Source organism: Castanea sativa, chromosome 1, assembly GCF_040712315.1.
Source record: "Castanea sativa cultivar Marrone di Chiusa Pesio chromosome 1, ASM4071231v1".
Classification (NCBI taxonomy): Eukaryota; Viridiplantae; Streptophyta; class Magnoliopsida; order Fagales; family Fagaceae; genus Castanea; species Castanea sativa.
In genome coordinates, this window is record NC_134013.1 from 78,328,405 (window position 1) to 78,389,352 (window position 60,948).

Genomic DNA, 60,948 nt, shown 5'->3' on the forward strand with positions numbered 1-60,948 from the left:
TCTTTGATGATGAGCCTCTTATAGCCTACATGGATTCTTTTGTCTTGTTCGAAGCATTTGGATGTGGTGGAGGAGAGGAGTTGTAGGCACATGTCACAGATGCAGTACTACTATGTCGTAGGAATGAACCCCACACACACTCTGTACATGACCCCTCATCTGACAAAACAGCACTTCCAAGATTTATGAGTGACTGAGTGAGTCCCAGGAGTCTAGCACTAGTACGACTGTTTGCAATGCCACGTGCTTCCCTGTATCGCTGAGAGTGCATGTTGCACTATGATATATAATATTTTATGCATGTAATTGGCCATATATATATATATATATGTACTTTTTCAAACAGTTCTCTCTCCCTCTCTCTCTCTCTCTCTCAAAAGAGAATAGCATTATAAACTCGCTTTCAAAGTTAGGATAAAACAGTTGCCAAGTTCAATCATAATATTCCTAACAACTACGCGGTAAAAGTAAAAGAATATGGTACTTTTCACAACAAAAAGTTTTAATGAACTCATACGATGACAATTTTGGTGACATTGCGTAAGAATGCAGTACAAACTTACACTGTAGAACTGTAGATCCTTCATGGGGAATGGAACAGTTGACAAATCGATCCGATAACTGAAACTCAAGTATCAGAAGACAAATCTACGGCATTTCAATGCAGGAAAGAAAAATTGGAAAGAGATTATAGAATCATCGATGATAAGATAATGAAGAGCAGCTCGATTACAGGAAGGTTAGCAGCACCAAAAAAAAATTCACAATATGTTTTCATTAGAATAATATCATTTTCGGCTTTAACTACTGATTACCACTTTTTTTTTAATTTATTGCTGACTTGATATATCACATACATATCATTTATGGGTCCTTTTAAGGACTACCCTTATAGCAATTATTAACTAATCATTTTAGAAAAATTTTGATATTAATTTTATAAAAAATAAAAAAAATATTAATAAATTATTATTTTTTCATAAAAAAAATTGTTACAATAGTTTATTAACAAATACTCTTAGTGTATCCATTAATATTTCTCTATATCTATTAATAACAATTATCCACGAGCTCTGACATAAAATTTTTGGATCTTAGTTTTTTTTGCTAAACTTGAATCTTATTTATCAAGAAGAAAATGAACAACAATCAACTTTATGAGGAAGTGTGAAGTCTCCGTCGTATAAGGAAGAAGACTCGTGTATTTAAAATATGATGTGTTTTTCCTAATTTTAGGCACAAAAACTAAAATACAAGTTATATTAGTGCCACGTAAACCCACCATCATCCTCTTACGTGGCACCAGCATAGCTCCTAAAACACTGATAGATTGAGAATATTGATATTGAGAGACCGACAAGACCTAGGGGAGAGCTATGGCCTTTACCTTCAAAGGAGGTGACGTAAAGGCCAATGGGTGTCAGGAACGGGATTGGGGCTTGCTTAAGTCCAAACTCCGAACAGATCCCGAAATCAGTAAATTGCATCAAACTCGGAACAGATCCCGAAATCATTCAAATCAGTAAATAGCATATTGCATGACGACAAGCACCAACAGAAAATATATACAATTTTTTTTATTTTTTAGAAGAAAAAAGGTAAATAATTGTTCAGTTTTTTGGGAAAAAGAGTTTATCCAGCAACGAATAAAGGGATAAATTTTGTAATTTACCGACCTTTTGTAACGACAAGGCACAAAGTAAGAACAAGAGACTCGAAGTGAAAAACAATTCCTCCCTACCCAAACAAACAACTCTCTCTGCCTCCCTCTCTCTCTCTCTCCCTCTCTCAAACCAAAATAATAATAAAAAGAAAATAACATAAAGGAGATCTATATTGCAGCAGAAAATAATTCCCATCGCCCGAGAGATTTTGGTTGCATTTGATAGCAAGATATGGCAAACTGATTTGATTGATCCAATAACTTGGCTTTGAAAAAGCAGCAATTACAAAGCACAACAGCTGTAAAACTCTTCCTATAAATTTGAGAATAAATACATCATCTCTGGAATCGGGACCACATTTACAAGACATCATCTTGTTGAGTGTACAATAATAAACCATCAACAGGCAATGAAGGGGGAGTTCCAGGAGGGATGCAAGCAGCACCATTCTCACCAGCACATATGCACAAAGCCTCTGCATCCCTGAGGATTGAATCAAGGTCAATGTGACCACTCAGCTCATTGATGAACTTCAAGAGCGGGTCAAAGTCCATCTGCTCACCTATAATCTTATTACGATATCGCTTCAAGATTGCAACACATACGTACAGGTGGAGGTGCTCAGACAAATAATGTGTCCACAGTACCTCCCACAAACGCATTGTTTTCTCGTATTCAAATTCCCTAATAAAAGTGAAGATATTATATCAGGCAAGCAAATGTCAAATACAGTGACAGATACCATGCTTTAAGTATATTTTTTAAGAGATGTATCAACAAAAATTGAAAAATTAAATGTTATTGAAATGAAAAAATTGGAAATTCCAGATGATTGTGGTTGACTAAATGTAAATGGCTAAAATGTTGGATGTGAAAATACAGTTTACAACTCAAAGGTATTTTGCCTCAATGATACTCAGGAATGATGAGAATCTAAAAAATTCAAAACATTTCAATCCTTAGAAAGGAACCCCCAGGAAATTTAATCTAGGACACAATACCACTCTGCTTGATTGTATAGATGACAGGTAGAAAAGAGAACTCAAATGTCATAAAAACACAACACCACCAAATCATTCCATAATATTGAGTTCCCTTTCCTGCTCCTGTCTCTTTCCACCATCATAAATAAAAAACCCCCAAAATTTAGTTAAACTTCGTCCATTCAACAAAAGTGAAATATCAAATAGGCTGTGCATGTGTGTATGCACACTGTATGTCTGTCTCATTTCTCGACATATGCCTCAGCATATTTTCACCATCATTTTGCACAACAGTATAAATAAATCTTGTAGAAAATATTGGCAACATCCTTAAATGATCATGTATCCAAATTAACAGAAATATGGAACAAAGAAAAATAAATCAATGAGTAAATTAAAGAGCTTACCTCTTGAATTGTATTAGAATCCAGCGAAAGCAAAAGAAATAATTCAAGCAATCGTTTTGCTTAAAATAGTTATGCAATGGGCTGTCTAACAATTCCACCAACTGTCACAAGGATAGTGAAAATTCATTAGGACAGAAAATCAGAACCAACTGTTCTGCTAGCAAAACAATTTTCTAGCTTACAACTGAGGCACCAAATGTTCATTCATACGTCCAGAAACTGAATTAACTTTTTGAAATAGAGCATTGAAGTTTGACTCCAAATTAGTGCACATGTAACTCTCAAAAGCTTGTTATGCTGTTTCATATTCAATGACATGAATACTGATTTAGCCAAAAAGTTCACCAACCAGAACAATGCCTTGCATATAAAATATAAGCATGCAATTACTGACAAAGAGAATTGACTTTCTCTGACCATCTTATGCCTGTTTTGTATAATATGAGACAAAGATTCCATTTCTTTAAGTTCATAATGGGGACGCTGATGACACTCATCTGAATAAATGCTTCATAATGTGCCATCCAGCAGTCAAAAAACCATCTAGGAACCTCATCAGACCACACAAATATATTAATAAAGAAGAAATTGAAATGCAAGCAAGAGGTAATGGACCAAAAGATCAAAATTGATTAAACACCAAATTCAATTAAATCTATCAAAGTAATAGCCTTTTACTGTAAAGTTCATCGGCAATTAAAAGATCATATTATCAATTATAATTTGTGAATGATGCCAGATAGCTTAGTCGAATGGAGTCTGCTAAGGCTGTACCACAATCCTTTATTCTCAAAAACAACAAAACTGCAACATGTAATGGATTTCTTTCTTCATTTTTTTTTCAGTTTTTATCAAGATTTTATAGATGAAATGACTAAAATAGTTACTCATGAAACAATACCATTGAGTAAAAATCCTTAATCACTTGGCACGATGCATGAGAAAAAAGCCTAATACAACTCATGCAAAATTTCATGCTACTAAGTTTAATGCAAGTATCATCTGTTCCACTCTAAATGTTGAAACATCAAGCTCCAAATAGAAACAGCTCCAAACTATTAAACAGATACAATCAACAACCCCCCTACCCACTGAATATATATATATATATATATATATATATATAAAAATTAAAAAAGGATGTGTTTAAATCTGGAGAGAGAGAGAGACCTTGCACAATGCAAAAAGTTGAGAGTGCATGCCATTTTGATCACGATTGAAATTGGGCCCAAGGCGTTCCATCAGTGCAACAAAACACCAAAATGATTCTGACTCATCCTCCATTACAAACAATATTGGGGACAGGAGATCACTCATACCCTGAAAGACAGCACAAAAATGTGTATAATATGCAAATTAAGGACCAAAGGATTCCCCAACCATACACAAACAAGGAGAAGAAAACTTCTGTCTATGAACTGGAATATAAAAAGCAATGCAGGACCTAAAAGAAAGGTTCATAGACCAAGAATCCAATAACATCAGTTCAGCAATTAGATAACTAACCTTAAACATTCATAAACTTCAAGTACCAGAAAGAATCAATAAACTATAATCTTGAGAATAATAATTGTTATCTAGAAGAAGATTTATTAATTCAAAGTAAAAAAGAACAATATCAAGCTCGGATACCATATTGAATAATCAATACCATATTGAAGATTTATTAAACATTCATAAGTTACTCGGATACCATATTGAATAATCAATAGCCCAAAAGCTTAAGCTGAGAGGAAACAGACCCAACAAATATCAAGCTCACATGCAAACTCATCAAGTGAATAGCAAAATGCACCTTCATAGCATAACTGCAACAAAATTTCTATTTGCATCGAGAATTTAAAATCCAACATTTCTTGAATGCAAGCTATAATAAGAATTAAATCAACAAGTTTCTATGTGCACTCAACACACAGAAAAAAGCCAAGTACAGCTTCATAGTTTCATTGCAACAAAATTTTCTATTTGCGTTGAGAATTTAAAAATACATCTTTTCTTAAATGAACCTGTTAACAACAGTTAAAGCAAAAAGTTTCTATTTGCATCAACACACATGCATACATATACTGAGCCTCTTAGCTCAAGGGTACCCTCAGCCCTTCCCCTTAGGCAAGGGTCCGGATTTGAATCCCAAAGGCATATACCCTACTTATCATAGCCACCACATGCATACATGTAGTAAATAACCAAATGCAGCACCATAGTGCATTGAACTGTTATATGTAAAGAAGTATTTCAAATCTTTGCATTTTAATGAACTGTTTTACTCTAACATGCAAGCCATTACAAGCAAAAAGCATATAAATAGAATGCGTGCTTTCCAAGATATGCCAACTAAAACAATCACTGAAGGATATTGCAAACCTAATATCAGACAACATACTGAAACTACAGCAGAATCTACGTTTCATGAAAAATAATTACCTGACAGTAACCGAGATCAAAGTTGTAGAATGAATAAGTTAACAGAATATCACGTAATAGATTCACATTTGTATTATCATCCCCATCATAGAAAGAAAACGATCTGTCCGTCCTTACCTTAAAAACAGATAAAAAATACATTTGGTAACTAAACTTGCATTCTTATATTTATTTAATGAATTCAATTTGATAGTTCAGAACAATTAGAATACTGATAGTTTTATGCATACCACATCCTTCTCAATAAGGCCTTTTCTCTCCCTAAATTTTGTAAATCTTTTTGCCTGTTCTGGGGAGATGCTCTGCAGAGGAAAATATGTATACAAATATCAATCCTTGGACATAATCATAATCAGGAGAGATAAAAATGTTTCAGTGAAATCACAGTAGCTTAATTTGAAGAGAGGCAAGGGCATTCTTCATCTGTACACAGAATGCAGTGGAAACCACAAGCTAAGAGCAAAAGGTAAATATATGATATTATACTTTTGGTCGTGCTGTCGCAATCTTTGTGTAAACAGTGACATGCAAGTTCATATCAGTATGCTCCTAGGCTACATACCAGGTGTTGTGAACCAATTTACACAAATTTTGATGAAACTGACACTGTTTAGCCTAACAAACAAGGAATAAAATAATGACTTCAAAGCATCTATACCTCACTTTGTGATAATAGAAAAAATGCTCAAATTGACAGTATGAACAAACCAAAAAATTCCATGTTAGAATCCATTTCCTTCAACACAATTCTTTAAGAGAATTTTCCCATTGTTGCCCAATAACCCCAGGCTCCTTGAGCTCAATCCATGAAACAAGGTCAGACTTGTCTCCATTGCATGTCTCACTAGGTCCCCAGGCAATAAAACACACACTTGCCATACATGTTAAGTGTTCCTACTGGAACACATCATTTTTTTTAACTCAAATAATTGAAGTGCTCTTCAAACAAAGACTAGTTAATACACATCTCCAAGGGTAATAAAATCAACTTAACCCCTACAGCTACATTCCATTCTCGCATATCTCATTCAATTGGTCATTGATATATTACCAATTATCTCAAAAGCTTAAGTTATTAGGAAATAATGAATTTAATCATTTAACCATTATTTCAACACTCCCTTTCACATTGGGCCCAAACTCCCACTTAATAAGTGAGGCCCAAAACTTGAGATTTTTAATTCTTTTAAATGGGAGGTAAAACAAACACTGAATTTGAACTGAGGGCCACTTGCACTGATACCATGATAACTTACCAGTTATCCCAATAGCTTAAGCTATAAGGAATGGTGAATTTCATTTAATCATTATTCTATCAGTTATCATCTCAACCAAGTCTTTTCTCTCATATAGGACTTCATTATTATAGAGCTTCAATATCCCCATTAAGTAATTAGCTTGGCTTGCTAACCTGAACCACCATCTACGAAGAAAAAATAAATGGCCAATTATATGCAAGTTATCTAGAAATACAACGTTCATTCCTTCCGCAGAAAGTTATCTAGAGATACAATAGTTAAACAAAAGGCTACCGTTAATGAAGGGCTCAAGGTTATTCCATTGCATCATGAGAGGCTTAGTTTAGTAGTTTTATTAGAATCTACTTGAGAACTATCATGGCAGAGAAAAAATAAGGTACTACTTTATTTTAATTTTTTCCTTTTGTAATCACAATAAAATTAGCACTAGCAGATTGTCAAAGATTGAGGCAAAATTTACTAAAAAATTGGCAATCATAAACATGGCCAGTTTCTACCTCCAATTATATGTGGCAAAAGAACAGGTACAATTTTAGAGACACCAAACCAGCACATGCCATAAAAGCAATTAAAATGAAGGATTTGGTGTTTGGTGTTGTGGGGGGGGGGGGGAAGCAAAATGAAAAATATCCAAACTTAACATTGATGCAAGGGATAATACATGTGTGCTATGTGCATGCGCACACGTGCAAATATATGCAAATTAAACTCCAAGGCAAGAAGGATGGCAAAAGTAAGAGATAACACACTAGACTTCAATACAAACCTGCCACTGGATCTTTATGGTCTCGTACTCTGACTTTTTAATTGACCTAAGATATTCTCTCTCTGCATACGTTGAATCATACGAATGGTATCCCAGCAACAATGCCCACACCTATGTTCATTGTTGAGATTTGTGAGAACATGCATATTCTACTAAGAATAAAATTACACACCTTACATGCTATAACATACATACCTCTTTCCGTAATCCATGCTTGACTCCCCCATAAAAAACTCTCTTTCTTAAAGCTTTAGAATCCACAATTCTTCCTTCAGAATCCAAGAAGGTAACCCACTGCAAAAAAAATTAAAACTTAATTGAGCAACAAGATTACACTCCATGTCTAGAAGTACTTTTATTCAAAAGAACAGAAACTATATACAGAGACACTCAAAAAAATTTCTTAGATTGGAAGGTTCAGTTCAGCTATGATACAAATGTGTTAAGTGCTTTGGTAAAGATGTGCAATTAATTTTTTGGGTAGAAATTCACAAATTACAACACAACAGGGATGTGCTTGATAGACGTGTAATTGCAATTTTCAAGGAGAACGCCTAGCTCTTACCTCTTCAGACCCCAAAGGTGGCTGTCGCGGTTTTCCCCATACCAGTGTCAATTTATCAACCTGACAAAAAAAATTATTTGAGAAGCCAAAATGGAAAATTTGGGCCATCAAGGAAAAAATTGCATCGTAAAGTTTGTTTTGTCTGCTAAATCTTAACAAGAAGAATGTATCTGGATTAAATATCTCACAATCACATGTTCTCTTGTATTTCAACCATAATGCTAATTAGCACTAGGTGTAGCACAAAGGTGAACATGTAGGATTCATGTACAGGCACTCATGGTAGGGAGTTTTCTTCTATAGGTAAAATCGTAGGAAACTCATAACCTTGTGAATATTTAAATTACAATATTCTGTATCATTTCAATTACTTTATGAATTATGAACATGGAAATATTGAATTGCAAGAATGCAAAATATGCTCAAACAAGTCACCTAGGGTTTGCATCAGAAAAGGCAATAACTAGGCACACCACACCTCATGGTTTGCCTCTTCCTTTAGAATTTAATATTTGAATCCATCTATGGTTCCTTACTAATGGGTGATTCCTTATTAATGGGTGAAGGAAATCCAGAAATTCATGAGGCATATTAGGTTTTTGTACAAGGGAAAAAAAATGGATAGAACAGAAGTCGGAAGTGTCAATGATTGATAACACAAACTGTATTCAACTTCAAAATGAAATTTAATGGAAACTGAAGATTGAATTAACTCAGGAGACATCTACATGTGACAGAATTCTGCAATTAAAACAATCAACAAATTTCAGCTCCTAATCACCAGCGTTTATATAGTTAGCAGAGGTCATTACCAAACTATACATGATCTATTTACCACACACTAACAAAACCAAATTTTTATTGGCTTGTGTGATTGATTTAAAATTTGGACACATGTTGCCTTCAACTCAAGGCTGTATACGAGTTGAGCTGAACCAAGTATTAAAAGTTCTAGATTATTCATTTTATTTTATGTCAAACACAAACCAAGCTAAAACTTATCGCCATACTAGACTACATGGTCAACCATGGTTCATTTTCTTGTCGAACAAGCTCTAGCTAGGCCACAAGCTACGTGATTAACTTCTTCCTTTCCGGTAAATAGTAAACATGACTAAAAAATTTTACCACTTCACAAAGCTATGCTAATAATAAATAACTAAATTATAGTTGAAATTATGTTATTTGAGCTAGTGTGATAGAATGATTTCCTCTTATGAACTTTTAATTAGATTTATCAACCTTGTATTATAAAACTAATATATAATTTTTACTACAAAATAAACTATTTCTATTATCAATAATCTACAAGTAATAATCTGATATCTTATGAACTTATTTACAAATTTACAAAATCTAATCTCAAATCAATACAAGTATACGTGCATACATATAATATTATATATGTATGCAAACTATAATAAACTATTTTTTACTGAGCCAAACCAAGCTATTCATAAATAACTGGGTTCATTACAGCCTTGGCTCCAATATTCAGCAAAGGCTTTGGAATTTGTTAGCATTCCAAAATTCTAAGAATAAGTAAACATGTCAATACAAAGTAGCCTAGTAGAAATACATCCCAGGACCATCACGAATAACCAGTTCAGAGTAACAATTTAATGCTTTACACACCAACTTGAGAAATCTTTCCAGCATATGTGGATGTTCCAACTTGACAGTTAAAGAATCAGGAGTCATAGTCGGTCCGATGAGTTGTCATATATGATATGGCACTGTGTGTCAAACCAAAAACAAAACAAAAAAAACAAAATTCACACCAAAAACAACCGCAGGATAACCAAAGGCTTACAAAAGCATCTCTTTGAAACAAACTAGAAACCCTAGTGAACAAAAGACCATACTTGAAAAGGGGAGAGAAAACATAAAGGAAAAGAAAACCCAGAAACTAAATTAAACAGAAGGCTCCTTTCAATACCTCCTTAAAACTGATTAGCTCAAAAGTTCCCAAATTGGTGGCGGCTTCTTCAACATGATTGTGTTTCAAACAAGAAATTTTCTGTTTAACAAGGATAGATGATTGAATGAGATGGTCCTGGAATAGAAGTTCACTTCTTCCAACTAAATAACACAAAGGCTTTAAGCAGAACCATGAGAATAAAGCTCTGATTTGAACCATATATTTATGGAAACAGAATTTCCTAATGCTTAATAACAATTGTTTCAAAAGTTCTCTTCTTTTTTTTATCAGTAAATGTGCCAAAGGTTATTTGGTAGCTTAACGCGTACATCTCAAGTGCAATTCCCCTTTTCCTGCTTCCCTTGTCTGACAGTTGGTTCCATGCATGTTATACCTCATAGAAAGCAGAGAAATGCCAAGCATTCTAATATGTCCAAAACAACTGATAAATATCACATACAGTAATTTATGAAACATAGACTAAGCAGACCCAGATTGACTATCTTGTCTAAAAATTTGCCAAACAATTTATAGCTAATATAAGAGGGCTGCTTAACCAAAGACTAACTTGATCCCAAAAGCTAAAGGGACTACTGACATATTTTAGTTTTCCCAACATGAGGGGAAAAAGGACAAAGAAAACAGTCAAGTAACGGATAAGTAGAAAAAAGATGCCACAAGCCATTATTAAAATTATAATAAAAGCGGAAAATAAACAGAAATGAGAGGATAAAGCAATATGATGCACCTAAATTCCGCTTCAAAGAAGAATTCTGATCTGATGTTAGTAATGTTATACATATTACAAGAATTGGAGAATGAAAATATCACATCTTCACATTTTACAATAGAATTTATCAACATCTAAATTTAGGATATACTAAGATATGATATTTCATTGAATTCATAAAAAATAAAAATAAAAAATCATTGAGCTCATCCAAAAACTCACAACATTCATGGCATCAATTTTTTTTCTGAAACTGCTTTTTATCTCTATCTTAGTAGAGGCAAAGGTAACGAAAAAGATACCTCCAAAGGATCTGAGGGTACAGGGATTTCATCAGGAATGTTTTCTTTAACACTGGATACCCTCTCAGGGTAATCAAAGGAAGACTGGTCGTGGTTCCTCCTCTCAATCGCACCATATCCATCACCATGACTTTCACGGAACAGTTGTGAAGTTGTCTCCCGGGCAAATTTGGTCACGAGAGAGAATTTTTCCAAGACTTGAATTGAAAGATCTCGAGGATCGTGAACCTTTTGTCTTTGCTTCGCATTGTATTGAGATATACTAGAAACTTCATTGTGAAACCCCCCGTCAGTTTTCTGCTGGTTTTCATTTGAAGGGGACTCACCAGCTGAAAAGGAAGTAGATGGCTCAATAGCAACGGAAACAGCCCTCGGCAGCTCCAAAGAAGACAAAGTTCTCTGTGTAAAAGAAAAATATGATAAATTGCAGCAGTTTGCTGTTTGACAGTCCATCATTAAAGAATCAGTATATCAAGACAAAGCCACACACAAAACAATAGAAACCTTATATACAAGGTCAGACTTCAAAAAACATACGTCAACTTGGGAATTAAACCCTAAGAGACAAACTTTCAAACTTCAACCATGTTATGTTGACCAAAATACATGTTCATGTAAAATGAGTAAACAAAGCGAACATTTATGTATTTCTCCATTCAAGTCTAAAGCAAGTGTTAGAAGTATATGGTTAAATATTTAAATATACCATATCCCAATAGCTTAAACTTTTGGAACAATAGGTAATTTAACATGGTATCAAAGCATGAGATCCTAATTTCGATCATTGTCTTCTCCACTTTACCTCCCATTTAAATTCCCACATGTTGGGCCACACCTATTAAAAGGTGGTTTTCGCCCACACGTGAGAGGGAGTGTTAAAAGTATATGGATAAATGATTAAATAAACCATATCTCAATAATTTAAACTTTTGGGACAATAAGTAATTTAACAAGAAGATATGTTGTAACAAACAAAAACCCTTTTTTTCCTATGTAAAATTTTTACATACTCATGTGCCAGCATACTTGACAGAAAGGAATGCTATGCATCAATTAAAGAAGAAAAATAGTTGTAATTATACCAACCAAAAAAACAAGTCAATAGTATATGCGAACCTGGAGAGGATTTTGAAAATCATTCACAAGGAATGCATTTGCATCTTCAGAAGACCTGGGTAGTGATGAAAGAAACTTAGAAATCACAAATGTATTGACATTTGTAACACACCAGAAGCACAAAATGATGATGATAAAAACAATATGAAAATAGTACGATTCCATAATTTATATTGACAAAAGCCCCCTCTTCAAGTTGTACATCTTATTCCTCCTCATTGTTTGTTTTTAGAGGCTTCAAAGAAAAACCTGGAAGATTCTTCGAACTTTGCATGTATTTTTGGACCACATTTGTTCCAAGATTTTATTCTCAAAAATGAATTTCCATGCATAGCATGAAACGAAATAATCACATATTATAAAAACTAAAAATAATAGAAGCAACACATATAAACCAACCTCACAATAAAAACATGTTGCTTTATTGTAGCAAGGAACTCTTTGACTCCTCCATTGTAGAAGTAAAAAGGAGGAAAAGCAAGTCCTGCAAAAGAATTATATTTACACATTATAGAAATACATGACAGTCACAGCATAGAAGTGCATGGTAATGCTGAATTACAAAAGGACAGACCAGCCAAGAACCTAAGAGTAAATCATTACTTTACTTAGTGGCAAAATTCAACCAAAAAAAAAAAAAGACATGAAAATTGAAGCGAACATAATTGTCACAAGAACTCGTGACATTAAAACGTAGAACTATAAAAAAGTAAAAAATAAAAACAGACCCAACAATGAAAAAAGAAAAAAAAAAAAAATCCATTTGAAACATCTGTCTATATGCTAAATAGAGTAATGAAATGTGAAGTAATTGAATGCTTCTTCATCTACATCAAAAAAACCAATATGCATATTTTGTTTGAGATTTCTTGACATCAAAGATCTTAATATTTCTTTTGTCCAAACATTTGAAATTTATTAGCATATTTTGTTGCTTTCTCGATAATATAAATCGTGCTGCTTTTTGCAATGAGGTTATGTTCGTATAGCACACTTTGTAAGTATGTGACAACCGAAACAAGAAAATAAGCCATCATCCATCATTAAACTAAAACCATTTCAAACTTGCAAGTTTCTACTTGAGGAATATTTTCAATGCATTGATTGTCGGAAGAGTCTTTCCCTAGTACACGACACATTGATTGTGTATAACAAATATCTGCTCATAATTACATATCCACTCTCCCCTACTATCAAACTAGACCATTTATTATCGAGCCATATCCATAGTACGAATAGATAAATTGTCTAATACAAGCATAAAACCAACAATACTTATATGGCAGCAAAACTTCAAAAACATTGTTAATCTGCATTAATAAATGCTTAACCGAATAAAATCTGGCCGGTTGTTTTACCTGACGACAAAACAACGATAATGTACTGCCAGCCAAGCGCCGGGGTGTGGCGACGAATGGACCGCACTTCCGTAAAAGGAACTGCCCTTATGGTATAAAGATTCCTATCTACATAACACAACAAACCACACAGCAATGAATTCAATTCAGCAAATCATATCTCACACAAAAAAAACAAAAAAAAAGTCATTAAATTACAAATCTAAAGCTAAAAACCTTTCTCAGAGAGCCTCGCATTGGAGCTTTGGCCTTTGTACGGAATCCAAGTCTACAAATTACACGCAATGGGAAAAGAAAAAAAAAATCCAAAATCAATGAAACCTGAGGGGGATTGAACTAAGAACACAGAAATTGAAACTGAAATTACCATAAAGAGAGAAGAGCCTTGCTTAATCAACTTTAATCGGCCACCGATCCTCTCGGACGCGAACTGAGTCGGGTGAATTGTAACGTTATCCTTCGAATAAACGATTTCAGCGCCGTCGGAATCGCTCGACGAGCTCTGTTTGCTAATACTATCGCTTCGCATCATGCTCGCCGATCCCTGAAAAAAACCAAAAATTCAACAACAAAAAATAAAAAACTCACGGAATTGAAAAATGAAAATCCCTGATTCTGAGATTGAGAAATGGTTTTTTTTTTTTTTTTGGTTACTTGTAGCTGTGAGGCGGCGTAATCGGCGTCGTCCGATAAATCGTGTAGCTCAGTTTCTTGCATGGCTTAGGGATTTTGCACACAGAAATAGACAGAGAGAGAGAGGGATTTTTCTTTTTTTCTTCGTTGCCAAGGCAAAAAACAAAAGGCGGGTTGAAAGAGAGGGGTGGTGGGACCCAGAAGGAAAATGTGAGAGTGGAGGAGTAGTTTCGGGTTGTTCTAGTTTCCTCTAGAAAAATTCACAATATTTTTACAATATTTTCACAACAAATCACAAGTGGTTAGTTAATATTGGTTTAAATTTGAACCTAACACAAAGATTACTTTTTTGCCCCAATAATAACAACCAGTAACAACTTGCTACTTAGAATTTATTGTAAAAATATTGTGAAAATATTATGGACATATCATTTCTCTTAACGATATCCCGGTAAGAGATAAATATTAGGATGGTTTTTTTTTTTTTTTTGGTTTTTCAAGGGATCTGAACCGTTAAATATTTTGGAATCGACATATGTTGACGGCTGAGATTTATGCGGTACTTTTTTTTTTTTTTTGATAACATATGCAGTACTTTTTGATATAATAGAAGTGTTACAAATTTTCCGAATTTGGGCAAGTTTGGAGAATGGTTTAAGTAATGTTGTTTGGGTGTTTTTGATATTTTGTGGATGAAAAAGTGTATAAAAATATGTGTAATATTATTTAAAATATAAAAATGTGTGTGATAACATACCTTCCAAACAGGCTTTGATAGTTGGGATCTATCCAATTATCGTCCTTGGGTAATCTACATGGCTATATTCTACAATTCTACATTAATGCAAGACCGTTTTCTTAGCAGCAACAACAACACCCCCGTACACCCTTGGTGCGTTGGTCACTTCACAAATATAAGTGCTTGTGGGATGTGGGGGGTAAGGGCCAGGGTTCAAATCTTCAGGAGGGAGCTTCACATATATATACACTTAGATTAGGTTAGAGTAGAAATTCTATCTTGTATAAAAAAAAAAAAACAACAACAACAACAACAAAAAACAACTACAATACTGACGTTATCTTTTCTTGCCTTTTCTCTTTTATTTGGAAAAGTGTAAAAATTTTACCCTTTTCCCTTATTTAAATCACTCTATTTTTTATATTGAATTAATAAAGTTTATTATCATTTATGGTTTTTTTTTCCCACAAAAAAAAAATCACTCTATTTTTCTGGGTATTAAGTCAACTCTATTTATTTTTTGAGAATATATAGTATAATTGTTTGAAATATTTTAATAAATCATATAATTCAATACATGTAAATGGTTTTATAAATTGTCATTTAATAAATTGGAACTTGGAATAATATCTTCTATCAGCGGCAACTCATAAAATTTTCTTCGGGTGTTCCTTAAGGAGTATAAATTACACAACCCACTATGCATTATTCACAGCTCAACTCACTGCCTAACATAATTTAATTTATTTGTCTTTTATAATGTATCAACGGCTCAACCCACTTCCTAGTGTCTAGTATAATTTAATTTTTTTTTCTTTTATACTGCCTTTGCATGCCTTCAGCCTTTACCTGTCTATTTCCCCAATTCAAATATCCCACCCCCACAGCCCCATGACCCCCATCCACTGCCAACTCAATAGACAAGAGTCACAAGAGTCAATCAACATTCCACAAAATATTAAACATATAAAACATTCAGAGCACACAAAATTCACAATACACAAAACGACAAACTCATACACCAATAAAGTCAAAATATCAAATAAAGCTATAAAGTAAAAGCAATTAGACATTTAGACATAGAGAAACAGAGAGATAAAGAAAATCTCATTACAATTCAAATAGAAAGAAAGAGAGAGCTCTGCTCTCACTCAGTCACTCTTAGATCAGAGCACAGCAATTAGTAAAGTCAAAGATGTAAGATTTAGATGAGATAGACTAATAGAGAAAAAGAGAGAGAAGTAAAGAACTAAAATACCTTGAGGCCTGAGGGGCGGCGGCGCAACAGCATGTTAAGGTGAGGACTTGAGGGACAAGGGTCGAGACAACAAGGCAAGCCAAGCAATCTCTTATCCAATCTTTGATCTCACCGTCGCTGTTACTCAAGTTCAAGGCCCGATGTGCTCTATTGCTTGAGTTTGAGGCAGTCCAGGCAAAGGCGTAGTCACGCCGATATGCTTGGAGCTTGGTCGTTAATTTTTTTTTTTATTATATATAAATTTTTTTTTCAAGTTAACGTGGCGCCGCCACTGTCCTCCATTTAGCAATAGTAATAATAATAGAACAATATGCTCCAGCCTGATTTGGAGGAAAGTTCATTCAAAGTACCATGTGATAACTCAAAGAGAGGTATTACATTCACAACATTTTCACAATATTTTCACAACAAATCACAAGAGATTAGTTGTTATTGGTTCAAATTTGAACCTAATACTAAAATTATTTTTTTGTCCCAACAATAACTAATAGAAATAAAGGAGAGATAATACCTGAATTTTCCTTGGAAATTACACAATTTGATTTTACCAAAAAAGAGGTGGTAGAGATGAGGCGTGGACCAAGTCACTGTCTTGAGACAAATCGTGTCGTCTACGATATATCCAATATAGTTAGACAAATAGTTTATGTATGTTGTCCCTAGGATATAACAGCTCAGCCACCTTTGCTGATTAAGCTCTCTATAGTACTTTATTGTCCCAGAAAATTTTGTAAAATATAAAATATTTTTGTTAGTAGAAAGAAACAATAGATGGCAAGTGTTTAAGAAAAAAAAAGTTGTTTTTGAAAAGTTTGCAGTTTTGTAATTTAAAAATAAAAATATGTGTGTCTGAAACTTTTATTTCTTTCCATATACATAGAGCCAGACATGTTGCTTGTCCTTAGCCAAAAAATAAAAACGTTCGCTATCTTTAAAACTTTAAAAGGTCATAAAATTATTGAAATTAATGTGTGATCAATAGCTTTCTTTTTCACCACCGCACACCCTTGGTGCGATGGTCACTCCACAGGTATAAGTGCTTGTGGGGTGTGGGGGGCAAGGGCCGAGGTTCAATTCTCCAGAAGCGAGCTTCACACACATATACACTTAGATTAAGCTAGAGTAGAAATTCTATCTTGTAGAAAAAAAAATAGCTTTCTTTTTCTATATATATAAGCCGGACATCAAAACATATCTTCGCCAAATCTATACATTAAGAACAAGGGAAATATGTCATAATGCTATGTATTTAATGGCCCATAGTTAACGTGAAGAACTTTATTAGAATACCTTTTTTGAAAATTTCAGAATATATATTATAAGTTAACGTGAAGAACTTTATCAGAATACCTTTTATGAAAATTTCAAAATATATATTACAAAAAATTGCTAGCTGTTTTGACCACTTTCCAATTAAACCAAATAGTAGATACTTGTGTGTGTGTGTGTGTGTGTGTGTGTATATATATATATATAGTAACTTATTATAACATAAAATAATTCAACAATAGCTGTACATTTAATGCTGAAAAATCTTCCATATATGACGTTATTATGTCATATTCAAATAAGAACGTTTGAATACAAAATGTTTAGAATGGAAACTATATATTTGTAACAAAACCAAATATGCTAGCAATTATAGTATTAATATCACATTAATGTTCAGAAAATTCCCTAATTAAAACTGATAGGGATGAAGACACTCAGACCGTCCATGGTCATCACACCAGCAGCCGTCCAGAAGGTAGCCTCAAGACGAGTCTAACTCGCATGGTCGTCCTTGGACGAAAACAAGCCTACATCACTCGTCCAAGGGAGGCGCACATCCCCGTCCTGAAGGAATTCGTCCACATGAAGACCCCTAGATGAGACCTTTACACTTGGGAATTACTAAGTACATTTTACCACTCTATGATTTGCGCATAACTCCCGGTGACCGTTGTATGAGAAGATATAACTCCTAAACGGTTGTAGGAGTTATCCATGAACCCCCGTCCTCCTCAAATCTAGGAGAGGTTACAAATCCAACAACTGCTCCTAGGACACTATACAGACACCCGTTCAGACCAATGAAATGTACGTTTTGACTACTCCCAAAAAATTGGAACTCCAAAAATACAAAGAGGAAACTAACTTTGCCATCAGAGAGTTCTTGGCCGGCGATCCTGGTCACCTTTGATTGCTTTCCTTTGTTTTTCAGGTCATCAAGAAAGCAAGTGGTCCTTTCAAGTCCGGAGCATCCAACCTACTGATTTTCTTTGCATCATCAGTTGGCGCCGTCTGTGGGAAAGAAACAAACGAGCACTATTCACTGTTCTTTTCATTCGACTATGTTTTTGTTGTCAAGGATTAGTCTTTCCCAGACAAATGGCTGAATGTTTCGAACAAGATCAAGGGCTACTAGCCCAGGCCACCAAGAGAGTAGGGATGCTTCTAGCAACCCCCTTTGCGATCGCAGGTCAGCGCCTGTCATGCAATCGCCTTCTATTCAACATATACAATCCATGGCTGCCGCTATGGCAGAACTGACACGTCAGAATCAGGAGTTGAATAGGGAGATCAACCTCAGGAGGCAGCGCCAAGATGGGCATGCGGATGGACGGGCACCGAGTCAGGAAGGTGGAGGAGAAAATGTCGAGTCCAAAAATTAGGCAAGGGGTACCGCTTCAAGAAGAGTGCCACACTTGGAGCAAGAGATGGGCCATATGAGAAAAGCCATGGATGAGATGAGGGAAAACATGAGGCGGGCGAACCTAGTGGATGATATGGTTCACCGAACGGACTCCCCTTTCACGGCTTCCATCAACAATCACCCCTACCTCCAAAATTTAAAATGTCTTCTTTGGATTCGTATGATGGAAATCGCCACCCGTGCGATCACATTGCTACTTTCAAGACGACCATGCACCTTCAAGGGGTCCCAGACGAGATTATGTGTAGAGCTTTCCCCACCACACTTAAGGGACCAGCGCGGGTGTGGTTCAGTAAAATACCTCTAAACTCGGTGGGATCATTTGAAGAGTTGAGTAAGTTGTTTGTCAATAATTTCATTGGAGGACAGCGCCACAAGCGTTCCTCTTTTAGTCTGTTGACTACAGAGCAAGGGAAAAACAAGAGTTTGCGATCCTTTATCACCCGATTTAATAGGGAGGCCTTGACGGTGGACGAGATGGATGACAAGTTATTGCTGGCCGCTTTCCACAATGGGGTCAATTCTGACTTGTTCATTCATAAGCTCTACGAGCAGGAACCACAGACTATGGCCGAGCTCGTCCATTCGGCCCAGAATTTTATGAATGCTGAGGACACTATCATAGCCAAGAAAAGAAAAAGGGCAGAACGCTCGGAAGCGGGTCATCATCGTTACTCAGATCAGGGACCTCCTCCAAAGAAAGCTCGGGTAGACGAAAGGAAAGATAAGGATGGTAAGAAGGCGAGTTCCTCCGCCAGGAATCAGCAATACACACCCCTGACTATGCCACTAGAGCAGGTTCTTATGCAGATCAAGGATGATCCGTCTTTGAAGTGGCCGGATAAAATGAAAGGAGACCCTAATAAACGTAATAGGAGCAAGTACTACCGCTTTCACAGAGACCACGAGCATGATACAGACGAGTGCTTTGACTGGAAGTAGCAGATAGAGAATCTCATTAGACAAGGAAAACTAAGGAACTTCCTTGGACGAGACCAAAGAGATGAGAAAATGAAAGCTAAGGTAGAAAAATCATCACGTCCCCCACTAGGAGAAATAAGGGTAATTATAGGAGGAAACTCGACAGCACAGTCATCCAAGTCAAGGAAGACATACCTGAAGGTGGTGCAGAACATCCAGCTGTCCGGACGATCTCCTAAGACGAGGGAAGTAGACGAGCAGGCCGTTACGTTCACGGACGAGGAAGCAAGACGACTTCACCACCCACACACGATGACGCGATAGTCATCACCCTACTCATTTATGACTACATGACCAAGAGGGTGTTGATAGACAATGACAGTTCTGTAGACATTCTCTACTACCCCACATTCCAGCAAATGAGGCTAGGACGAGATCAGCTTCGACTAGTGAATTCGCCATTGGTAGGATTCGAAGGAATGAAGGTGCAACCAGTGGGCACCATCACATTACCAGTGGTCGTTGGAACATATCCACAGCAGATAACCAAGGAAGTAAATTTTCTTGTTGTTGATTGTGCATCGTCATATAATGCAATTATTGGAAGACCAACTCTGAATAGCTAGAATGCGGTAACCTCTACCTACCACTTATCCATCAAATTTCCAACCGAGCACGGAGTAGGCCAAGTACAAGGAGATCAGTTGGCCGCCAGAGAATGCAACTTAGCTATGCTGGCGATGGACGAGCATATACAGGCAATGAGTATAGACGGGAGAAGGATCACGGCGGAACCCACTGAAGTATTGGAAGACGTCCCTTTGGACGAGAACCAGCCTGAGAAGTTCACTAGAATTGGGGCGAGCATGGAAAAGGGGGCAAAGCACACTTTGGTCCGGTTTCTGAAGAAAAGCCTCGATGTCTTTACATGGAGTCATGAGGACATGCCTGGCATTGATCTGAGTGTCATTACCCATAGCCTGAACGTGTGTTCCTATTCAAAACCAGTGCGTCAGAAGAAAATGATTTTCGCTCCTGAGTGACACAATGCCATTAAGGAAGAAGTACAGAAGTTGGTTGCCGCGGAGTTCATCCGAGAAGTTTATTATCCAGATTGGTTAGCGAACGTGGTCATGGTCAAGAAAGCTAATGGCAAGTGGCGAATGTGCGTGGACTTCACTGATTTAAACAAAGCTTGCCCCAAGGATAGTTACCCATTGCCACGCATTGACCAGCTAGTGGACTCGACGGCAGGTCATAGAGTGCTTAGCTTCATGGACGCTTTCTCAAGTTACAACCAGATACAGATAAATGAAGCGGATCAAGAGAAGACCTCATTCATTACAAGCCAAAGGTTGTATTGCTACAAGGTAATGTCCTTTGGTTTGAAGAACGCAGGGGCGACTTACCAAAGGCTGGTTAACCATATGTTCCGTCCTCAAATCGGGCGAAATGTGGAGGTTTATGTAGACGACATGCTGGTAAAAAGCCAGGACGAGGATAATCATCTGGACGACCTTCAAGAGACTTTTGATACACTGCGGCAGTACAACATGAAATTAAATCCAAGCAAGTGTGCTTTCGGAGTTTCGTCGGGGAAATTTTTGGGGTTCATGGTGTCGCACAGAGGAATTAAAGCAAATCCGGACAAAATCCAGGCGATACTGAATATGGAACCACAAAAAAATATCAAGGAAGTCCAGTCTCTTACCGGACGGGTCACCGCCCTTAACAGGTTTATCTTGAAAGCTACTGATAAGTGTTTGCCTTTCTTCAAAGTCCTTAGGAAGGCATTTGAATGGACGGACGAGTGTCAAAGGGCCTTCCAAGACTTGAAGACATATCTCATGACAGCGTCGCTGCTGAGTCCGTCTGTACCTGGAGAAGAGCTGTATTTATACTTGGCAGTGTCCCCACACGCAGTAAGCTCAGCTTTGGTCAGAGAAGAGGGAGAATCCAAAAACCGGTCTATTACACAAGCCGTGCAATGAGAGGAGCAGAAGGATGATACCCGATGATGGAGAAACTAGCCTTTGCATTGATCACGGCTTCCAGGAAGCTGAGGCATTATTTCCAGGCTCACATCATCAACGTCCTAACAGACCATCCTATAAAGAAGGCAATGAACAAGTTGGAAGCTGCTGGACGGCTAGTACAGTGGGCTGTTGAGCTTAGCGAGTTTGATATCAGATACCTCCCAATGAGTGCGATAAAGGCGCAAGCATTAGCAGATTTCATCGCAGAGTTCGCCCCCAGCCAGGACGACCTGGACAAGGACGAAAGAATTGAAAGGTGGGTGATTAATGTAGACGGATCGTCCACACTGTATGCAGGAGGGATTGGAGTTATACTGAAGTCCCCCGAGGGTGACAAGCTGGAGTACGTGGCCCGTCTATAGTATCAAACCACTAACAACGAGGCTGAGTATGAAGCACTACTCAAAGGATTGGAATTGGCTAAATCCTTAGGGGCGGAGTCGATAACAATTAGAGGAGATTCTCAACTAGTCGTCAACCAAGTAAATGGAATGTGTGATACTAAGGAGGATCGGATGAAGAAATACCTTAGCAGAGTGAAACGACTCGCACGAAAGTTTTCAGCGATAAGTTTTGTTCAACTCCCCAGGGAGGAAAATATGGAGGCGGATGCCTTAGCAAAATCAGTTTCGGCAGGAGTTACGGACGAGTACGACAACGTCCAGTATATGCCAAGCATATACATTCTTTACATACAGCAGATAGGAGGAGGAGAAAATTGGATGAGTCCAATGGTAATTTATCTTAAAGATGGAAGGCTTCCAGAGGACAAAGATGAAGCTAGGAAGTTGAGGGTCAAGGCAGTCAAGTATGTCCTCATAAATGAAGTGCTGTACAAGCGAGGTTTTTCTCAACCTTATTTAAGGTGCTTGGCTCCTAACGAGTCAAATTATGTTTTGAGGGAAGTCCATGAAGGAGCATGTGGAAATCATTCAGGGGCGAGATCACTAGTCCATAAGATAGTCCGTGCCGGCTACTATTGGCCTACAATGCAGGCAGATGCTAAAGCCTATGTCAAGGTATGTGACCAGTGTCAGCGCTATAGCAATGTACCTAGATGGCCGTCAGAGTACTAGACCCCAATGATGGCCCCTTGGCCCTTTGCACAGTGGGGACTGGATATCCTAGGTCCCTTCCCCGTGGGAACCAGACAAATGAAGTTTTTGGTGGTAGGAATCGATTACTTTACCAAGTGGGTAGAAGCCGAGCCTCTTGCAACAATCACTCAGCAAAACATGAAAAATTTTGTATGGAAGAATATTCTATGTAAGTTCAGAGTACCCAGGGTATTAGTATCGGACAACAGACGTCAATTCGACAATGCACCTTTCAGGGACTTTCGCAATCATTTTGGAATCAAGAATCACTATTCCTCGCCCTCCTATCCACAGGCAAATGGACAAGTAGAAGTAGCAAACCGATCCCTGCTGAAAATCATCAAGACTCGGCTCTAGGGGGCAAAAGGGATATGGCTAGACGAGCTACCAGGTGTTCTTTGGGCCTATAGGACGACTGTACGAACTCCGACAAGAGAGACCCCCTTTAAACTAGCCTATGGAAGTGAAGCTGTCATACCAACGGAAGTTCATATGGCTAGTCACCGAGTGATGGAGTATCAGGAGAAAGAGAATGGGGAACAACTTCGTCTTGACCTCGATCTTATTGAAGAGGTAAGAATGGATGCAGAGCAAAGGACAGCAAGATACAAAAATCTTATGGCTAGACAGCATGATGCCATGGTGAAACTCAGACGGTTTAGTGTGGGGGACCTTGTCCTCAAAAGAGTCTCCTTGGCAACTAGGAACCCAGCTCATGGAAAATTGGGACTCAATTGGGAAGGACCCTACAGGGTAATCAACTGCAAGAGGCAGGGGTCTTACTACCTGGAAGCTCTGGACGGGCGGAAGTTAGAGCATCCCTAGAACGTGGAGCATCTGAGGAGGTACTATCAGTGATAAGCAGGGACGAGGGAAGTCAATGACAAAGTTATAGCTATGATTTGCGTGTTCACTTATATTTACTATTGTGTTCTTACTACTACTATGGTGTGTATTAAGAATAAAAAGTGCATTAGTTCTTAAACTTTTGCACCAGTTTACAGACCAGCTTATGAAAGACAAGGCTATGTATTTCCTAAAATATTTTAATAAGGCACTAGCTTATAAACGTGTGCCATACCTGTGGACAATGTTCATATAATAATATAGTTTGGATTTCTAATGTATTCAATGCATAAATCTAATTTCCATAATAATACCCACAAGGGGGGCAAAAACCTAAGATGAATGAAAATCTCTGGACGCAGTAATACTCGTCCAAGCTTTCCTTTAAATAAGGATAAAGCAAAAAGAAAAAAGCCAAGGCATACTCGTCCAAGCATTCCTTTAAATAAGGATAAAGCAAAAAGAAAAAAAAAGCCAAGGCATACTCGTTCAAGCATTCCTTGAAATAAGGATAAAGCAAAGAGAAAAAAGTTAAGGCATGCTCGTCCAAGATTTCCTTTAAATGAGTATAAAGCAAAAAGAAAAGGCTAAGGCCCACTCGTCTAAGAAAGAAAATAGGCGTTAAGGCATAACATTCCAAAGACGAGCAGCTAGTCAAGACGAGCAAAACATAAACGTTATGAACTCCTTGCGAGAAGACGAGTAATAATTGCCTAAAGGACAAGCAAAAGTAATGCATTCATCATTATCATCCTAAGTGGGTCGTCCATAAAGAAATCACATAGAAGATCATTTAACACTTAGAACATTGTTTAAAAGACTAGCATAAATGGTAAAAATGATGTATAAGCTTGTCCATGCAATACGTGACGGATAAAGGAAAAATACTCTTTAGTCTAAAGATGGTAGACGACCACCGTCCAAAAACCCTTATGAAATAATTCTTAAAAAGCAATTGTTAATAAGCTCGTCCAGAACATTCTAGACGAGGTGATTGTGCTCGAATACATTTAAAAAAAAAAAAAGAGAAAGAACAATAACACTAGTTTGACAAATCATCTTCAAGAGGGGGGCATCAACGTTGGGGTCGTCCTAAGCTGGTTTGGTGGAAGCGTCGTCCTCAATGTTGGCATCGTCTGAGCCTGTTTGAAGGAGAGAACTTGTAGCAATGCCAAGGTTGAGTTTAATGGTGCTAAAGTCAACTCCGGGAAAGTTGTCTATAGCGTCCATCCTAAAATCTTCAAACCCTGCTGCGTAGTTCGTGTCCAGCAGGTCAGTAAACTCCTTAGACGCTCTGAACTCCTCCACTGCTTTGTCCTTAGCTTTCTTGAGGAGGAGACTCAGCTCGTCATTCTTCTTTTGAAGAAGGTCAAGACGGTCGTCCTTCCTAGCAGCATTGGATTTCAGCTCCCCCACCAAAGCCTTCAACTCTTCAGCCTTGTCCTTGGCCTTGTTTGCCACCTCGGCCCAAGTCCTGCAGTCACTCTTGATCTCTTCTATTCTTTTCTCTAGAAGGATCCTTGTCCTGTCCATCTCTGTGGCCTACCTGGACGCAGCTATGAACTTTGACATTGCCTACATGGAAGATAAGAAGGTTCAAGAGATAAAAATAACATTGGATAACATGGTCAAACCAAGACGAGGAAAAAATGGTCACCTTAAAAAGGTCATGGACGCCGGAGTGCTCAAACTCCTTCAACATGTCATAGCACGCAGCCACATCCTCCCCTGTCACAGCCTTTTCGAATCGTTCCCAAGCCAAATCCTCGTTCTCCAATAAATTTGTAGAAATCCTTTGAGGAGGCTGGGACGAATTAGGGGCAGGGGACTTGGACGGAGTGACGCTAATAGGCGTAGACGAGTCGATATCGACGACTGGGACGGACGGTTGGGAGGAAAGAGGATCAGGCCTAGTAGTTTCGGGCCTGGACGACCAGTACTTGGCCTTCTTTCCTCGACGACTGGGCAAGCTAGCCAGGTCCAAGTTTTTGGACAAGCTTTTCCTCTTGTCTCCAACAGAAGGACGAGGCTAGGGTTGAACTTCAAGTCTAGCCTCCTCGTCGATCACCTCCTTTCCTTTATTTCCCTTCACGGTTGCCATTCCTAAAAAAACACGTGAACACATATACATACAAATAAATAAATAATAATAATAAAATAAAAATGAAAAATACATATATCTTTAAGTAAGAAAAGCACTCACGTCTATGGACAGTTTGTTCGTGCGCAAGGGCTTCAACGGACGGATCAGGGCTAAGTCCCCACCTGTGTAGGCGTTGAAGGGTCACCAATGAGTGAAAATCTCTATCGGGGTGTAGACGAGCCCTGTGGACGCGATCACTGTGGAACTTACTCAAAAAAAGACGTCCAACAGCTGAAAAAGGAAGAGGGAAATTAAGGTTAGACCACTGTTTAAAGATGAAATATGACAAAAAAAATAAAAAAATGAAGGAAAAAATATAACATACCTTCTGGACGTAGGTTCCCTAATTCTCCAATATAAGGGGCAAATGCATCTCTACCAATCTCGATAGGATGCCCCGCCCAGAAACCAGAGACAAAGAAAAATTTTGTCTTCCAGTTTCTGTCAGACGAAGGCAAAGACTTAATCAACCTACAGTCATTGCCCCTAGCTGTAAACTGATAAAAGTCTAAAGATTGACTTATCTCGGAGGGTTTATAATAGTACAGGAACTCGTCCACGGTGATAGGACGGTTCCCATCAAAGACCTCCCTCCATAAGACTTGCATAGAGACAATAAGTCTCTACGCATTGGGGTTAAGTTGACACACTCCCAAACCCAACCTAGTGAGTAATTCCCTAGTAAAGACATTTAAAGGAAATCTAAGCCCCCCTAACAGGTAAGCTTCGTAAACACCTATCCCAAAACGGGGTTGACAACACCATTCCCCTTGGACGGCTAACCTAGGGTTCAGATCGTTTGGGATTTGGAACCAGCTCCTAAGAGCGTCTAACCTCTTCTCATCCGTCTTGGAAGGGACTTCAATGGCACAACTATATACTGTTTCTTCTTCGTCTAAAGGGGAGGACGGCGGGATGCTTGTCAAGGTATCAGCCCCCGAGGCTATCCTCGTCCTAATATTCTCCTGAAAGGTTTCGACGGGAATTTCAGGAACACCAGAGGTGTATTCCTCTGTTGTGTAACCACTACTATTACTGTCATCACTGGAGGTGCTATAACTAGAAGAATCGTGATACTCGTCTATGGCCTTGACTACACTGTCGCTAGACGAACAGGAAGCCATTAAGGATGTCCTAACACTTAGAAAGGAAAGCTTGAGAGTTAGAGTAAAGGGAGTACCTGGCTCTAGACGAAAGATACTAAGGACACTGAGAATACTCCTAGACGAGGCGACGGACGAGAATGTCAAAACAAAAAATCTGAAAAAGTGAGAGGGGCATGAGAGGGAAACCACTATTTATAGGTGGAAAATTCTCGGTAATCGCAATGACGAAATCGATGAGAAAGTGACACGTGGCATCTGCCTCGAGAAAGTAAGTCGACATAACCAACCCCCTATGAAATGGTGACACGTGGCACGCTTCTTAAAAAAAAAAAACTCATCCTAAAGTTTGGTGATATGCTATATGACCCCTGGATGAGGGGGCAACTGATAGGGATGAAGACACTCAGACCGTCCATGGTCATCACACTAACAGCCGTCCAGAAGGTAGCATCAAGACGAGTCTAACGCGCATGGTCATCCTTGGACGAAAACAAACCTACATCACTCGTCCAAGGGAGGCGCACATCCCCGTCTTGAAGGAATTCATCCACATGAAGACCCCTGGACGAGACCTTTACACTTAGGAATTACTAAGTACATTTTACCACTCCGTGACTTATGCATAACTTCCGGTGACCGTTGTATGAGAAGATATAACTCCTAAACGGTTGTAGGAGTTATCCATGAACCCTCGACCTCCTCAAATCTAGGAGAGGTTACAATTCCAATAACTGTTCCTAGGACATTATATAAACACTCGTTCAGACCAATGAAATGTACGTTTTTACGACTCCTAAAAAGTTGGAACTTCAAAAATACAGAGAAAAAACTAACTTTGCCATTGGAGGGTTCTTGGCCGGCGATCCTGGTCACCTTTGATTGCTTTCCTTTGTTTTTCAGGCCATCAAGAACGCAAGTGGTCCTTTCAAGTCCGGAGCATCCAGTCTACTGATTTTCTTTGCATCATCAAAAACCACTGACAATATTTGAATTATATTTGAATTTCAAATTTTAGCATTCAACATATCTGACATTAAGGGATAATTGATTTCCTCAATTCACATAAATAAGTATTAAAATAAATATGATATTTTTTTATAAAAATATCTAACAATAACAACCAGTAACAACTTGCCACTTAGAATTTGTTGTAAAAATGTTGTGAAAATGTTATGAACATATCATTTATCTATTATTCGCTCATTCTTTTAGCATGTTTATATAATTTGATGAATAGTATATTTTAATTCACGTGGATGGTTTTACGAATTACCAAGGTAAGGTTGAATTATCGGTGTCCCATTTCCCCTTTGGAGTGGGGAAAGCCCATGCAAAGCATAAGCTAGCCATATTAGGGATGGGTGAAATTTTTTTTTTTGGAAATTGAAAAAATTGTCAAAAAATTCAGTAACTTTTTAATTTTTCTATAAAATGTTTTAAAAAATAACTTACTAATATATACCCTAAGAACACACATTAGTAAACCATTTTATAAAACGTTTTTTGCGAAATTGAAAATTTGTCAAACTTTTTGACAGATTTTTCAATTTTTCATAAAAAAATTCTTAAAATGGATAATTAATATATGCCTTAAGAGCATACATTAATCGTACCCACATATTCACCATTATAATGTACCAAACATGACCTTTTCCTAGCAGTAATAGTTATTCTATTTCAATTCATTCTATTATTTGTGATGCTAATACATATTCCCTACATAATCCCCAAAAGTTTTATCATCACGCGATAAAACATTACCAAGAGCAAAACTCTAACTTGGGAATGTACAGTTGATTGTCTACAAAACCATAAAGGAGAAGGAATTAAAATGATGGGTGGGATAAAAAAGAAAAGCACCTTGAGTTTGCCATGAATGAATGAAACATATATCAACCAAATTTAAGGGATTAGAATTACAGTTGCACAACATACCACATTTACAGCAAGAGTGCTCTCTTGCAAATGAAACAACCAAGGTGAAGCCAACTCTTTTTTTTTTTGTTTTTTTGTTGAGAATACTAAGTATTTTTAACACACACACACACGGAGAGAGGTGAAGCCAACTCTATGCATTTAGAAAGAGAGAAAGTTGGAGAATTTACATCCGATAATACAACATTAACAAAGACAATATGGGTAAGATGTAGAGGCACAAAATGGAAGAGATGGTGGTGTCACGGTATGAGTTTGACAAATCATAGAGACAAGGAAAGATGAATGGGTAGCGATAATATATTAAGTCAAATATATACAAAACCACAATGTGTAATAGTTAAAACAATATCATTATGGGCACCTAAAGATTATAATAAATACAATTATTGAAACAATTTAAGGGCGGGTTTATTTATGAATTATTTACATAAACAACATCAAAAATAGTGGCAACAACAAGCCTTAATTTCAAAACGTGTTTGGAGGTTTTTTTTTTATTTTTAAAATCAAAATTTTGGAGTTGGCTATGGATTTTTGACAAATTAGTTCGGATTAAAAAAATCTAAACTTTAAAATAAGAAATAATAGTATTTAATTTAAGGAATAGGCTAATTGCTCGTTTATTTATGAATAATTTAGCAAGGTTCAAGTAAATGCATTGACGTGTGAAAAGAGTGATCATACAACAATTGCGAACTTAATGTAGGAATTATGCAAAATTACTGACATTTGACAATTTGATAGCCAATAAAGGCTACATATGTATATGTGGGTTCCAGTTAGCTCAGCTGGTAAAGTCTCTGATGGTTGTATAAGAGATCTGGGGTTCAATCCTCGCCTACACCAAAAACTAATTGGTGTTTTGATCTGATGATAAAAAACTATCATTAGGAGCGGACGCCATATGTTTGAAACTCTCTATCAAAAAAGAAAAAGAAAAAAAAAGGCTACATATGTATATAATATATTGCCCCATGTCAAGTGATGGAAGCTCCAAACATAACATATGGCATAACCCTCAAATACTCTTCTGCTAATCCTTTGAATTTTTTTTTTTGAAAGAACCAATAAAGTTGACACGTGTATAAAATATTTTGCCACAAATCAAGCTTTAAAAGCTAAGGGAGTCAATATTGAACTAGAGGTCATTTTGGTTTGGCTAGGGGAATTGAATATTTTGGTATTGATTAATACTGGTATACCATTTTGGGATTAACGCCACACACACACACACACACACATAATATTTGTATTCATATATGTCAGTATGAATTTATTAATTTTTATGTTTGTCAACATAAAATTTAAAATCCACATATTTTATAAGCCTAAATATTAGCATAACTACACTAACCAATATCTCAAAAAAAAAAAAAAAACTACAGTAACCAGTTTGTTAGCTCATATAAAATGTTTTTTCTTTAAAAAATAAAAAATTTAATATTAATTTTTTTATTGTACATGCATAAACACGTGAAATATGACTGGTACAATCAATAATGGTCAATACAATTAGTTTTTTTTTTTTGGGTACATTTTAAATGAATATTGGTACCAGTTTAATGACTAGTACAATATATTTCCCTAATATGGTGTTGACTTCACTGTTAAAAGCTCAAAACATGACAAATGACAGAGACTTAGGCCCTGTTGGGGAGGAGGGAATGAAATGGAATGAAAAGAATAATTTTAGAAGGATTTTGCTAATGTGTGCCCTTAGGGCACACAATAATTAATCGTTTTTGGTAATATTTTCTCGGGAATTGAAAAAGTATTGACAACTTTTTCAATTTCCGAAAAAATGTTTCCAAAAATGGATTGTTTAATGTGTGCCCTAAGGGCACACATTAACCGGACCCATTTTAGAATATTCTTCCCTTTCCTTGTGGAGTTTTAATGGAGGGAATGGAAAGTCCATTCCCTTATTTGGGAGTTTAAGTGGGAGGGAATGGAATGGGTAGGAGGGAACACTCATTCCTCTCTATTCCCTTAAAATCTAAAATTTTTATTCCCCCCGAAATTGGGAGGAATGGTAGGGAATGAAATGAAATTTAATGAATTTTTTACTAAAACTCCCAAAATGAAATTGTTTGGGAGTTTAAGTGGGAGGGAATGGAATGGGTAGGAGGGAACACTCATTCCTCTCTATTCCCTTAAAATCTCAAATTTTCATTCCCCCCGAAATTGGGAGGAATGGTAGGGAATGAAATGAAATTTAATGAATTTTTTACTAAAACTCCCAAAATACCCCTATATATTCAACCATTTATTTTAAAATAGGGATCTAATAGTAATATTGTCATAAAATAATTTCATTCCATTCCCTCTATGTTACTCCCAAACAAGATTACATTCATTTTCATTCATTTCCATTCCTTTATTTTAAAACATCCAATCAAGGTTACTTAATTCCATTCAATTCCATTCAATTCCATTCCTTTATAATCATTCCATTCAATTCTATTCCCTTACAAACTCCCAAACGGAGCCTTAACATAAGCTTTTGCTTTACTTCTATATATACAAGAAAGTTTAGTAAAATATGATTTTTTTCTTATTTATTTTTTTGTTTAAATATTAAATTTGATGTTAAGAGTCTTTAAACTCAACTAGTTGGTAGTTGGCACCTCCTAGTATGTTGTATGACATCTAGGTAGGGGTGTTCACCAAACTGCACAAATCGCACCAAAATCACCCGCAAAATGGCATAATCACACTGCACCACAAGTAACAGTGTGCCATACTGCACCGCACTGCATGGTGCAGTGCAGTTTGTAGTTTTATAATAAGAAAACTACACAAAATGCACTGCACCGCACCCTCTTTATATATTAATATATTTATTTATTTTTAATATTAAATATCTTATTAATAGTTTAATAACCCTACTTTTCAAAAAAAAAAAAAATTGATAACCCTAGCAAAATAAAGGAAAACTAACTTAATAGTTTAAAACTTGGCTCAAAATAAAGGGAGAAGTTTTGGGTTGGGTAAGAAAAGTCCAAAATTTGAAAAATATACTGACTTCAAGCCATTCAAACTGCATGTTATATATCGTACCGCACATTTGGTTAAACTTTAGACTGCACCGCACCATATTGCACCACACATGTGACCGCAAAAATAAGGTGCGGTGCAATTATGATTTTAGTTAAACCACACCGCAAAATGCAGTGCTAAAAATAGTCCAAAATCGCATCGCACCGCTAACACCCCTACATTTAGGGTTCAAATCCCCTCTATTCTGTTGTATTATAAGTATTATAAAAACATATTAAATTTGACAATTATAACAGTTATTAATAAGTATTTATTATGAAATAAATGATATTCTACCATTTAAAGATTTTATTAAAATATGAAATTTGATAATTATGATAGTCATAAATAAATATTTATTATGAATTTTGATAGTTTATTATTTAAATTATATATATATATGTGTGTGTGTATATATATCATGCCAATATCCATAGGATTTCATGCCATATAAGGAAGATATCAATGAATAAATAAACATGATTATTAATATTTATTGATAAGATTTCATGCCATATAAGGAAGATAGCAATTGATGAATAAACATGATTATTAATATTTATTGATAAGATTTCATGCCATATAAGCAGGATAGCAATTGATGAATAAACATGACTATGGATAACATAAGATTTCATGTTATGTAATTTATAAAAAAGAAAGTTTATAAGTAACCAAGTGAATATGGGAAAAAAATTTCATAAAAAAGTGAATATGAAAAAAAATAAAATTAACACATTTAATGATGATTGAAATTATTCAATAATATAATTAATAGGGATTGAAGTGATACTTTAATAATAATAATAGCATCTTTTATAGTGTATTATATTTGTTGTTTGAATGCCACTCTACTAGCCCACACTTCAAAAAAAAAAAAACCTGCATTAATATATAGTTTTCAATATTTTTGTCAAGTTAATAATTGGTAAAGTTTATGAACCATATGAGTTAAACAAACAAAACCTTTTTATTTTCCCTATAAATAGTAGAACCGTAACAAAGTGGTGCTGTTTGGATGATTTTTTTTTTTTCTGAATTAAAGGACACCATTACCTAAAAGAAGAAGACTTAAAAAAAAAAAAAACTAAATATAAATAAATAAGTTAATTTCTTTTAGACAATTAAATAAATTCTTTTAAGAAAGAACAATTAAATAAGTTAAAAAGTTAAAAGAAAAAGTTGGTGAGAAATGCTGACCACTAGTGGGTTGAAATTATAAAAAGTGTAGTACTTGCTGCCACATTTGGAAGATAAAAATAGTAAAAAAATAAAAATGATAAAAGTCATAAAACAAAGTTTTTTTCCATAAATGTATAAATAGCTCCACCATCTTTTCATAAAGAAAAGCAAGCAGAGAGAATATAAAAGAAAAGCTGAGTGAGTCCAGTGCGGTACTCCACTCCAGTACTTGCATTCTTAAATATATATATTTATTTTTTATTACTTTGAAGTTTAGCGAGGCCAAGGACAATCCATGGATTCTACTCTGAAATTTAAAGTCACAGGTGCACAGAGTCACAGAGACAAAGACCTGGTTGGAGTTGGTGCCTTGGCTATGGCTTCTGAGAAGAACCAGAAACTGCCCGTATCCGATCCCATACTCAGTGATGAGACTCACAAGAAAGCCTCTGCCATAACCACAAAAGGAGCTCAAGCTGCTATCTCTTACATGCTCACTGCAGGTTTTTCGTTTTTTATTTTTTATTTTTTGGTTTTTCTTTCCTCTCTGTTTTCACTTTCTGCATTATTTTGTTATGGATATTTTCAATGTTTCTTATTTTTTGTTTGGTGAATTATCTGTTCCTTAATTTGATAGTCATGAGTGAAACTTTGGGAAAATGATTAAGTGAGGATTAAACGTTGATTAAGATTACTAGAATTTTGTTGTTTGTATTTCCTCGCAAAATGGTTTAAAGATAAAAAATACAAATAAATGAGGAGCTTAATCTCAACTCTCACTAAAAAAAAATTAAGAACTCTCATTAAAAAAAAATTAATATGAATATATATTTTGAAAATCTTGTTATTTATGTGATTAATATGCATGTCAAATTTTGTATCAATAAAATATTATTTACTATTTGATCTATAATCTTATTTTTTATGCATAATTTTATCCTACAAACTTGAATTCTTTTTATAATTTAGATATTTGATTGAGGACATAGATATTGATAATTTATCAAAGTAGGTGGTCTTGAGTGAGTTTGATCCAATCTCCACCTCGTGTTAAAAAATAAAAAATTCCACATGTTGGGTCTCACTCTTTGAAGCATGGACAAGGACATGAGGACACATTAAGTCTTGAAAAATTATGACACAACATGGTGCGGGGATACCACAATTAATTAATTAATACTTCTAAGTATATTTTGTTTATTTAAAGGCATATTTTATATTTATTTATACATTTTCAAAATAAATAATAACTATCAAACTCTTTAAAAGCATATCTAAAATTAAAGGAATTTGTTTTCAATAAAAAAAAATAACAGATTTTTTTTCTCCCAACATAATGAGGACATGCATGCAGAAGTGTTCATGGCATGTCTGACATTGAAATGCGTTAAACATGGACACACGGGAGTTTTGAAGTGTTTTTGCTTCTTAGGTCTCACCAATTGAGAAGAGTTTGGACCCACACGTGATTAAGAGTGTTAGAATAATAGTACCATTTCGTAATAAGTTTAACTTTTGGGGCCGATGAATCTAGTGAGTTATCAAAGACAGTATGGTAAATGTTGGGAAATAACTTAATTCCTAGTAGTAGATACATTGGTGCAATTGAGGACACAACATAATTGATGGTGCAAATTAACGAGAGGAGTGACAACCAATGTTTCAAAATGAGTATGATACGAACAGAACATATAAAATTGAAATTTAACCAGGACTAGAGACAGGGAGTGATGATAATTAAAGGCCCAGAAAACACTGAGTTGGCCATCACTGTTTTATTCAAGCAACAATTGATAAGGAGTATGGGATGATATTCATAGATTAGGATGAAATGGAGAAGCGTCTTTGGAGACCTATAGAATAAATCAACATTGTGGCTGTAAAAATGCTAGGCTGCATAAAGAACCCAGTTTTGTAGTACTTAATAAATTGTACCATGGAAAGGTATTTCGATCAATGAAACAGGAATCTTGATATTGAATAGTGTTAGTAGTTTTGGTTGTTTGCAGTTTGGATGGCGTTGATAACCTGTTATCAGAACAGGTAGTTTTATTAACAAGTCCCTTATATGGGTTTTACTTTCGATTTCAGTTTTAGCATATATACATATATGTGTGTGTATCTGCATGTAAATACAAACACAGATATGCCTGGATTAAAGATTTTTCAGTGTGTTAGTAGTAAGGACTTTTTAATTAATAAGGATACAAAAGAAGGGAGGAAACTAAATTAATGCATTTAAAATTTATATCTAATTACTGTGAAGCTCATTATTTTTATCTGTTTGTACTTCGTCATCACCAATGGGGTTTCCATTATTGCTGTTTAAGTGTCTATGATCATCATGCTTTGTCTTCCATCCTGCAGTTCTCTTGGTATTGTTCAACAAAGCAGCCCTTTCATCGTACAATTTCCCATGTGTAAATGTCATCACTCTTTTTCAGGTAGTTCATTTGATAAGTTTGTCTCACCAACTATGCAATATATCCTTGAATTGTAACCATTTAGTTATTTTTGCTAACAATATTCTGCAATTCTACTGAAATACTTAGCACCAACTTTAAAAATATTATCATAGTTGAATTCAAGATCAACAATTTTCGTCCCTTTTTTTTCTTCTTGCAATTATATACGTGTCCTTGTGCAACACACATGTCATTAAATTTTCATTATGTTAATTCATGCTGGCCTGACATATTGATGCTTATTCAGAAACTATTGGTTGAAAGTTCCTTTTGATTTTTACTAACCTAATTGGGGCATTTTGAATCTTGTGTTAGACGCTATGTTCGTGTTTGTTTCTCTATGCAATGAAATTCTGGAAGATCATTTCTTTCACAACGGATGAACCGCAAAACACTACTAAAAACCCAGCAACCCTTGTACCTATTAGGACATTGGTTCACACTCTTCCTCTTGCATTATCGTATTTGCTTTACATGGTATGTATACAATGGCATACTATAGTTAACATTTCTTTCCTTGGGTAGAAAATGTAATCTTCTAAAGAATGCCTATCTCTCTCTTTTGGTAAAAGTTGGTCTCAATGGAATCTGTTCGGGGCATAAGTGTTCCGATGTACACCACCCTCAGGCGGACTACTGTGGCTTTTACGATGATTGTGGAGTATTTTTTGACTGGGAAGAAGCATTCACCTTCTATTGTTGCCTGGTATGCAACCCTTTCGTATAGTTACTTTCATTGAATGACTGTCATTGATATTATTTGAAGAATTATGGTTGATTCTTTTTCAAACTTAATACATGTATACATGGGTGCATGTGCATTCAGGCTAGGTATCAACGTGCAATTGGGTTCAAGTAAAGTGTTTATAACCAAGAGTGCCTGCCAAATGAATGAATATGACTATAAAAATTATAATATATCAAGAAAATGGAAGTAATTGGGAAAAATAATTTTTTTTAAAGGAAAAAACATTGGTTAGTTACACAGCCGTTGGGTTTTGAATCCATGACCTCACTTTCTACCTTGCTCTTACAAGGGCAGGTGTTAAGTAGGGAGATGGAGGGAGAGAAGAGGGGAAGGTAGCCATAATATACTAAAAGACCAATTATTCGTTTGAATAGTGGGGCTTTTGAGTTAAACTGAGTCGTTGGGTGTTCCCAAGTGATTTATCTTTCGTATCATATTGAATTGTTGTTAAAATTTTGACTATGGCCTCTGATCTTTGGTCTGAGCTGTATGAATCAGAAACTCATCTTGGAGGCCAAACCCCAGTTCAGCAGTTTTGGCTCTCCTCATGGTGAGTAAATAGTATTGATCGGTCTTGATCTTTATATTAGCATTAGCCATATTTTGGACTTCTTAACTTGGTTGTGACACGATTGCCCAGAGGTGGATTTGGCACTGGATAAATATGTAGGAAGCTTCTGAACTTTTGTTTAGTTGTAAATACCTTTTTACATTCCAAAACAAACAAGATTTTATGTGTTCTTGTTATTGATACTTCTAGGTTTGTTTCGGTAATGTTGTTAGACATGTTTGAATTATTTTTGGTCTTGAAAAAAATGACGTTGATTTTGTAAATCATGGAAAAAAGGGTATCATTTTCTATACATGGTTATGAGTGATAACCAAATGACAAAATATATTATATATGTTAGTATTATCATGCAATTCATGTTGGTTATACCTGTTTTAATTGAATAAATCCAAGGATTTCATCAGTGTGGGGATAATTTTACTTGGTGCCTTTGTTGCTGGAGCTCGGGACTTGTCATTTGATGCCTATGCTTATGCTGTTGTTTTCATAGCAAACATCTGTACAGCAGTATATCTTGCTTCTATAGCTCATATTGGTAATATATTCATTCTTATGTCTTCTCATTGCTCATTTATGTTGTGGTTGGGCATTTCCTTTTATAATTCACTTTATCCTCAATCTTTCAGGTAAATCCAGTGGCCTGAATACCTTTGGTCTTATGTGGTGTAATGGTATGATAAGGGGTTCAACACACTTGCATGACCTTTAGCTCCATTTGTTGTAAAAAATAAATTGAGCTTGTCAGAACTCAGTATGAAAATTTAGTTGCTTAATGTCTATAGGAATAATATGTGCACCAATCTTGCTGTTCTGGACATCAATCAGAGGGGACCTACAAGTGACACTGAACTTTCCTTATTTATTCTTCCCTGGCTTTCAGGTGCTTGTTGTTCACTTAAAGAGTTGTTACGCAATTATACTTAAAAGTTTCCTAGTGATATATTGATGGCATTGTTATGGTAAAATGCCATTACTTTTTTTGCTAGTGGCTGGAGTTCCCTCCCTCATTTTCTTTGCTTGTTCTGTTGGTTGTTATGATTTTCCTTTCTTAATACTGTTGCTTTTCTTTACTTATGTCATTTGGCCGGCAACTGCTTCTTTTCTTAATTATTCTTACTCTCAAATCTTCTGTCCTACCTATTTTGCTTCCTGAGATTTAGTTATTCAGCAACAAAAGTATTGTTATAACAACTGCTAACCTGAGTGTTAATTCTGCCGATTGGTTTTACCGATGACAACAGTACTCCCATCTGTTTGTGTGTAACTCGCTTATCTACTATTAAAGTGTAGTCTTGTAAATACGCCCTAGTGGCATGTGCAGTGGTTTTTGTTAATATCCGTCTGTTTTGGATTTCTACTACCATTGATTAGCCTTCAACTTCCACCCAATCAATGCACTTCTCGTTACTTTTTAATTTCTCAGCAGTATTGTCAGAACAAGCCCCAAGGGAATCTACACATATTTGCTTCTCTGTTTATGAATAGATTAATGTAGTGCAAAAGTAGTCTATATGTTAATAACTTAATCAAGATCTTGACTTTGATAAGGTCTTACTTTAAGTGCCGGTATGATATCACCCCTATATTCTAGATTGACATTTCTCAGATGACACTGTTCTGACGTTAATTGCATCCCCTTGAACTCCTTTCTTGGAAAGAACACATCAATGTCTAGTCAGATAGCATTATTTAGTTCCTCTTAACTATCTAGACTATAAATTCAGTGCACAAAGTCATATTGGTTCCATGATGACCTAATTTCTTATTTTTATATATGCTCTATCTGCCTCTTTCACACTTTAGTCAGATACCAATGCAGACTTTATTAACCCCGGAGCGCTATACAAGTGCCATAGCATCAATGAATGATTTTTGGTCTGATTTCAAAATTGCTGCATTGGAATTTTGCAGGTTGTGATTCTTCTTTCCTGTATTTTGGCTTTCTTGATAAACTATTGTGTATTTTTGAATACAACTCTCAATTCAGCTCTCACTCAGACAATTTGTGGTAATTTGAAGGTATGTAATGTCTGTTTCCAATTTCATGTTACCCTTCAAACAAGCAGACATGAAGCTCTCTTAATTTTGATGTTATTATGTTAATATTACTGTTCTTTTCTTGGAAATTGGTGCATTGCTATTGATTTTGAACCAAGTCTTTGGCTTCCTTGTGATTGGTTCATTTTAAACATGAAGTCAGCTGCTCAGATAATTATAACTGTTTGATGGACAAACCTCTTTGACATCTTGTCATTCTTAATCTAAATTTATTTAGCAAATTCTGAGTTGAAGTAAATAATTGTCTAGACTTTAAGTTAGTGTCATGAATATCTAATTTATGTTCGCCAGCCATATGCTCTTGGTCAATAAAGTACATGCCCTCATGGGTCCCAAATGCCACAGACTGGATGAGCCTGACTCTGTCAGTTGGACCATCTGATACAACTAATTGCTTAGGGTGGCCCAACACATATGGCACACATTAGATCAGATGTGTATTTTAGGCCCAATTTTGGTTTTCAGATCATTCAATAGCTTCATGGAAACAAATCGCAAGCATTTTGGTTGATGTGCTCCTGTAGCTGTTGGTTCAATTTGTTGCTTTAGAACCCATAATGACCCAGTAATATTGACAGTATTATTAAGTTTGTTTATTTTAACATAATAGCAGGATATTTCTGCAAACTAAATTTCTGGTTTTATGAATACATTAATGGTTATAGCCTATAGGGTCATTATTGTCCTTGGCTTGCAAACCTCTGGGCCATATCCTAAATATTTGTCAATTTTTGTGCCCTTGTCACAGCTCTTCGTGATGCTTATTTTGTTGACTCTAATTCTGCTGTTACCTGTTATAGGATCTTCTTACTATTGGGCTTGGCTGGGTACTGTTTGGTGGGCTTCCATTTGATTTTGTGAGCATAAACTTCAACTATTTTTTTTGGGTCTCACAGTGCCCTTAACACATGCCATTCTCAATCTTATTTTCTCATGTTGAATTTGCCACTTTTGCTTCCAGTTCAATGTTCTTGGCCAGTCACTTGGTTTTCTTGGATCCTGTTTATATGCGTATTATAAACTCCAAGGAAAATAAGTACATTAAGCTGCTGCATGAAAGTTTTCCTTTTTAATGGAGGTAAATTGCTCAATGGCTCAGTGTTTCTGCTCAGCTGCAAATTTTGATATAATTATAAAAAGGTTCCTATAGAGCATGATAAAACATATAAAAATTTCATTTGCATTAATGGATTCCTGTTTGAATTTTCAAGAGAAACAACAGGGACCTTTTTTTGGTGTTATCTCCTTACAGGGGGTTGGTAGAATAAAATGGCATTTGAATACATTTTCCATTTTCTGATTTGATTAAGTGAGATACGGAGAAAACTTTAAAAATATTGGAAGTGGCAAAACTTTCAGGTTCTATTCATTTTAGAAATCAGTTCTAGATGGCAATTCTTGATTTTACTGAAATTTGAAATTCTACTTTCCATTCTGCAAACTTGATCTCATTTGTGATTAACCTGTTCAGCCCAGCGTTTTGATAGTTTTATTCTAGTACTGAGTTAAACCCCTGAGCCACCCCTCCTATTTAAAATTAAATGTACACTGCCTTCCATTCAAATATGCATGTGCACTGCTATATTACAAATAATTTTGGTGAGTTTACTTTGACTCTTTGTGATTTTTGTTTGTAACTGACACTTGTTTCGAATTTCACATACTAGATTTCTCCCTCCCAATGAGAGTCAAATGAAGCAACTATCTTATTTGACAAAATTATCAACTAGATTGGACTTGTTGGAAGATTTTGGAGTCGTATTTCAAGGCGCAATCTACATTTTAGATTAAAGAAAAGAGAGTAGGAATAGGTTGATATGACCAAAACTTCCCAACTTGTCTTTATTAGTGAAATTGAAATTGAAATTGAAAAATCCAGCCCTTTTCTTTCTTCTTTTTAATTATTATTGTTGAAAATTATGGTCCTCCCTCCGCAATGTGTAGGAATTTTGTAAATATATATTTTACTCCAGGTATTGTGCCCTTTACCCACATGGCTGGGAAAGTGTCGGCTGAAAATAAAATCTGAAGATTGTAGCACATAAATGATTTAGACAAGACAAGAACTTTGAGAGGGTGAGAATGTGATTATGGCAATGGTAATCATAATGTATTATTATTTGATGGGATAAAAAGATCTGTAAGGAAAAAGGAGAAGAAGACACTGGCAGTATCATTGTGGACATGCTTGTAATGGGTCGAGTGAAATGAATGAGATCTGAAATGCGCGATATGATATGAATGAATATGCATAATTAGGCTGTTGTCTTGCATTACAGCTTTGGGCAAGAATTCACTCAGCTTTATTACAAGTCATTTTCCTTTACACCAAATGCCGGTAATGGGTGTTTTTTGAAGCTGTTATACCTCACCCATTTTTATGTGATAAAATTAGCATTTTTCTTTTACTTTATGGTTTGTTGTGTTATATTAGCACACGCTGCCTAAAGCTCCAGACATCATGATGTTATTCTACACAGGGAAGTGTACTGGGAATGTGATCTTTCAGTTAAGGTAGGTTCTGCCAAGTGACAGAGGACAGTTCAGGGGAAGTTTGTGTCCCCTTTAACCCATAAGGTTTTACGTATAGTAATTGGTGAACCTATGTTCCACTAACACTTGTGGTCTGTGGCCTTGTGGAGTTATTTTTTTGGTCTGGCATTATTGGTTCAACCTGTCAAAAAGTGAAAAGCTTCTTCCATTTCACTCATTGCTGAGAAAATATATTGGGAGTTACTAGGTGGCAAGCCTACCTGCATGTGTGAGCACTGAGCATTGAAGTCTCACACATACAAACATAGGGCATAATAGTAATGACAGAAAGAAAGAGAGAGAGAAACTGGAGTTTGTGAAGAATGTCTTTCTTGTCTCCACAAGCAGACAAGTGAGTTTGGCCTAAATGCCATGCATGGTTGAAACATACCTTCACCCCTAAAAAAAAATTTCAAATATCTTACATTTTCTTCACCCTCATTTCATGCCAAAATGTGTGTGAGAAAAGAGAGATTGCAACCCCACCAACCCAAATTTCCAAGATGGTGTCTATTGTTTGTCGAACAATGAGGGGGGAAAAAAGTTAACAACAAAAGAAAAATTCCAAGTTCCGGACAGCAGTAATAGCATTCAATCTAATTAAACAAAGGAGGAACATAAGGGCCACAGAAGAAAAAAAATAAAGGGGGAAGTCCATTAATAAAGTGATTCAAATATTCCCTTGAATTAGAGTAACACCTAAGAAAGTGTGTTCACTTTTTAAATTAAAGAAAAGGCCAATATGGCCCGCAAAAATTTTCTTATAATCTCAGTTATGAGTAGAAACATGGATGTCTTTTTGTCCACCTCTTTAATCAAGTCTCTCAAAGACCAAGCCAGCAGCAACCTGCCCTTGGAACTCATATATTTACACACTATGCAAATTTCTACTGCAACAACACACATGGGATGGAGGGACAATGTTATAATTAGAGGTAAAGCAAGCAAAGCAGGCACCAGCACAGAAAGCCAAAGAAGTATAGTATAGGATAGAGCTATAGCTTAGCTTTTGACCTCCTCTCAGTCTATTAGTCTAAATTAGGAGAGAAAAAGTCCTAGGATCTGGTGTGGTGTGTAAAGAAGAATAAGAAGTTTAAGGCGTGAAGGAATCTGTTTATTTGGGTAGTGGCACGCGAACTTATCGCCTCAAATCATGAGTGAGAGAGAGAAAGAAATAGACTCAGCAGATTAATTTTTTTAAGCCCTTTTATTAAAAGGTTCTTTTGCACTTCCCAAAATCTCCAAAGAGAATAATAGGTGGGTCCCTTTTTTTAATTAAAAAAAAGAAAGAAATGAAAGAAAGAATAGAGAGTGAAGGGAAAAGGGTAAGCAAAACCCAAGGAAAGTGTCTCCTAATGCAGGCCCAAGGCAGAACTCCTTTAGCGCCGGTGTCCCCGCTTTGGGTTGTTGGCTATTTTGCCTATTTGCTTAGTGCTAAAATGTGTGTGTGTGTCTTAAAGCTATCAACTTTGTACGTACCCTTCTTCCATTCCCAAACTTCTTTCTAGACAAAATCCCCTTCGCTGACATTCTGCACTCATGTTCCCAAGATTCTTTTTTTTTCTTCTCTCTCTCTCTCTTACACAAACACATACTATTTGACCATCTTTAATTTGCTTCTAGACTTTTAGTCTTCTAGCACTATACGTATTGATTGTTAAATGTTACTAGTAGCTACAACTTTTTTGGGCAGCATGAAAAAATAAGAACAAATTTAAGTTAACAACATTTACACGGCGTGGAGGGTGTATTACGATCTCAAAAACCTACTATTTTGTCCTACACTGAAGGCATATTCTTGATGCATTAGTTTAGACGAGGATAATTCTTTTGTGTACCATGCAAGCAAAGATTGAAAATCAACGACTTTGTTTACCTAAATAGCATACTTTCAAGTGTTAGATAAATTATGGTTCCTTTTAGATACGATATTAAAAGCGTGGATGGCAATTTGTTTGACAAGTGTGTGTTGATACAAGGCACACATATAAGCCAACTATGTTATTCTCTGTAGCATAGATTTAATGAGATGCAAGGCATGATATAATTAAAAAGGTGAGAGGATGGGTTAAAATAACAATAGAAAAAGGCTAGAGGTACAATCAAAAGGAGTTGTTTGGGGTTTTTTTGGTGGAGAATATTTCAGGTGCATGCGCAAGAAGGTGGAGTTTGATTTTATTGAGTACAAACTAAGCATGACAAACCCTAAAGTAAGTGATGCTCCCTCTTGACATCATTCCACTCACCACCTTCACCTTCCCATCCCGAGGCACAACCTAGCTCACCAGTATACATTCTCTGCCTCTCCACACCCTTCCTCTCCACATTCCACTCTTACCTCTCCCCCCCTCTCTCTCTCTCTCTCTCTCTCTCTCTCTCTCTCTCTCTCTCTCTCTCTCTCTCTCTCAGTGTATTTCTTCATAACCATGACTCCATGATCACTCTTAGCTACACTTTTTCTATCAAAATATAGTTGTTTGTTTAGTTTAACATGCATGTATTGATCATGGTCATTCTATCTTTGCTTATATATCATACATTTAAGCTCTTTTTTTTTTGAACCCTAACTTCTAGGTTCCTAGTTGAAACACTTCATTTCAATCAATATCATTAATACTGTTGTAGAAACATTCAGTGATTCATGACTAGTATTACAACTATTCTTTAAATAGTTCACCATGGATTTAGATAAAAAATAAATATAAAAATCTATGTGGTTTTTTAGTCTTACTATTGTTTCATATTTTAAATAGCTTAAACCTACATGTAACGCATATGTGCGTCAAATCACGCGTTTTTCATCTTCCTATCCCTCGCTTGATTTATGGAAAAACAAATATAATTGTAGGACCCCACTTGGGATATAGCTAGTATTATATTATAGAACTAAAAAACTTTTCTGTTAAATTTTCCACTAATTTTCTATATTAAGCATACTTGTTAATTATAGCTAAAAAAATTGTACAAATGCAATAAAAACGCATTGATAATGACTGGATTCGCAAAATATAGATCATGATTTGCAGATCCCACTTCACCAATAATTACATATACCATCTACAACCACTATCTCCACCTGTTCCACCAGGTAGCCTCTTTTCCCCTACAATGGGTACCCAAAATTATCATATTATTTGCCTTTGGTGGAAAATGGGACCATAACTGTTATTATTTAGTCGAGTACCTTTTTTCCTTTTCTGGTTGGTAATCGGTACCAGGCCCTGCAAGACATTGAAAGCCAAAAAGATCACTGTACACTCTTCAGTCGTGCACATGTGCAGGCTTGAGTTTCGTCATCTGTTTACTGTAGCATTCATATATGGTGGAGGAACTTTTGCTTTTTAATTTATACATGCTTTTCTTTATAGTATATAAGAGGGGAAGTTGATGGATGATTGGGAAGCAAAGAAAGCGATGTTGGTGAGGTTCAATCCGATGACGGATTTACGTGTGGAAGTGTCGTAAAAGACGATCTCAGATTGAGCCGCGCCAATATCACTTTCTGGATGAGTTTTTTCATTTGCTTTCCCACTCAACAACTCAGTTTCTCTTGAACACATATGTTTTAACTGATATCCAGTTTTTTACTTTTTGCATGATGTTGCATGTTTTGTCTTTATAATCAGACCAAAATATTTATGCTTCTAGTTTTACCCCTTATATATATCTATATGCCACAATTTTATGTATGTCAATTGCATTAATATAAGTAATATCTCTCTTCTTAAAGTATTTGTTTTTGTCTAGAGTATTCAGGTTTGAGGATATCCCACAATATAGTGAAATGTGGTTGATATAACATTGAGTTGAACTCTTCTTCTTCTTTTATTTTATTTTTAAAATTTTTGCTATGTAAATAGGGGGAGGGTGCTAAATGCTGATGATGAGATTCGAAACCTAGTGCCCAAACATCACAAAAGGTACTGGAATCAGTGGTGTATTCTTGAACTCTAACTTACATATATATTGGTTTAAGATTTTTAAATAAGATGGGATCCTACCATGTGTATCTAGTTCTTTAGCAAAAAAGTTCTTTCCTAAAGAACTTTCTAAACTTTTTCACTCCCTAACTTCCTTTTCCCATTTATCCCTATAGCATATATTGCCTTTCTACTTTAGAGACACATGTATGGGACACTCCGAATAAGTTTCTAAAAGTAGAAAATCTCATCTCTCTCTCTCTCTCTCTCTAAAGCATGGCTTTAAAATTCTTAAATGTGGTTGGAATTTTTTTAGTATGCATGAGTCCCAAACTGATTAAACTCTTATTCTTTTGGGTGGATGTACTTCTTGTACAATATCAATCCAATTAGAGAGACTATTTAAATTATATATGTTCAAAAGTAAAATCACTCCATTGTTCAACATAAAATTTGAAGGTGTGGAATAAGGTCATCATTTATAAGCCTCCCCCTATCCCCCCCCCCCCCCCAAAAGTAGGATTGTCATTTCGATGTTTTTAATCTTTTTCAAATAATTCGTAGTAGTTCCATTCCTCAACATGATTTGTACTAAGACATCCAGCAATCCACTAAGCAGTACACTTTTATGCTGACCAAAAGGATTTCTGTGGGATAAGTAGGGGTTGTATTGTAGCTTTTAGTGTAGTTGACCAATTCTATGATAAGGTTTAAATGTAATTGTTGAACCATTTTGAATTGTATTTGTTAGGTGTACTTGAGGTTAAAGATAGAAGTTTGTTGTTCATTGGGTAAGTTTTCAGAATTTGGTCAAGCGAAATTTATGATTAGTCAAGTAAAAATAATAATTTCCGATAGAAACTTTCGCTTGACATAACCTACAACCTATAAGCATGGAAATTTAACCCTAATATTCAAAGAAGGATGACATCAGTACAAAACCTAACAAACACAATTTGAAGCCTTCTAGTTATTCCTGCCTTTTACATTGCCTATGCTTGAGAGGTTTTACACTACCAAAAGATCACCTACTATGTTGTTGGAATGCTATTTGAAACCACAAAGACTATTACAAATCTTAAAGAAGTCTTGAAGTAATAAACAAATTGGCTTGGCAGTCAGCGAATCGATTCTCAGCATTAGGTGATTGTAAAGGATCAAAGCAAGAGTTTATAGTTGCTAGTAGAAGTGGGGAGCTGGAGTACGATGTCTATCTACTTGTTCGAAAAGTCTAGTGAGTATCTGTACCCACAAGTCCACAACAACCTTCACAATGGATTGGATAAGCTAGGTTTTGCCCTGAAGCGTTTTTACCAATTCAGTTTTCACTCTGTGAACAAATCTTATCTCTATGTGCATGAGTTGTTCATGTTTTTTTTTTTTTTTTTTTGATAAACTGTATGAGTTATTCATGTGATGTTATTATATGCTTGACTATTCATGATACATTGCATGTATGTATATGGAATTAATTAATTATTTACCTAGACTTAATAATTGAACAAATAATTAATGAGATAAGATTAATTTGTTCACAGAGTGAAAACTGAATTGGTAAAAACGCTTCAGGGAAATCACCTAATAAAAAGAGTAAGCCGTATTATAGGATAGGAATGTGAATACGGTTTTCAATAACTACAAAAAAAAAAAAAATTCAACCGAGAAGGACTATTCCATCTAATTCCATTTCTAGGTGTTGATTTTTATAAAGAAAACGTTTGGCTCTAAACATATTTGAAGCCTTGGACTTTAACCTTTAATAAAAAGATGACATGTATTAACACATAACTCACTTAATTAGTTAGTTTAGTTAAGTATAGTTAAGTGAGTCATGTACATTGCAAATGACAAAAACTCTTATAGTTTTTTTATATTATAAGTTGAAACTTAATACTCCAAACAAGTTAGGAGCCAACCTAACTTATCTTTCTTATAGATGCCAGCTGAGGTGATCATGTGTGTGGATCTTACTACTACCCACAAATTGGAAAGACAATATGTCATAGATATGGGCCTGAGATTTCACCATGGACTATAGAGTCTTTTTCTTTTCTTTTTCCTTATCTTCTTTCTTTCTTCCACTTAACAAAAGCCTTAACCCAATAGAAGAGGACTAGGTGAGGAGTGCTAATTTCCCATCTAAACGATCTCTAACTACACATATATTTCTCTCTTAAATTTTTTTTTTTGTCTTTTCTCCTTTTTTTAAGGCAATGATACCTAGCAATAGCATGTAGCTTGCGTCAAAATAACCAACTTGTTATTTTTGATGAATTCTTATGTTGTCCTATTAAGAAATTAAAATAAGATCAGAGAATATGTATTGTGCACATCAAAGGTACATAAATCGTGTGTGTGTGTATATATATATATATATATATATATATATATATATATATATAAACGTTTTTCTTTCCCTTTTTTAAGGCAGTGTGGCCTGGTACGTATTTTTTTAGTGTAGCCTTACGTATTGTTATTTTGATGAATTCTTATCTTGTCCCATTAATTAAAGGAAAAAAAGAGGGTCTAGGGAATATATATTGTGCACATGTACATATATATAGTACATATATATAATAACAACAATAATTCCACTAACTAAAAATATTATGTCCTTCATTTGATAGCTATATATATATATATATATATATATATATATATATATAATCATTTGTGTTTAAGAAATTAAATAAAGAAGATATACCTAAACTACGTCGTTAATTTAGTCCTTTGTTGAACATAATTAATTAACTGTCTCCGTCTTCAAAGCCTAACCGACCAACTAAGAAAGAATGTATCTCTAACACTTTGACCTCTTCTGGGTTTTACTTTAACTACATATATAGAACCAGCTGTGCAGAATATACCTAATTATCAAAAGGCCCTAACCTTAAACCCATATAGGGTAGGGGTTAGAGGCTTATTAATTGGCAATACATATACATATGGGATCAGCTACAGGTCCTTATGATGATGACTACTTGCCCAGAACATCACAAAAAGACTACACGCCCAAAGCTCGTCGTGGTCAATTGCTAAACGCGTGGAAAAGTACGTTAACATACCAAAGGTTACCTCAAGAGCCTCTCAACCTCTCAATTCTCAAATTGGATGGCTCATGCTTTGGTATATATACTTTCTCCTATTCAATATTAATTGTTGTGTATATATATATGTGCATGAATTGTGTAATATTGCATGCATGCATGCAGGCAGGTACGTACATGTATATAGAAATGCATGCGTATATATCAGCTGTTGTTAATGTACAAAATATATATATGCATAAGTTTGTTAATTTGGATGTGATTACAAATCGGAAAATTTTAATTAATGTCAAGCAGGGGTTCAAGTTGGGAGGAAGGCAACAATAGCGGAACTGAAAGAGGCGGTGGAAGAGGTTTTTTCTGGTCAGTTTACAGCGGATGGAGAAATTTCATGGTAAGTATTGAATTGTCAGCTATATATTAGACCTTTTGTTTTTTAATAAATTTTTTGGTAACCAAAATAGGATGAAGCCACTAAGCATTAAAAATAAAAAAAAATTGTTATGCACATGGATATATATGGTCAATGTGTACTAGTATATTTTTGTGGAAATTAATTCTATTGAGCTTTATACTAATTAAACCAAACTAGATGACAAAACCTTGACTAAATTCCTTTTTCCTTTTCGGTTTCTTTTCTAGTTACTTCAATATTCCAGGCATAAACTGTATGATTAAGGGTTTTCTATCTTTTGAAAGCAAGCAGGAACTTTTATTAGAACATAGTATCAAACTCAGCTACAGAAGTCATAGTCCAAAGGCATATTAGTATACAATCACAGTTGTGGATGCAAAGAAAAAAAATACATCTACAACTAAGAACACAGCTACAGCTAGCTACAATTCAATCAGCTTTAACCCAATAACAGCATAAAGCCTAAAACAGAATAAATGAACCTTTCTTTGGCAGCTACATGCGTTTTTAGTTTCCACTTGATGGACTAGACAATGCTTATTTTAGACTTGACTTGTTCATGCACCAAAGACAATTTTGTTTCTTAAATCCAAATATGCATGGTAGGCTGTAGCTCCCCCAAGAGAGCGTACTAATAACAGCTTATAGATTACTCCCTTTCCATTTGTTAATATCCTAATCCACCACATTTTTCCATTCAATGGGTGGGTTAGAGTTCAAACAAATATCCACGTCTTTTTCCAAACTCTCTTTGTTAAACCACACTCAAAGAACAAATAATCTCTGCAGTCAATATTCTTAGGCCATATTTAGTATATAAATCCCATTCGGGCGTGGCCCAATTTGTGTGCAGGTCTCATGTATGGGGTCATTTTTGCTTAAGCTACCAAGGCCAGAAACTAGTTGATGACAAAGCATATATCCGGTTATTTGGAATCAAGGATGGGGTTCAGGTTTGCTATATATTCCATCTTCTTGTTTGGAGTTTGAGATTAATGTATATATACTAGTCATATATATGAATGGATTCTCGTACGTAGTTTGGTAGTAGCACGACGTACATGTCATTATGTCAATTAATGTTAAAATAAGAAGGAAAAAACAAAAGATTTAAAGAGGGAATGAAAGAGCAAAAACAAGAGTTTACTTGGTTTGGCCCATTGACCTATGTTCATGACGAAAGGTTTTAAATAACTACATTTTTACTATTTTAAACTGCGTATTATAAGAATACAATATAAGGTATATATATAGATAATGGTTGATCTATAAGGGTCATTGATTATTTCTGAATCAATGATGAATGATATGTCTTAATTTAGGGTATAATAAGAGATCAACAATAAGGTACGTATATAGTAAATCATAAAAGTTAGATATATTAAGCCATATAAAACGTGTGCATATACTAACACCCCTTCAAACTCAAAAGTAATTTTGAGTTTGGAATTTTAATCCTGTGAAGAAAACCATGACCCTGAATGGTCTGAATGGATGTAAAATGATTTGGCAATTTGGAATGAATCATGCCAAAAACTGACTCTGGCAACAAATAGTGACAATCTATTAATTAGTATTTGGAGAATATTGATTGTACCAATGACCAAAGAATGGCTACTTTGACCGGAGGATAACTTAATTACAGGGACAGAGCTACAGTTTGGCATTGGGGGGCCATTCCACCCCCGGCGGGAGATTTTGAAAAAACCAACAGCTATATATATGGAATAGGTTTGAGTTACAATTTAGGCTCAAGAAAATTTAAACCTGCCGCCCTATGTCCAAACTCTTGGCCCCTTTAAAAAAAGTATATACGTGCCTAACTCTTGGCTCCTTTAAAAAAGAAAAGAAAAGTGCCTAACATTTCCATTTATGTTATTTGTGTCTCTGTTTGTGACTGTATTGTTGTTGTTGTTGTTTTTTTTTTTTAATAATTTTTCTTTGTGAAGTATGTTGCAAAACTGTGAAGTGTTGAGTGAGTGTAACCTATTATAACTTATAAAGAGAATAGATAGAATAAGTAATTACTAAAAATTTACTTAGTAAAGTTAAAGAAACTTATTAAAAAAGAAGAAATAAAGTTAAAAAAAAAATTGTACAGTTAATAAAAATATTTGGTTGGCTAATTGGTTGTTGAGGGAAATGCATTAGCTGTAACAAGCTAATAAATTTATAAATTGAAAACTAAATAATGAATTGATATATAATTAATTTATAATTAATTTCTTATGCATACAGCATATTGTCCAAATTCTTATATTTGTCTTTATTTAGTAATAATAATTAGTCCTTTGTTCTTTAAAAGAAAAAAAATAGTCATCTTGTGAGATTCAATCTTATAAGAATTTTGCTCCCCTTAACATGAAACTCTGGCTTCGTCCTTAGATAGCTACATTGTTAACCTAAGGAATATTAACAGAGGCCAATGTTTTGGTGAAGCATATGAATGAGCTGATGGATTTCACATAGAATAAATCCAAAAAAAATCAGTAATGCACAAATTAAGGTGACTTAAGAGTAACAAATGTGAAAACAAGCCTTAAAATCAGGATCTACTCAAAACATGAATTAGGAAAGTGCCCTACCTAGAGAGAAGTAGTTATGAAAGATGTTGGGGTATGTAGTGGTTGATTATGATTGGTTAGAATGATAGTCGGTAGCTAGTGCTAGTCCAAACAATGATTAGTAGTGACTAAGCCGAGTGATGGTCAACGATGATCTTATGAATCCCATGGAAGACCACATAAAAGTGACTCTAATATCATGTTTAAATAAAAATGAAGAAAAAAAAATTTATATATAGAGAGAGAGAGAGATAGAGAGAGAGATAGGAAGTAAGAGTTTATGTAATTTAGCATGATGATTTATGTCCACAAAAAAAAATTCTTAGATTTTTATATTCTAAATTGCGCATCACAAGAAGCCAATATAGGGCGTCTATACACGTATGATAGACTTATATGAATCTAATATGATATGCCTTGATTCATGGCATAGGCAATATCTAAGATACGTACATAACAAATATAGAGAGAAAATACATCAAGTCATATAAAACATGTATATATATACTAGTAGTCAAAAACCAAAAGTATAGTAAGACCTGAAAGCAAATCACATGTGTATGGCTTAGTATATCGAGACCGCTAACTTAGATGAATCTTCTCTAGATCTCATGACAATATTGTTGTTGGACAATGGTAGGATTTCGTTAGTCTTAAAGGCTATTCAAGGGACCCCTTTTTTTTTTGACAAAATGCCTGGAACTTTTTGGATCACCACTTCTCACTTTTTTGAAGTGGAAGATCTAGAGCAAATCCCGATTGTTTTCAAGTTTTTTTTGTACAGAAAGGTGATATGTTAACCATTTAGGCAGTAAGGACTAAATATGAGGTGAAGTTCCCTGCTTGAAGCTTGGTCATCTTTTTAATGTCTATTCCTATAAGAGAGGAAATTAAAACATCGATCTCTAGCTACTTTTTAGTGTCAAAGACCATGCGGGAGGTTACTCGCTATCCTTTAAGTAAAGGTATTATTTTACGAGTCATTTTATTTGATGGAGAGAATCCTTTGCTGAGAAGTATGTACAGACAATTGGATTATGGTATTCACTAGAAAGAGAAAGAAAAATCAATTTGAAATTAGTCTCCTGCAGATTTTCCCGCAATATGTTTCTAGTTTTTAAGAATGTTGATCTATATTAAATTTTCTGTGTATGCATGTGTATAACTAAAGGATCATGGTTCAATTAACAGCTGCTTAGGTGATTTGGCTAATAATTCTTTTTTTTTTTTGTTGAAAAATACAGCTTTGTTTTTGCCCAGTATCTTTCAATTAACCGTGGCCAAGACAAGAGACCAATAAAGCATAGAACTGCTGCTTATCAACATTCAACAGCTTGTGGACTAGTGGTTGAAATGATTAACACATTAATACCAGAAGGCTTGTTGATGGATCTTGCTGAATCCTTTACCTAGAGGTACCGATGATGATGGACTGAAAGCAATCACTTCGTCTGGTAGTGTTGGCGCATATGTGTTTGGATTAACTTTTTGTTAAAAAGCTTATTCGCTGAAAGTTGATAAAAGTACAGTTGTATATAAAAAAGTAACGCCTCTAAAAAAATGTATGCAAATAAATAAGCTTAAGAAAAAAAAAAAAAAAAGCTAATCCAAATGCATTACTGAAGGATGCTGATCAATGAAGACATATACTACCTCAGAGTGCCAATGTTATAAAATAGATGACAGGAATTTTGATGTGGAATTCATGTTGGCACACTTCTTGAAGGTCGATTTTCATGCTCCAAATTTTTGTGTGAGGGAAAACTGAGTAGTAGAGGGCATAGGTATAAAAATAATAAATAAATAAAAACCCTACACTGGCCCTTCAATATTTTCTGTGAATTGTTTAGGAGGCATACTACACTAATGGTATTCTCAGCCGAGTCTATGAAAATGACTGAGACAAAGGGGCAAACTGCACTGTTCTATTTTCAAAGCATATAGCGCCTACTTAGCATATTGAGATTTCTTGAGGTGCCTGAAAAGTTTTTGGTTTTTTTCCTTATGCAAAAGAGAAAGGGAAAAATAATTTCCATTTTGTCGGAGTGAGCCTGATAATAAGTTGGCCTTAGCCTAGACAGTTTTCTTTCTTTCAGTATGGCAGATTTTGATCTCTGAGTCAGGTTTAATTCAATTTACATGTACTTTTGGCTTAGTCTATCTATTCATTGATGGCTTGTCTTCTTTTGCTTTAATTCTTCATGATGTGTTTGAACATGTTGCAATTGAAAATAAAATAATGATGAGAGAGTGTCTAAACTCCTGATGGGGTCTGGATTCCAAACTTCATCGTTGTAAGTTTAATATAGCATGGATTGCACGCATCACAACTTGCTATTGTAGGGTAATTGGGAGTTTTTATTATAGTCATTGTCCACAAGAATGAGGTACATCAAACAAACAAGCATACTGAAAATATGGAAAAAAAAATAGGGTGAGAGTGTTGCACATTTGAACTTCTTCTTTATATGAATATACATCTGAAATACTTGGAAAATACTCATGATTCGAACTGTAGAATTTTTAGACAGATGAACCAATCACTCAAAAAACTCAAAGCTAATTTAGGAAGACCATTAATACATATAAGTTGACATATATAACACGTCCATTAATTTGCTGGCCCTAAACATGAAGGTGAAATAGTTTTCTCATCCATGCAGATTAACAGAAACCAAGAGAAGAATGACAACATCCAGACAAGACATTACAATGGTGGTAAACTGGTAAACCAAAGAGAGTCGTGAATGGATGACTACTCGGTGCATGTTCCACTATGATTTTGTATAGATGGTACAGGAAACAATCACTGGGACACTCCAAAATATTACCTTACCAGAAGGGCCTGATATTACATATTCATAGTCTCATTTAAAGTTGGGAGGTTCTATTATGGGTATAAACCCAAGTCAACTTAGCTTGAATATATAGGCACTCTGACTAGAGCTCGGTGGTAATTTATGAAACTATTTAGTGAAAGTTCTCATTTTTAGATAAGGATACTTAAGATCTGATCAACTTTAGAGGGACCATTGTTTTTGTAATACCCAAATCAAAATTTTTGGTGGTGAATTAGGTGGGCTCTAAACATATTTGATATTTGGACTGCTTCTAAAAGTGATCAAGTTTGGTTGTAATTTCCTCTAAGTTGTTATTGTAGCACAGATTTCCAGAATGAAATATTGGAAACAGTTTGTATTGGGAGATTATTTGAGATCACCGACTGATAGTTATTCTTGGAAGGATGTTTGCAATGGTAACACTGTGACAGAGCTTGGTAAGTACTGCCATTAAAAGTCAAGAATTATTATAGACAACACTAAAAAATTTGAAAATAAAAAAAAAAGGGAGGAGAAAGGTAAAGAAGACTCAATATAACAATCATCCACAGAGAAGACAAGTTCACTTTAGTTTAGAAACACTTTGCATCTGCTCCCTAAATCACTCAAGTTTACAATACTCAAGTTTTCATTATTTTCAAGACAAAAAGGCATTTGTCAATAATTTTTTCCGGGGCATAGTCATCTATAAAATGGCATGTACAGGGTTCTCGCTATAAAGAAGGTGCAATTGACAGGATATTCCTAGCTTTAGTTCCTACAGATGTAAAAACCATGAAGTGCTTTTTTCCTTTTGGGAGAGGTAAGGAGACCCTTTGTTGCTTCCTTGCACAATAACATTACAAAGACAGGGACACTCTAATGTCAGGAACTGGACACGTATAGTTCATGTTGTTTACCAGCTGACAGATATAAAGGAAGCTAAAAGTGATATGTCCATCAAAAGTAATCCCGGCTAGGTTTAAAGTAACATATAAAAAATTTTCAGGTTGGTATAGTTATGGCTGTAATGACTGTTGAACTTGAACCTATCAAAAGAAGAAAATAGCTTCTTATTTGGGAAGACAGAAAGCTAAAAAGGGTCAGAGTGGTCTCATACAGGTAAAAGATAGGAGTGCTGCTGGTGGCATCGTCATTTTCCTCTTTGTTGGCAAGGCTACTTTAGAGAGTTGTTTCTGCTTGAGTCCTTTTGAGATTAGGTGGTTAACACTCTTTAGTGCAACTAGAAATATGTCCTTTCTAGCTAGAAATGAGACATGGAAAAAGTTAAAGCTAAAAAAGATCCTAGTCTTATGTGACATCAAAAACATGTGAAGGCAAAATGAATGTCATAGATATTTATGCTTTGCATATAGACATATATATGCTTTGTATCTTTCTAGGCAGTATATGCTTTGATTTTTTGCTGGAAAGCTTGTTTGCCCGGAACATGACATGGATAGATGCTGTGGTTTGATGGTCCAGCTCCAATGACTCTGTGCCCACATAGACTTCTGTACTGATTGAGCCCAGATGAATCTTGGTATTTAGCTAATATATAGAGTTCCTAGTTGAAGCAAACTCTAAATGATTGGCAAAAAGCGGATCAAATTCTAGGAGAAAAATTCTGTAGAATGAATTGAAGCATAATACCTTGACTACATTAAATAGAATAATGAAATTACCACAACTCAAAGCAGTTGGAAAAATCAGGCAGTTGCAAATAACAATCTTGGAAATGACAGGTTTTATCTAATTACAGGAGATAGCTCAATTACAACACAGGCAAATTGTGAGGAATGTTCCAAATTGATGGTTAGCTTTTTAACGTAAGGGTTTAAGAAAAGGAAACTGATGTACCTTTCCTAATCCATTGTCCCTGATGCTCTGGCAAAATTCAAACACCCAAAAATTATATAAGCTTGAAATATAGTCTTCAGACATCCCCGTTGGAAGAGGTGGCATCCAAACTTTTGTTTCATCAAATAGTTGGGCCGATAAAAGGGATGCAACTGCTCTTCATCTATAATGCTGCTTGCCAGTATTCAGTGGAGAGTCTCTGATGCTCTTGCAATGGGTGTATGTGATCTGTGGAGTTCCATCTGACTTCTTCTTGCGTCTCCCTTGTTGAGATAATCGAGAATGGTGAGATAAGATGGCAAGGTCATTAAGATCTTGCAATGGAGTCAGAACCTTAACAACTTCATCCATGGTGGGGCGCGATTTCGAGTCCCTACTAAGGCAGTTGTAAGCTAACTGAGAGACTTTCTGCACTCCTCTAAGAGAGTAATTCAGTTCCAAGCGGGGATCCACCAGTTGATAAGGCGGCTTTCGCTTGTTGTCAGCTAGATATGGCCGAGCCCATGTAACAAGATTTTGTTCCCCGCTAGGACGTTTCTTGTCCATTGATCTTCTGCCAGTTAAAATTTCAAGAAGCACAACTCCAAAGCTGTAAACGTCACTTTTAGATGTCAAGTGTCCTGGGGAAAGAAGAGTCAAAATTGTAAAATTGGTTAGATCTCAAACTTCTTATGGTACAAGAAATACATGAGATGACTTGCTTGTGAGCCAAAGACCTGAAGCATCTGAACTGCACAGAACTTAAGTATTTGGGGTTGCAGGACCAACTAATTAGATAGTCAATGCTAAAAGCAACATCGTTATCAGATTGATATGAAATATCTCATTTGATGAACTTAATTGGATTCCCTTCGAGTAAATCTTTCACTGTCTAATCTGACATCATAAAATCAGTACCTCAAGATCAATTTAGTCATCCTACAATTAGCCATGTGAAGGTAAAAGAAGTTTCTATTGAATCCTCATATTCTTCATGCAAGTAGGAGTACAAAACACAGGGTTTAAAGGTCCAAATACTCAAAAATTGAAAAATTTTCTGAATCATGTGCCTGTGTGTCCATGCACGGATGCAAGCACATTCAACAGAAACTCATATGATTTTTGTAGCTTTTAAGTGAGTGTATACTCGACACTAGAAATCAGGTCATTTAGGTTCTGATGAAGTCAGTCATGATCATAAATGAACACATTGTTGATTTTAGAGGTGACACAATGTCTTATCACCAACTTCAGTGTGTAGTCAATCACCTTATCTGATATCTGAATGCCTCACTAAATCTTGCTATGAAGTCTTCTGACCATTAATTATTAACTATATTAAAGCCAGAATCTATATTTTTGAACTTGTCCTTAAGCATCCAGATTTTTTTATGGTCCAAGATTGAATACAAATGCCTACTTGTACAAATGGGATGCAAGCTTGTAAATCTTTCTGCTCTTGCATATAGATATTCAACCTTGTTATAGCTTGTAGGATTTCCTCTGATACCAAACAGAAGGCTTGTACGGTACATGAGAGTTTGAAAACTTTCAATAAGTTTAAAATTTCTTCTAGCACATTCTTACCTGTCATTACATATTCTGGAGCAGCATAGCCATAAGTTCCAACAACCCTGGTAGAGACATGCGTTTTGTCTCCTCGTGGCCCGGCTTTGGCTAGACCAAAATCTGAAAGCTTTGCATTATACTCCTATAGAAGACAATCCCTATATAGTATTAACAACTAAGAAAAACAAAAAAATATAATATTCATCATTCACTAATATGATTATTTACATACCGAATCAAGCAATATGTTGGATGTCTTGAAGTCTCTATATATGACTGGTTCTGGACCATTATGGAGGAAGGCCAATCCTTTTGCTGCGCCAAGTGCAATCTTAATCCTATTGGACCACGGAAGAGGTATGGTCCCTTCAAAAATTTTGAACAAATCAGCATTGTTTTAATACAACATTGTGAAGTTGCATGATCATGTGAAAAATACAAGATTACACAATTTTTTAAAAAAAAAAAAAAAAGGCAAGAGAAAAGAAAAGAAAAGGTTAAATTGAAGGCATTATCTTAATTTAGGCATCCATAAATCTTTGATCTAGAAGAATTGTTGTAAAAACATAGAACATATCTATAGGCTTATACTCCTAAAGAAAAAATCAAACTTCAACATGGAAGGGATTTTAGGATTCAATGATTGCATGACATATCGGATAGAAACTGAAGAAAAAGGGGAGAAATTAAATATTGGAGTAAGATGAACAAATATTCCATGTTTCACAAGAAACTAAATAACAATATCACCTATATTTCAGAAGACAAATTCTTTTAATTAAAATTTAGAAAATAGTAATGCCAAGCAACTTTCTCATTGCAGTTTTCCAAAATAAACACCACAATATAAAAGTTTAGCAAGATGAGTTGCAAGAAGTAGGAAGGTTAATCATAACTACACTCACTTCTAAAAAGATGGTTCTCAAGACTTCCACGGGTCATAAATTCATAAACAAGCAGCCGTTGATCATCTTCAATGCAGTACCCAATAAGCTTAACGAGATTGGGATGGTGAAGCTGTCCAAGGAAGTCAACCTCAGCCTGCATTAAGTAAGTGACAGTTAAACAACCAATTTCCAGCATCTCACTAACAATTTACTTTTGACATCAATCTACTAACCCAAAGCAGATATTCTACTAACCACCCATTCTCTATGGCCCTGCAGACCATCAGGCTTCAAGCTTTTGACCGCAACTGTAATTCCTGACCCGGGCTTTGCTGGTGCTGTCCCATTTTCCTCAATCCATCCTTTGAACACATATCCAAACCCACCCTCCCCAAGAATACTATCGGGTCTGAAATTTCCGGTAGCAGCTTTTAGTTCCTGAAAAGAAAATTGGAGTAGCTGGCATGGAGCTTTGCTTTCTGATGTTGGTGGATTAGGCTTATCCGAGGATAGCTGAGCTTCATTGGGAGCACAGAGTTCTCTGTTGCTAGCATTTAGATATCGTGTTTCAGTCGCTGCATTGGCAGAATGATTGTCAAAAGTTCTGATTTAATCACAACCCCTCTCATACAAAAAATACATGATAGATGTCAAATTAGCTTGCTTTGAGCTGCAAAGGCTTCACAAAGAACATCAACAAACTCTGCAGAAATGAACTATTACAATCAACATCTCAATTGGACTAGACTAGACACATAAGATGAGAACTCATATTTTGCAAAACTTGGGAATTCAGTGAGATGTCAAGGTGGCATGAAAAATTGTGCAGCTTTATCTGATAAAGCTTGACTACTTTCCATATGAAGTACCAAGGCTTCAGATGATCCAAAGAACAGAATTATCAATTATGCAGCTATTAGAAGAAAAACCAGTTAACTCTCAATTGTCACAGTATTCTTCTCACACAGAACAAGAAAATTTGTATTTTGTAGCTATAAGTAAATAAAATGATGATATTAGAATCACTAGCAGAGACCCAGTTTGGGATCTGTTGTCTACTTCACAACTACATCATGATCTCACAATATACAGGAGTCCTTATCAGAAACTCAAAATTTAAATGGTTCGTGGAAAACAGGGGAATTGAGTGAATTACCTTCAAATCCAAGTTCCACAGAAAATGAGTTGAATTACTTTAGAATTTGAGAGAGAGAGAGAGAGAGTCTCACAGAATGTAAAAAACAGAGGAGACCCATATGAAGGCACAAAGGGAGCATTTTCTGAGATAAGTTATATCAATCTTGAAGATTTAAACTTCGCAGAAAGTACAAAAATTGAGTACCAAAAATAGAGTAACACACATATTTGTATGTTTGTGAGAGAGAGAGAGAGAGAGAGAGAGAGAGAGAGAGTGTGTGTGTGTGTGTATATATATATATAAAAGAAATACCTGCGTCATAAACTAGACTAGTACGAGGGATAGTGTTGGCAGAGTCCTTAGAAGCAGAGGACTTGCAGGACCCTCTAACGCCGCGTTTCAACACAGCCCAGCACCCACACTTCTTCTCCATAACTCTCTCTTCTTCTTTTTCTTTTGGCTGATTCTCTTAACTTTGATGGGTTCCCATTATAATAATTGGATGAGAGCGGTGAGAAAAGAAGGAATCAGCCATGGTTGTGAGGGAAGAGAACAGAGGAGAAGAAGGGAAAGAGGCAAGTAGAGAGAGAGAAAGAGAGAGACAGAGAGAGTACAAAAGATAGAGAGAGAGTGAGAAAGTGTTATGGTTGTTGTTGCTGCTGCTGTTGGAGATTGCAGGCATCATCATCGCCATCATCGCAGTGTGTACAAAAAGAACTTTTTTTCCACCACCTTTTGTGTGGGGGATGGGATCATAGGAATTCCTCACTCTCTCTCTCTAACATGACAAAATTACCAAAAACATTTTGTGTCTTTTATCTTTTTTTTTTCTTGAGAAAATTTTGTGTCTTTTACCTTTGTTCTAGTGTGACAAATATTTGTATTACTCACAAATAATAATGCCATGGACACTCCATCAAAAAAAAAAAAAAAAAAGCCATAGACATAATTTTTTTCTCAACAATTTCACACTCAATTGAAGTGATTAACTCTAAGAGGTGGATGTATGAGTGTTAATTGTGTCTACTATTAACTGTTTCAACAACTAGAAATTTTTTTGCAAAAAAAAAAAATTGTGTTCATATCTTTATTATACCCACAAAACATTACATCAAAGAAAGTTTTTTTTGCCGATTATGGAAACCTATCAATCACTTTGCAAGGATATTTCTTTTTTGTTTTCTTCTACAAAATTAAGAAAATGCAAGAGGATTTCTTTCTAAGATATTGATTGATGCCACCTTTTAT

The 60,948-nt window shown here is 35.5% G+C and overlaps 4 protein-coding genes across 5 annotated transcripts in view; 2 read left to right on the forward strand and 2 right to left on the reverse strand.

Moving 5' to 3' along the window:
• The window catches only part of LOC142609108 (uncharacterized), a 2,013-nt gene extending 1,698 nt beyond the window's left edge, over positions 1 to 315 (forward strand). Inside the window, exon 3 of the mRNA XM_075780738.1 lies at positions 1 to 315. This exon is cut by the window's left edge and continues 386 nt beyond it. Coding sequence (XP_075636853.1) covers positions 1 to 86 — 86 coding nt within the window. The 3' untranslated portion in view covers positions 87 to 315.
• Positions 316 to 1,881: 1,566 nt separating this feature from the next.
• On the reverse strand, positions 1,882 to 14,308 carry LOC142614750 (uncharacterized). 2 transcript variants are annotated; one of them, XM_075787318.1, is made up of 16 exons: positions 14,150 to 14,308; positions 13,863 to 14,039; positions 13,712 to 13,763; positions 13,496 to 13,603; positions 12,537 to 12,621; positions 12,138 to 12,192; positions 11,022 to 11,420; positions 10,008 to 10,088; positions 8,069 to 8,128; positions 7,699 to 7,797; positions 7,504 to 7,614; positions 5,709 to 5,780; positions 5,479 to 5,595; positions 4,225 to 4,374; positions 3,055 to 3,155; positions 1,882 to 2,348 (listed from the first exon to the last, which is right to left on the reverse strand). In XM_075787318.1, exons 1-16 carry the CDS (start codon positions 14,210 to 14,212, stop codon positions 2,024 to 2,026), a joined length of 2,055 nt encoding a protein of 684 aa, XP_075643433.1. In that variant the 5' UTR covers positions 14,213 to 14,308; the 3' UTR covers positions 1,882 to 2,023. The 2 variants fall into 2 exon arrangements, with proteins under 2 accessions (XP_075643433.1, XP_075643442.1); XM_075787327.1 differs by lacking the exon at positions 10,008 to 10,088 and having other exon boundaries at positions 14,150 to 14,307.
• Positions 14,309 to 33,303: 18,995 nt separating this feature from the next.
• Positions 33,304 to 41,105, forward strand: LOC142607497 (UDP-N-acetylglucosamine transporter UGNT1-like). Its single transcript, XM_075779019.1, has 11 exons — positions 33,304 to 33,631; positions 35,496 to 35,572; positions 35,909 to 36,070; positions 36,166 to 36,299; positions 37,317 to 37,447; positions 37,539 to 37,583; positions 37,695 to 37,792; positions 38,824 to 38,931; positions 39,771 to 39,827; positions 39,932 to 40,048; positions 40,638 to 41,105. The coding sequence occupies exons 1-10, from the start codon at positions 33,424 to 33,426 to the stop codon at positions 40,004 to 40,006; spliced, it is 1,095 nt and encodes a 364-aa protein (XP_075635134.1). The 5' UTR covers positions 33,304 to 33,423; the 3' UTR covers positions 40,007 to 40,048; positions 40,638 to 41,105.
• Positions 41,106 to 55,906: 14,801 nt separating this feature from the next.
• LOC142619549 (serine/threonine-protein kinase PBL35-like) lies at positions 55,907 to 60,450 on the reverse strand. The gene is made up of 6 exons (XM_075792687.1): positions 60,013 to 60,450; positions 58,818 to 59,137; positions 58,581 to 58,716; positions 57,908 to 58,041; positions 57,694 to 57,817; positions 55,907 to 56,747 (listed from the first exon to the last, which is right to left on the reverse strand). Exons 1-6 carry the CDS (start codon positions 60,131 to 60,133, stop codon positions 56,287 to 56,289), a joined length of 1,296 nt encoding a protein of 431 aa, XP_075648802.1. The 5' UTR covers positions 60,134 to 60,450; the 3' UTR covers positions 55,907 to 56,286.
• Between the last annotated feature and the right edge of the window lie 498 nt (positions 60,451 to 60,948).

What these genes read in the sequence shown, in the direction of transcription:
- LOC142614750 (XM_075787318.1), bottom strand. Translation starts at nt 14,212, where the DNA reads ATGCAAGAAACTGAGCTACACGATTTATCGGACGACGCCGATTACGCC. An exon ending in GCCTTATTGAGAAGGATGTG is followed by an intron (nt 5,596 to 5,708) that starts GTATGCATAAAA and finishes TCTGTTTTTAAG; the next exon opens with GTAAGGACGGACAGATCGTT. An exon ending in AACTTTTTGCATTGTGCAAG is followed by an intron (nt 3,156 to 4,224) that starts GTCTCTCTCTCT and finishes TCCTTGTGACAG; the next exon opens with TTGGTGGAATTGTTAGACAG.
- LOC142607497 (XM_075779019.1), top strand. Translation starts at nt 33,424, where the DNA reads ATGGATTCTACTCTGAAATTTAAAGTCACAGGTGCACAGAGTCACAGA. An exon ending in CTCTTACATGCTCACTGCAG is followed by an intron (nt 33,632 to 35,495) that starts GTTTTTCGTTTT and finishes TCCATCCTGCAG; the next exon opens with TTCTCTTGGTATTGTTCAAC. An exon ending in TATCGTATTTGCTTTACATG is followed by an intron (nt 36,071 to 36,165) that starts GTATGTATACAA and finishes TTTTGGTAAAAG; the next exon opens with TTGGTCTCAATGGAATCTGT.
- LOC142619549 (XM_075792687.1), bottom strand. Translation starts at nt 60,133, where the DNA reads ATGGAGAAGAAGTGTGGGTGCTGGGCTGTGTTGAAACGCGGCGTTAGA. An exon ending in CCAACATATTGCTTGATTCG is followed by an intron (nt 57,818 to 57,907) that starts GTATGTAAATAA and finishes TGTCTTCTATAG; the next exon opens with GAGTATAATGCAAAGCTTTC. An exon ending in TCCAGAATATGTAATGACAG is followed by an intron (nt 56,748 to 57,693) that starts GTAAGAATGTGC and finishes TTCTTTCCCCAG; the next exon opens with GACACTTGACATCTAAAAGT.